The sequence below is a fragment of the Suncus etruscus genome, chromosome 16, assembly GCF_024139225.1.
Source record: "Suncus etruscus isolate mSunEtr1 chromosome 16, mSunEtr1.pri.cur, whole genome shotgun sequence".
Classification (NCBI taxonomy): domain Eukaryota; kingdom Metazoa; phylum Chordata; class Mammalia; order Eulipotyphla; family Soricidae; genus Suncus; species Suncus etruscus.
In genome coordinates, this window is record NC_064863.1 from 9,148,480 (window position 1) to 9,220,568 (window position 72,089).

The window sequence follows — 72,089 nt, forward strand, 5'->3', positions numbered from 1 at the left end:
TATTTAGAAAATAATTTAATTTTAAAGCATCATCAATTTGTGTTTAACTTAGTGTGGACCCAGGACTAGAAACTAGACCATGGGTATCATACTTGTATTACTTCTCTTCTTCAAAGGAATCAGATTTAAAAAATTAATGGTTTGTACAGGAGAGGTAAAAAAAAAACCTATTGGACTTGAGAGTTACATAAACATTAGGTGATAATACTAACCTGAGTATATTGAACATTATTTATAACAATAAGCACTCAATATATGTGCATGAAACTTTGAGTGCCGAAGCTCACTCAAAGATTGGTGAGTGCAGTTAGAGAAATAACAACACTGACAACTATGGTGACAATGTCAATGAGTGTGAGAAGTAGAATGCCTGTCTCCAATACAGGCAGAGGGGGAGGAGGAAGATTGGGAACAGTGGTGATGGGAATGTTGCACTGGTAAAGGGAGGTGTTCTGTTTATGACTGAAGCCCAACTACAATCATGCTTGTAATCAATGTGCTTAAATAAAGATTAAAAAATAAAGTTTGATTGCCATTTATAGCAAATTTTTAATATTAGGACATTATATCTAATTTATATCTATATAGTCTACATCTATATCAATCTATCATCTATGTTTGAATATATATTTATCATATACTATATTTACATGTTTATATTTTACTATGTATCATATATTATATTTATCCATATCATATTTTTATTTAATATAAACCCTAACCCCTAAAAAATTTTAATCACTCTAGCCTGATCATATATTCTAATTTAAGAATTAGCCTGCTTTATTTTATGGTAAGATGTGGCATGTATCTTTAGACAAAATATGACTTCAACTGGAACAGAAGTAGCTTGATCTGTTTTTGGACCTAATCATTTTAGTAGGATAATCTACCTATAACTATACCTATGCTAAAAACACTGGAATAATCATTTCCCATCTAAACTGTATAGCTTTGAGGACCAGGAATATAACCCATATTCAAATCCAAGTGTATGGTATATGCATAACAACCAATTGAGTAGTGAATGGATATCTAAAATGTAAAATTTTGTTAGGGGCAAGTTTCTCTTTTGAATCTTGCTATTTCAAGTTTGTAAAGGAAGATAATAATTGAAAACATCATAATCATGTGCCTCCTAGATAATCCTCACTAACTGTATTATCAAATTTAGCAGAGCTGTCTAAGAAATAGGTACTCTGGATTTTTTTGTTGTTGTTTTGGTTTGGGGCCGCACCCGCGGTGCTCAGAAGTTACTCCCTGTTCTGTGCTCAGAAATCACCCCTGACTGACTCGGAGGACCATTTGGGATATCAGGAATTAAACCCAGGTCCATCTAGGTCAGTGGACAGCATGCAAGGCAAATACCCTACCACTGCGCTATTGTTCCAGCCCTGAGATCAGTGTCTTGAGACTGAAAAGTTAAATTATATATGACAGAGGACAAAGAAAAGTCAGGCAGGGTAGAAGTCTCTTCTGCAGTGCTATCTCTCCATTATACTCCTACTACATAACTCTTCTCTTTCTCACCTAATTTTGGAAGTATCTATATAGATAAAGACATTGGAAGATTGGTCAACATCTTCATCACAATATAAGTACTTTCCTAGATAAAACTATTAATTTTATGAATAGAAAAGACAACATCTTTGATAGTGGACTTCCTACCTACACTCCAGTTTTATACCATCTACTATACCCCCAAATCAAGCTACACTGGACCAAAAGGAAAGTAAGCCACTATAGAAGGTATGGAGAGAAAGTAAATTGTCCCTGTGGAAATTTGGGTTCAAATAATAATAAAGGAGGGAAGCATAGAAATTTGCATGCCCCTGCCTCCAAAAGACCCTCAAGAGAAACTCATGGATGTTGTGGGAGAGCCAGAGTGTTCGACTCAATATCCACATGAGAAACACCATACATTTCTATTCCTCATAGCTCAGTGTTGGAGGAGAGGACCTGGGCAGAGGCTCAGATCAGGAGAGAGTGACCCTGATAAAGAAAGCATCAGTGAGCCTAAAGACTCAAACCAAGTCCAGAAGTCCCAGTCTCACTGCTACAGACCTTCTTCTAAAGCCCCCTTTTGTTTAAACTCCCTAGGCCTTAAATCAAAAAAATTCTGTGTTTTCTCAGTTCAAGTACTCTGAACAAAGGTTTCTTCCTGCAGGCAAAGGCGTCCTTTCCTCATACAGAAAAAGAGTGGAGAATTTTCTTTTTGTTTACAAGGACAGCATGTCCTTCCAAGTAGTTGTATATGGAATATGCATTAGGTGCAGGTCTGAATGATCAAGAACCTCTTTAGTGGTAAATTTTCTGCATCATATTTATGGTGAAGAAAGGAAAATATATCTCCTTATGCATTGAATACTGTCTGAGCAGCTGAGAGGGAAAAAAAAAAAGTACGAGGCATGTGCAAAACCTCCATTTGAAAAGTGCATCAGGTTGACATTGATTAAAATACCACACCTTGTAAAATGTGTGAAAGAAAAGGAGAACTGGAGCCAGCAAAAATATTTTGTTCCCTCAGGAAAGTGAGTAAAATCTTGTATTACATGTAGCTCACGTGTTCTAGACCTGGTTGGAGGATGCATATGAGTAATTAGTGTTCATGTGATGTATTAGATAAGTGATAAATGATATATTGTTTAATGTGTTATGTATTATATGACTTTGTATGTTTGATAAATTACATAGGATTTTATAAGAAATTGTATATGTAAAGTATATGGTATATATTATGTGTACATGCTACATAAACCTCCATCATTATTCATAGAATATTATTATATTTATTTTTTATTTCATGTCATCTATTCATTATATAATTTTTGTTGTTAAATTAATTACATAAACTGTGACTAGAATCTCCTGTTGATTCTGTTTCTCTGAAACCCCTTTACCAATACACCAGCCAAATATATCAGCGAAATATCTGCTGCTTTGACTAGAAATACTGCCTCCTTTATGTTTTCAACATCCTCACTGAGCCACAGTTGAATAACTAGAGATTTCATTCTTTTAACTTTAACTTTAAAAGTTTTAGGTTAATTATTTGTGCTGCATTAATCATTGCATCCTTCCCAAAGTTCTAAGTGAAGAACATTGTATTCATTGCAAAGAAATCTTATAAAAATTAGCAACTTCTTTCCACCTCCTACTTATTATTAGTTCCTAGAAATGGCTATTAGAGCTTTCAATGCTATAGACTTTTCCCTTTGGGAGAGTACATGTAAATGGAATTATATTGTTAGATTACTCTTGATGGCTTTCTGTCACATTGTGCAACTTTTAAGATTCATCAATTTGACCAGAGAGATATTACAAAATTTATAAAAAAAAAAAAAAAAAAAAAAAAACTAAACCCAGTTTGATTCCCAGTAGCCCAGAGTACAACCAGGAACCATTTCTGAGCATAGCAATCCACAGCACTTCCAAGCATGGTCCAAAACTCCTCCAAATGACCCCCAAAACTAAGCTCCATCAGTATTTTAGTATTAGTCAATATTTAATTATTGCAGCCATATTATTATATATTGTCATATATACATATGACACATATATAATATATTGCATATATCATATATAATTATATAAATGCAGCATGATTTTTATTTTTCAACTTATAGATATTTAGCTTGTATTCACATTTTGATTTTCAATAATGAATCTATGTACACTTATATATTCTCTGGACTTAGGAGTAGAAGTACCCTGAACAATAAACACACTCTCTCTGTCTCTCTTTCTCTCTCTGTGTCTCTGTCTCTGTCTGTCTCTCTCTCTCTCTGAGTCATATGAAGAAACAATGGGACCATAGTGAGGAGAGGAAATCTCACATTGTGAGCATAACAATATGAGGATATTATAGGAAGTTAGTTGAAATGTTTTGCTACTTTAACCAATTACTACAAATTTAGGAGCTGAAAACAGCATACACTTCGGTATTTATTTTGTAGGCTTAAAGTCCAAGCTAGGCTTAAGACTTGAGTCAGCATGATGGTATTCTCTTTAGAGGTTTCATGGAATAATCTGTCTCCATTTCTTTTCCAATTTCTTGGGGCTACTGTGCTAGCTTTGGTCTTCACTGCTTCCTCCACTTTCAAATCCATCAGTGTAGCCCAATCAAGTTCAACTTCATTCATTTTCTACCCTTCTTGCTCCTTCTCTTTCATTTTTCTTTCCCTTCTGCTTTTCTCCTCACATGATTTGCTTTTCTTTTATTATAATTCTATGTCTATATTGGAAACATTATGACAGCACAAAATGGAAAATAATCTTTAAATTCTTTATTTAATCCATGGGCACATGAAGTTTTAAGTAACATATTCAGAGATACTAGAAATTAGTATCAGGGATATCTTTGAAGGACATGTTTTTCTTCAGGGAGACTTACTAAAAAATTTAGTGTTTTTTTAATCTCTAAAATACTTGTTTGTGTCATCTGTCATCCACTGATACTATAATGAATTATAATAAATTATTAAAGCCTAAAATGCATAGTGTTCTGTTTATAACTGAAATCCAACCACAAACATTCTTATAATCATAGTGCTTAAATAAAGATTTATATTAAAATGTATAATTGATTTTTATTTATAAAGTGAGTAAAACATGTTTATAAATTTCATTAAGACAAACATGAATCCTAGAGCTATAGAAATAGTGTGTCAGGGTGGTTCCATTAATGGGTTCTTAGCTTAGATTTCTAAAAATCAAATCCTGACTTTTCTACTTAACATCTGAAAAAATTGGCAAGTTATCTTAAATTCTTCACCTTATTGTTTTTGTATGATGGAGACAATTAAAATGTTATTTCATAGACTTGCTTTAACCAGTCAGGAAGTTAGCATACAGTGCTTAGAGCAGTTTCCAGAAAATAGTTAATATTAAGATCCATTTATTGAGCTCTGGGGTAGGAGAGAGAGGGTAGGATCTTTGTGACAATGGACCAAAAATGAGCACTTTGGTGGAGAATGTGGTATTGGAATGTCATATGCTTGAAATCCTATCATGAACAGTACTGTCAAACTAAATCATGGTGGCAAATTCTTTAAATATTTGCTTCAAAAATGAAAATAAATAAAAAATTTTCAGACCAAAAAAATAAAAAAGATCCATTTATTATTGTTAAGTCTTTTAAAATTTTGAGCAATTTGCTGTCTTTAAAGGACATTTTCTCCTCCTTAAATAGTGGTAATATCTACCTTATTCGATTGCATGAAAAATTTATTATATTGGTATACTGAGATAATATTGGGTGACAGGGGTTAGAGATACAGTACAGAAGGCAGGGTACTTACATAGCAAGTGGTCAACACAGGTTGAGTCCCTGTGCCCTAAATGCTGCCTAATCCTGGCTGGAGTAGTCTCTAAGTACAAATCCAGGAATGAGTCCCAATCACTGAAGGTTGTAGTCCAGAAGTAAAAAGATTGGGCTCTAGATTATAGTAATGTTTTGTTATCATTTGCACCTATTATTAAATTCTTTGTAAAACATATTCTACTTTTTCTAATGAAACACAAATATATATTTTATATAAAAAGCATTGGGGAAAACTTCTCATGTAGTTTTTCACAAATTTTAATATAAATGATGAAAAGGTAGCCTGGAATAATTACACATCTGTTACAAAACCCCTGAGAGTTATCTGGAAGAAAAGATCTGAATCCAAAGCAGGTGGTTGGGCAAGAAATATTGGTCTTTTTGATGATCTGGAAGTCCCTCAAAAGCTCACAAACTTAGAACAAGTCCAAGAGAACTGTGAGAAAATAGTAATTAATATCTACAAACTCTGCTCTCATTCTTGTGGTAAAGTTTCCATACAGAGCCATAAAGATTAGTTCCAGGTTTTAAATTCTCCCTTAATTCCAAAGTTCCATTAACCACCAGGAATAAAACCTAACTAGCATAGAGTACCAACCATGAGTTAACTACATAAGGGATATTATATGCTTCTCTTTTTTTTTTTTCAATCTTAAGGCCATAGCCAATTTTGCTCATTTGTTATTCCTGGTTTAGTGCTAAGTTTTTAGGGGACTATTTGGTGCTCTACTTCATCTTTGGATCAACTGCATTCAATGCAGACTCTAGCCCATTGGTCCTCATATATCTGGTCTTAACATATCTCATTCTCTAGACTCACAACTGTTCTGGTTTTATTTCTTTCTGCTCAATTTAAAATTGAAAATGTAATCTTTTAGTGCCAGATCTTTGCTAATACAATTGCATAAGAAGGAATTATTATAGTAGAACTTCATCCAAAATATTTATTTTTTAACTACTTTATTTCAACACCATGATTACCAGGTAGTTTATAATATAGTTGGGCTTTTTTAAAGTTATAACATTGTTCATGATTGAATTTCAGTCACACCGTGTCCAAAATCCTTCATCAGTGTACATTTTCTGCCACCAATGTCCCAGTTTCTCTCCTACTCTCTCTTCTGCCCTCCCCTCCCACTAAGGATGACATTTTTCTTCTCTCTCTTTCTCTCTCTCTTCCTCTATTTTACATTTAGCACTGTGGTTTGCAATATGATTGCTAAATGGTTATCATGCATATCACTTTATCTTCTTTTAGAATTCAGATTTTTTTCTGGAGTGATTATTTTCAACTCTCATTGTTTTTTTTTTTTGTTTTTTTTTTGTGGTTTTTGGGTCACACCCGGCAGTGCTCAGGGGTTATTCCTGGCTCCAGGCTCAGAAATTGCTCCTGGCAGGCACGGGGGACCATATGGGATGCCGGGATTCGAACCGATGACCTCCTGCAGGAAAGGCAAACGCCTTACCTCCATGCTATCTCTCCAGCCCCTTCAACTCTCATTGTTATAGTTCATCTCCTGCTATTTGCAGCAAACTTCTTACCATGGACTGGTCCTCCTGGCCTTTGTATCTATTCTCTTTTAATATTATTACCAAACTATTTTTTATTTTTCACAAATTATTGTAATTATTATATGTCTATCCCTCTCCTCCTGACTCATTTAGTTTAATATAATACTCTTCATATCCATCCATGTATAAGAAAATTTTAGGAGCATTTCCTCTTAAAAGAAAAAAATTTGGTCATCAACATTCATGCTGTGAGAACCAAGCAAAAATAAAAAGATTGAAATGATGTCTACAAGCTAAAGCATATTAAAACTTTGTAGCCAAACACAGAGACCTGAAGAAACTCAGGGAAAAAAAAAATTTCCCTCACAATCCAAATAAGCTATCAAACCAACAGCCATAGATTGGACTTCCAGATTACAGAACTTTCAACCAGTTTGCTGCATTTTGTGATGGCAGCCCAAACATTCCACAGAAGGAATTACTATTATTCACCCATTTTTGAAATAAATAATTAGGACATCTGGTTCTCTTATTCAAGAGCCACAGAAAAATGATGGGAAAAATGGTAGAACAGCTTTCTTCTAAAGTTGCATGCTCAGAATTCCATTTTTCAAACCAGAGTCATGGTGCTACTCCAACTTATATTTTTTAACCTTTTTTGTATTTTTTGAGGTGAAAGAACATTCATTGTAATAATATTGCATGAGAAAGCTAAACTTTCTCAGAAGCCTAGATGCTTTGTAAATATACGTGTTTGCAGGCTATTGGCCTGCTCCAATGTAAAACAATACAACACCATGATTACATTTAAAGAGTATTTCATATAGTTTATTAGTTTTTACAGGAACTTCTGTGAGATGTTGGTATCCCAAAGAGGAATATGTATAAAGAGACTGTAGAATTTTCCCAAGTGAGATGGAAAGTGTGTCAGTCCATGGTTAAAACACACCAATCCAGTATCCCTCTTCAACAGTGTGATTTTCCTACCAAGAACACAGCTTTTTCAGCTTCATCTGCCTTTTATATTTCTTTTTATCTTCAAAAGAGTGGTTATAACATTCAAGTTATCTTAGCAAAAAATCATAGTCTTGAATTGGGATAGATGTGAATTCAACTCTCAGTAGCCTTATCTTCAATAATATATTGGTTGGGTGCCTAAAGAAAATTGATGAGATTAACTAAAAAAGACCCCACAAAGAATTCTGCTAAATAATTTGTCAATAAATAATTTTTCAATAAATACCTAATCTAATCCCAACTTCAGCATTTATTGAGGTTCTAACCTATCTAATTAAGCTCACTTTTTTGATGATTTGTTTGATCAGATATAATATTAAATGTATCATGCATGTCAGATATGCACTATGCCATATACACTTCTATATACTAAAATTGTGTTACATGAATGTAACACAAATTTTAGATTTAGACTTTTATTTATGTGCAAATGAATGGCATCATTGATGAATAATAAAAATTATATATATTATATATAGATAGATATTATAGATATAGATATTATTAGATAAAATTTTACTTAATGAATAAAATCTACTATATTTAAGGATTCAAAATATTCTGTTATAATGAAAAGTGAAAGGTTGTATTCTTACCTAGACAGTACCTGAATTGGTGAAAATAAAATAAGGGGAGTATCTTGATGCTGAAATTTAAAAATAATCACTGAGATTACTCAGAACATCTTTGTTCTTACTTTTAATTTTACCTAAACTCCAAATATGTCCTTGAAAACAAGATAATTAATTTTAACTGTGAATGACTTTAATTTTGCTTTGGCAACATCTGTTGGTACTCAGGGCTTACTCCTTGCTCTGTGCTCAGGGCTCACTCCTATGGCGCTTGAGGCCATATGTTGTGTAGGAAATCAAACCCATATTCAATATTTGTAACAATAAAAACATTTTAAAGCATGATTTTATCTAAATGTTTCTAATATTCATAAAACACATATGGATTTGTTATAAAGGAATTCTAATGAGTGTGCATAAAGACTATGGCTAAACAGGATTTGACAACTCTTAATTTAGATAGGCTTGGAAGATATCTCTCTCTTTTTTTTTTTCATTCAAAAAACCATCTTCAAGTGACCGGAATGACTCAAAAGTCAATTCCTATTAGTGATTTTACATGTGGTATTAATTCCACCTTAATTCTGTCAAAAGTGATCTCATAGGTCCAAGTTCCAAGTGATGACATCACTAAAACAACTTCGTTTTCATGAGCAGGGGACCAACCAGTCAGTGCCAAAATCTAGTTCAATCTATTCATCTGTCTATTCTGACAAGTTCAGTTTAATTAGTTCATGGCTTCATACTCAACAAGAGACTGGCTTTCTGTCCAATTGCCAGAGCCATATCTATTCTCTTCTACTTAAGTGCCAAACGCTTATACTGCTTTACCCAATTTATACCTTTGCCTATAATTACTGGTCCCCAAGGTGTGATTGTCTTTTTTCATAAGAGTTTGTGCAGCTGCCAACATGAAGTTGTAAATAAATTGTAATACCGTTGCTATGAGGTGTAAAAATCCCACAGCTCATATCCAGAGCCTTGTATAATAAACTCAAGTAAACATTCCATTTCCTGCAAGTGATTGTGCTCAGTGACTAGATTTAGAAAACAGGGCAGTAAGTCATCTTTCTTTAATGAATTGTTGAAAACAAAGTTGTCTCCCATGAAACCAAAAGCTATTCTTGACCAAAACAAATAGCTTATTTGTAAAAGACCTTCTGGAAGGGGACTGATATTTTTTTCTGAAGCACATCAACTGAGTTTTTTTTTTTTTTGCTATCACAAAATGCTCAAAAAAAATAACTTCACATTTCCTAGAGCAGTCTCTGTTAATAAAGACAAGAGATTGACTTTCTAGTCATGGAAATGAAGGGACATAAAGGGGTCTGACATGAAAAAAATCAAATATAGAGGGTGTTGAATTCATGGTTCATTATCTGCTTCCTATCTGTGCCACTTTGGCGACTTAAACTCTGTGTTCCAGCTATATCTTGGGGAGAATGAGGTTTCCTCTATGGATTTGGTGTGATCACAAAATGAATCTGATTAAATGTAGAGAATATAGTAATGGTCATTTGATGATGGGTGGGAATGTTAACTGGCCCAGTCTTTTTGGGGAAGAAAATATGGACAGTCCCTCCCCCAAAAAAGCACTAATAATTGATCTTCCATGTGATTCAACAAATCCACTCATTGGAATATAGCCTAAGGTCCAAACTAACATAATGCAGAAAATCCCTCTGCATTCCTATGTATGTGGCAGCACTATTCACAATAGCAAAAATTTGGAAACAACCCAAAATCCCAAGAAAAGTTGACTGATTAAAGAAGCTATGGTATAAATAAACAATAGAAAACTACTCAGTCATAAGGAAAGATGAAGTCATGTAATTTGCTGAAACACAGATGAATCCGGAAAGTATCATGCTGGATGAAATGAGTTGGAGGGTAAAAGACAGACACAGAATAATCTCACTCATATGTAGGATATAAAGAGTAGGGTAATAACTAACATTAGTCAAAAAAATGGAAATAAAGGACAGAAGAACTCGGGGTCAGAGAGATAGCACAGCAGCATTTGCCTTGCAAGCAGCCAGGACTTAAGGTGGTTGATTCGAATCCTGGCGTCCCATATGGTTCCCCGTGCCTTCCAGGAGCTATTTCTGAGCAGATAGTCAGGAGTAACCCCTAAGCACTGCTGGGTGTGGCCCCCCAAAATGGAAAAAGAACAGAAGAACTGATTCTTAGTAAGCTCATCACTGGGATAAAAGGGAAGAAAGAGGTGGGATATGTCAGGGAAGAGACAATAATAGAAAAAAGTGGCCACTCTGGATCAGAGCTAGATGATGAAAAGAGGTAAAGCAATGTGCATAATACCATATCAGTAATAGTACTGAAAACACAGTGTCTAAAAGAGGTAAAGGGGGAAAAAATAGAAATAATAGTCCCTACCATAGAGGCAAGTTAGAGTGTGGGAGGGAAACTGTGGACATTCTTGAAGGGAAGCACACCCTGTTGAAGGGATCAATGTTGAAACATTGTATGCCAGAAATTCAATCATGACTAATTTTGTAACTCTGTAATTCACAATAATTCAGTAAAAAGGACTCTTTAAACAAAAAGTTTTTAATAGCCATGTATGCTCAACAACAATGGAAGATGTAACTGATCTAGATTAATAATGTGTGAGGCCATAGTGATAGAACAAGGCAAGTTCATGCATTTGCCTTGCACATGGCTGTGACCAAGACAATGGCTCATATGCTGTCACCCTATATCGTCTTTTATTGGTGTGGTCCCTGATCTGAAAGGAATATTTGGCCCTTGAGAACTACTATATGTAGTTCTTCCACTAAAGGAAAGATTAAAATCCCTTGATATGGGATTATTCATTAATGATAGTTCTCTCCATGTGACTTATCTGTCCATGTCACAACTTCCCCAAGAATTAGTTTGGGACCATGCGAATCATTCCACTACATGGAAACTAGGAAACAATATGAGTGAGGAAGCTAATAATTAAGGCCTCTCCTCCATGCTAAGAGATAAAGCATCTTCTGCAATCTAAGAGTTAAGGCATCTCCTCCATGTCTCTTTTCTGCGCCAACAGAAAGCTTAGAAAACCCACAGCAGAAAACATAGGCAGAGAAGGGTAGAGCCAAGTTCTGAAAGTTTTGGTGAGTTAAAGCTCTCCTTCTGGTGGTGAGATTGGCCCTGATTCATTGTATATCTGAAACCAAACTATGAAAGACTTTGTGAATCACAATGGTTTCAATAAAATAAATAAGTAAAGAAAAAAAAGCTGAAATGTTTTAGTGTAAGTACGGTGTGACACTAAAAACAAAAGAAGGGAAAACATGTTTGGCCCTTATTGCATGGAGTTAAAGGAATCAAGTGATACAAAATCTGGCCCTGAGTGATTACCAAGTCTGTGTTTTATCTCTCAATTTTATGTTTCTCCCCTGTCCTTGCATGCCCTGGGGCCTAGAGACTGGCTTTCATCTGAGCTTCTACCTCATTTGGGCATGCTGCCATGATCCTGAGTTCCCATATGTTTTATTTCATTTTGAATTGTTAAAAGAAATTGAAGACCATGGAAATCTCTGTATTAGCTTTCAAAGAGTGAGGGTGGCAAAAAGGCACATGGGTAGACAATGATACATATCAAGGTGATATCACATTCATGTAATCTGTCCACATGCTTTGAAAAGTACAGATTTGAAAGAAGACACTGAGCTATTAGGCACCTCACCCATGAGATATGAAAAAGCTCACCCACTATGATGCAATCGAACCTGTGGTTCTCCCTCTGCTGGTACATCTTTAGGGATGTCATTGTCATTTTCATCTCTCCTAAAAGTCAGGAACTCTGGAACTTTACTAGAAATCTACTGGATCTCCCTCTGATACTATTCCCAAATCATCTGGCAGATAGAGCCTTCCCCTGTAGAATAACTGTTCCCAGAGACCCCTGAGGAGCCCTTGCTCTGGGGATTCTTCTTGAGGCAGATGTCTCAGAGACACACTATTTAGAGATGGCTAAAGACAGCACAAAGAAGGGCGCCATTTCTCCATGATCAAAGGTAACTCACAGGCTTGACTCTGGGTAGTCCCTTCTCTCTAAAAGAGAGCTCTGGTTGAAGGAAATAAGGTTACTTTTATGACCCACTGTGTTGCACAAATATTTCCAATCCCAAATGTTCATATTTAACTTTCTGCTGGCACCTTACTTCCCTGGTTGCCCACCTCTGGCATCCTGGACCCTTTCCCCCTATAACTATTCTACTTTATTTTCCATATAAACATTGTTAGAATGGAATAAATTGTCTCTGATAACAAACCTGAAACCTGTTCTTTCCCATCCTTTGAAATTGAGGTGGAACAACCTCAATTCCAGATGTATCAGGAGGGAGGAAGCTGGTCCTTCAATGTAGACAGACCGGGTCGGCACAGTAACCAATGACTAAAATGACTAGCAGAATTTCACACTCTGCTGCTCTGGCTTCTCCTTCAATGCCCTGTACCCACTCTTTCATCCATCAAACTTAGATTTCACCTTCAAAGCTCTGTGTAAGTGCATCTTGTAAGCTCAACAGATTCCCATTTGTCAGTTCGCAATACTCTAAGTGACTGCCTGTGTGACACAGAGCACAAAGCTATGCTGCTATGTTGTAGGCACATAGAAATACCTGTTCATATGAAATATCTAATCCATTAAAAAGCACTTTTAGTTAGCCTTGAAGGACTCTTGAGACATGCAGGAGAAATTGCAAAGAAAAATAAGAAGAGAATATACATTTTAAAAACTATGCTATTTAGGGGCCGGAGAGATAGCATGGAGATAGGGCTTTTGCCTTGCATGCAGAAGGACAGTGGTTCGAATCCTGGCATTCCATATGGTCCCCCCCACCTTGAGCCTGCCAGGAGCGATTTCTGAGCATAGAGCCAGAAGCAACCCCTGAGCGCTGCCAGGTGTGACCCCAAAACAAACAAACAAACAAAACTATATTATTTAGGGAAGAGAAGGACATATAAGTAAAGAAATCAAGAAGAAAGACATAGAAGGAAAGAAAAATGAGAAAGAGAAGTAGTGGAGAATAGAGGTTGAGGATATAGGAAAGCGGTAGAGTATAAATCTAAAGAACAAACTCAATAACACTGAAAACATGAGATCTAACCTTAAAGCATCCAACACCTGGGGCTCAGAAATCGTTCCTGGCAGGCTTGGGGGACCATATGGGATGCCGGGATTTGAACCACAGAACCACAGTCTGTCCTGGTTTGGCTGCTTGCTAGGCAAACGCTCTACCATTAAGCTATCACTTTGGCCCTTCAACACCAAACTTTTGATGAGCCTGTCAAAGTGGCAAGTGGGGTGGCAGGCAGGAGATGGAGGAATTGATGTATAGGAACACTGGTGGAGAGAAGTTAACACAGGTACTGGAATTGGTGGTACAATATGCCTAAAAATCAGCTAAGAATAATTTTGTAAATTGTGATTCTCAATTAAGCAAAATATATATAAAAATTAAAAAATATGGCTGGAGCTATGGTGCAGCGGAAGGGTGTTTGCCTTGCACCTGGCTGACCCAGTATGGACCTGGGTTCAATTCCCAGAGTTCCATATGGTTCCCAAAACCAAGAGCGATGTGTGAGCACATAACTAAGATTAACTTCTGAGAGTCATCGGGTGTGTCCCAAACTAAAAAAGTTAAAAAATTTTAAAAAACTATGTTAACACTTTCCCTGATCATTGATAAAATACCACAATTTTTACTTTCATCAGTATTATTGATGCCTGATAAATATTATTCATCTAGCATGGGTAAACTATTATTTTGTGGAAACTTCAATTAATACAGATTGACTCAAACAGTCCCAAAATGCAGAAAGTAAGTAAAAAGAAGGTTTCCTATGGCAAATGGTAAAAAAAGGGGGGGGGAGGGGCTAGCAAATATTTTATTACCAAAATTCAGATCAAATAGACCCAATGGCTAGGGATACCAGATTCTCAAAGGTAAGAACCCAAATAATGGCCATGTACTGTCACTCTTACGTTTCATATCATACATTCATTTTTCTAGTCATCAGGAAAGTCTTACATTTTAGAAATTATCTTTCTTTAAAAAATAAAGCATTACATTTCATAAATCTTAAAATCTTAATGTTTTCCCTGTAAAATGGGAAACGTTGCTCTGAAAAGCAAGCCTCCCATAGTTTATTTTTTAATCTAAGAATTGAGTTTTTTTAATTAATAATTTTTATTTTGACCAAAGTGGGTTGCAAATCATTCACAGTAGTATTTTAGGCACATAGTGACATTGAATCAGGGGCATTCCCACCACCAATGTTGACCTCTCTCCACCCCTGTTCCCAGCATGCATCCCTTATCTCCCCTCCTTTGCCCCTTGGGCTGCTAGTATAAGTGGTCCCTTCTGTGTCTAGCCTGTTGTAGATTGGGTATCGATTCTGTTGTTGTTGGCTTTGGATTTGGTGTTTAAGTCTGATCATATTTTATTTCTACTCAATGTTCATACGTCTGTTTGGTCTTAGTGCCCTCCATTATTTTCCCCTCAATTTGTGAGGCAGAGCAAGACGGTTCAAGTTATGTGGTTCTGTTTGAAGGTAAGGAAAAAAAAGAAAAGAAAAGAAATGGGGGGGATAAAAAATTCAAACAAGCAAAAAAACGAAGGAGTTCTTCTAGCGATCATAAAAATCATTTAAGCAAGAAAGGGAAAAAGGAGAGAAAACATAAAATAATACAAAAAAAATCAACCTCCCAAAACAAAACAAAAACAAACAAGCAAACAAAATACTAGAAAAAAAATTTAAATCTTAAATGAATTACCAAGAGACATGCATAGACAGTAAGTTCTCGTTTGAACTCGAATGCATCTGAGACCAATGCTTTTGCGATTTCCATACAATCTAAGTGGCAGTAGCTAGGAGAATCATAATACTTATGATTATGCCAAAATAATCACACATATAGTTCCATTAAATATTTAGTAAAAAAAATGTTTTTATAAAACAATAGAACTATAGTTTTAACATACAGGTCAAGGGATTGGAATGGTAGCACAGAGGTAGGGCCTTGCACATGGCTGACACATGTGTCTTCCTTTCCTGCCTTTTTAAAATAAAAACTTATTTTAATTTATTAATTAATGATTAATTTATTAACATTACTTTAATTACTTAATTAAATGTAAAATTAAAGAGCATGTATCACATAGTTAACATAGTTGATCATAATACATTGGTTTCCAGGGAAGTGAGAGGGAGGAAAGGATGGACGTGGATTCAATCCCCGACATTCCACCATATGGTCCCCTGAGCTAGGAACGATTTCTGAGAGCAGAACCAGAAATAACCCTGAGCGATGCTGGATGTGGCCCCTCGGAAAAAAAAAAAAGGCAAAACTAAAATATACAGATCAATAAGTCTATTAGACTCAATAAAAATGAAATCTCAGTTTTGTTTTGTTTTTTTGGTTTTTGGTTTTTGGTTTTTGGGCCACACCCGGCGATGCTCAGGGGTTACTCCTGGCTGTCTGCTCAGAAATGGCTCCTGGCAGGCACGGGGGACCATATGTGGGACACCGGGATTCAAACCAATCACCTTTGGTCCTGGATCGGCTGCTTGCAAGGCAAACGCCGCTGTGCTATCTCTCCGGCCCGAAATCACAGTTTTAAGAACTAGTTTAAAGTCATTTTTAGCACCAAAGTTTACATGGACATTTATTAATTCATTTATTCATTAACTTTGCAGGAAGTTTTTGAGAAGGTATTTTTCTAGCCAGTTGAAACAGAGGGATAACTAAAAAATGAGCCCCACCTTCCAGAATGTTGAAATCTCTTTAAGCAGACCTACATACAAACATGCAACAATAACCATGTAATAAAATGCTCAGAGTATGGCATTCCTTTGTATATTTCCCTAAGCTGCTTTTTTTTTTTTTGTATTTTAGCCCTCTGCTCTTCTGCTCCCCACTTCTCACAGCTCCTGGGAATAATCAAAATACTGGTAATATAGATCCACCCCAAAGTCCATTTGAGCATTCAAATGAACCACACACCAGAGTAAAACTTTATGTATTTTTCATTCTCTTCCTTTCTCTCCTTGGGTAATTTCCTCTTTCTAAATCCCAAATTCAAGTATTTTCAAATATTTCTAAATCCAAATATTACTCTCATAGAAGATATCAGATACCCTTTTATTTATTTCTATAACTGTTTCCTATCATAACTATTTTGATCAAATATAATAAACATGTGGTAGAATAGAAGCCAATAGAAGCCACCTAAAGTTCAGAAAGAAATGAAGTAACAGAATGATCTATTAGGGAAAGTTTACTAAACCTGTTTTATGCCTGAATGATCTCATTGAAGATACTATTATTTCCACAAATTTGCTTGTTGCTGTAATTTTTCTCTTTTTTCCCTCTTTTCATTTTTAATAATCTCTCTTCCACTTGCCTGGAAACTAATGTATTATGATCAACTATGTAAACAATAGGATACGTGCTCTTTAGTTTTTCATTTAAGTAAATGATTAAAATGATATTAATAAAAATCATTAATTAATTAATTAATTAAAATAAGTTTTCTATTTTAAAAGAGTAGGAAAGAAAGACTTCCCTAAGGAGTATTCATCTTCGAACCAGGAACAACATCAAGCAAGTTTAATTTCTCTGCTATAAGATATTTATCTTAGGGGTCCCCAATATTAAGTGAACTCCTGTTCAAAATAGGCAATCTACATCTAAAACCCCTGTGTCTGTCTGATCCTTATTTATTCCTAAATTATCTTAAAACTAGAGCACAATGTGTCCAATGCCAGACTCATGTTTTGCCTCACCTCTGTCACATAAAGAGTTCACTGTTGCAGTAAACAATACTATCATGCTCATATTATGTGAGCCAGAAATTTTGGATTTATCTGTTCTTTCTCTCTATAATACTTCAAATTTCACCATTATTTGTGTCTATTACTATCACTCCTAAATAGCTTCTTACTCTATGTTTTCCTTATTTACTACCCTTAAACCAAGTTATGAAAAAAAATCCCTAACTGATCTCCTTATACCCATTGTTGCTTTCCTAAAATCCACTCTTCAAAATTATTTAGCTTTGACTTTCCTGCCATTCTCTTGGCTACAATCTCTCCATCTTTCCCCAAAGAATCTTACTTGTGGAACTTGTTTTTGTCACCTTATTTTTATGTCCCGAGCACTTACGTTAGTCACACAGGAACTTTTAGATGACGTCACTTCCTACTTCCCAACTCTTGCATTTCTAGGTCCCCAGAAAATCTAACTGCCACAGTTCCTTTAAAAGTTCATAACTTCCAGAGACCTAATGAAATGTGGATTCTGTTTGGGGGAATGAACCACAATTACAGTGTCACATTTACATTTACTTGCATTGGGCTGAAGCGATAGTACACTGGTTAGAATATTTTCCTTGTACATGGCCAAGCAGATTTAATCCCCATATGGTTTCTTGAGCCCACCAGGAGTAATCCCTGAGCAGATTCAGAAGAAAGTCCTGAAAACTGTTAGACATGGCCTAAAAATGAAATATTGATAAAGCCATCCCCAAAACATATGTTCATACCTGCGCATAATGTTATCTACATGAGATTATTTTTGAGATTATTTTTTGCAACTCACCCACAGAAAAAGACTAATTAGGTTGGACTAGTTTTACTCTCTCTTTGCATTGTGTTCTTAAACTTCAGCACTAGTGACACATACACTACATGCCAAAATATCGATGATATAAATAAACACATTTTGCTTGATGCAACTTAATTTTTCTTTGATTATTGTTCTAAAGACATTAGACTATTATCAGCACTTCAAACAGATTAAAATGACTATTTCTTCATAAGGCCATTCTTAAGAGACATCTGGGGTCAGAACTATATATAGCACAGTGGGTAGGGCATTTGCTTTGCACACAACTGATCCTTGATATCCCCTCTCACCCCCATTGAGCCTGCCAGGAGTAATTTCTGAGCACAGAGCCAGGAGTAACACCCTGAACATCTCGGGGTGTTCCCCTCCAAAAAAAAAAGAGACATATATTGCAGCTTCCCGGAGCCGGCCCTTGGGCCGAGCCTACTGCCGGCCAGCGGCTGAGGCTCTGCTCAACAGGTAGTCGCACAACGGTGTGGGTGGAGAGCACTCTTCTGAGGAAAGGAAGGGTCCTGTGGAAGCAAGAAGGGTTAATAATGACTAGTGACACAAAGATGGTCAGAAGCGTTTATTTCTCACAGACATGGGTATATAAGCAATCTGTTGGGGGCGTGTAAGGCAGAACAAAGGCCCTGGTAACAACCAATCCAGGGCGCACAAGGCAGAACAGGAACCTTGGCAACAACCATTCATATCATGCCAGGGTGCTTTCAAACAGACCAATCAGACAGCAGTTTTGCGATTAACTGCGGGCTGCTATTTTGCACGTACACACCAAGATGGAATGTCAGATATAGGATGTTTTCCCATGAAAACTGCGTGCTCTTAGACCTCTAAAATTCTTAAACAACTGTTATCCTATCCTACAGCAAATGTATAAAATAATGTTTAACCTAAAACTACGTCATGGCCATGACCTAAAATTGATGAGAGCGAGGGCCGGAACGGGTGGTTAGGTCCTGGGTAAGCCAGGCCTTGCAGTAAGCTAAATTTGTCTTGCAAGATTTCCTGTTTGGCAAAGGCTCAAGCAGATGCTAGGTCTTTTTCTTCAATAGAGCAGCTGCAGAGAAAGATGTCAGTCACGTTCATCTGTTGGGGGGAGCAGGCTTGGCTCCCCACATCTCCCCCGTTTTTACTGTATGCGCAAGCTGAAGGCACAATGTGGAAGATCTTAGCAAGGTTTGCAGCGCCTCCATAGTCTTGTGAGCCACGAACAAACACATGGAGGTCTGTTTGCCAGCTGCTCGAGGATTTCGAACTGCAGTGGAGGTTTGGCTGCCGTAGTTGGTGCCTTTGGTGCGGGGGTGTCTTCAGAGGTGCTGAGTCTTTGGTAGAGAATGTGAGGATTATTTTTGGTGGCGTCGTCGATTTGGCTTTTGACGAAGGATGTAAGTCTTCTGAATGCCCAAGGGCCAAAGGAGATCAGCAAGAGAAAGCCAATAAAGGGTCCCAGAAAAGCTGGGAGTAGTGTAGACAACCATGGTGTTGTCGAGAACCAATTCCCATACCAGCTCTCGCTCTGATCAATTTCTCTACGTCTTTCCTCTAGACTATTCTCAACGCGTTTGATGCTGTCCCTAATAAGTCCTGTTTCGTCCTTAAATACACAGCATTCTTCTTTTAAAGCGGTGCAAAGACCCCCCTCCTTTAAAAAGGCAAGATTAAGGCCGCGGCGGTTTTGGAGGACCATTTCTGCAAGAGAAATGGTATTAGTAAGGTGTTTAAGTCCTTGTTTGAGTTCAGCAATATCAGAGTCGACCTTGCGTTGAAGAACCGCTAGGTGGCGGTATTGGTCGTGGGTTTCAACGAGGGAAGCGATGCCCGTGCCGGCGCCCGAGGCGCCCTGGGCCAGGAGGACACCTACAGTGATGGTAGTGATGGGCTCGCGTTTAGAGCGGCGGTAGCCAGGGCCGGACAGGCGAGACATTAACAGGTCCTCGGTGTGGTGGACGGAGAGGCGGGGAAGAAGGAGGATAAGAACACAATAATCATGAGTGGCGACAAAGGCATCAATAATAATATGAGGAGAGAGACCTGAGACACAGGCGAAATAAGTGCCGTTGGGGGCAAGGAGGAATGGGTCACGGAATCGTCCCGGAAGAACCAGTGTGGAGTTGCAAGTGGAGTCAAGTTGCGGGGGCAAACGAGTATGATTGGGGCGGAGGCAGAGGCCAAAGCCCACAACTTGACTGACCGTGATGGCGTGGTCGTTGTCTATGCCCCAGGGGAGGGAGTTGGGGTCAGAAGTGGGTAGGGGGGTGTCCAGGACTGCGACTCCTTCATAAAACGGAGGGGCAGGAGAAAAGCAGATCCAGCACGCTTTATAAGCAGGAACGGTGATGGCCATGGCAGAGGCATTCATAAGGTCCAGGAGGCGCGATGCATCAGAGGGGGCACTGGGGGGAACAGTGAGTTGCAGCGAGGGGTAACCAGTGGGGGTGAGAAAAAGGGCGGGGGCGCGTGAAGGGATATGGGAAAGGGATGGCCAGGGGGTTGGGGGGTGAGGCGGGGTGACGTAGGGGCGGGGTGCTTGTAGGACATTGGGGCCTAAGGAGAAGGGTTGGCGGGGGCGAGGCAAGGAGATAAGGAGTTGGATGGTGAACAGTAGGCCAGGATCAGCTCCGGTGGTGTACAGGCGGAGGCCCCAGCGGTTTGGGTGTGTCCATTTAGATTTGTCGCGGCTAGCAGCGGTGAAGGAGATGGTGAGGGGATCACACCAGGTTTGAGAGTGACAAGAAGAAGTGGTGGCCGCCTTGCGGACAGAGATGAAATCCCAGGAGGAGGAAGGGGTGCCAAGAGCCGTCTCCGGAGGTTTCGCAGCCCCAGGATTTGCAAAAATAGTGGGAGGCATCACCGCATTTGGAGGCAAGAGAACGGTCGCGGTGACCGCCAGGGCAGACATAAAGAGTTTCGAAACGGAGGTTAGTGCGGGCCAAGGGGTTCCCGCACCCGAAGGTGACTATGTCCCAAGGGCGGTCCGGTGGTATGAATTCCTGATCTCGGGAGTTAGCGAGGCCTGGGCGGGGGAGAAAATCATTGGGGGTCCCCCAAACTGGGTCAGCTCCGAGCGCCAGAGCGCAAAGATCTACCTGGAGCGGTGACCAGGGGGGTTCGGTTGATATGGAGCTGGTGGCATTGGCAACATCACCCGCCTCGATGATGACAAGCCAGGTGTAGTTGTAGAGGACATAGGGTGAGGCTCTACGGGGGCTGCGGGCGCAGAGCGTCAGTGGAAGGAATGAAAGCAGGAGCAGTGGGGTCCAGGTGAGAAGATGCAGGAGCAGTAGATGCTGGGCCCGGGCCATTATGGTGAAGAGAGCTTGGATCACCTGAAAGAGAAGCAGAGGAGAGAACCTCAGGGGCCGGGTCCCTGGGTGGGATGAACGGCTTGACCAGGCGCTCAGGGAGCCATCTGGTTTCATCAGTGTCTGGGTTGTGGACGCAGGCATGGCCTTTGCCCCAAACAAGAACAGGATGCGGGCCGAGCCACGCTCCAGTGCGCACATCTTTCCACAACACGGTGGAGAAGGAGGAAGATGTGGCGGGGTGCCAGAGGCGATCAGCTGCAGACTTTCCGTTGGCGTCAAGGGAGAGAAAATTGAGCACAAAAAGTGCATGGTCGAGCAGATTTCGGGGGGGTAACTTTATGGCCATGAAAGAGCAGGTCCTTGGAGGACAATTTGTGCAACATGTTTTTGAGGGTGGAGTGGGCACGTTCGACAATGCCCTGACCCTGGGGGTTGTGTGGAATACCGAATTTGTGGAGAATTCCGAATTTTGCTAAAAAATCTTGTAATTTTGCAGAGGTGTAGGCAGGGCCATTGTCAGATTTGATGGTTTTGGGAGTGCCCAAAACAGAAAAGCAGTGCAAGAAATGGGCGATAACATCGCGAGTAGCCTCACCAGTATGGAGTGAGGCACAAAGGAAACCACTGAATGTATCTATAGATACATGAACATATTTAAGGGAGCCAAAGGAGGCGAAATGAGTAACATCAGTTTGCCAGAGGGCCCCTGGAACAATGCCTCTAGGATTGGTGCCAGTGGAGGGTTCTGGCAAGAGGGAGACACAGGATTGACAGGATTTGACAATGTCCCGAGCCTGGTCTCGGGAGATGGAAAATTTTTGACGAAGAGTGTTGGCATTAAGATGATGGAAGGCATGGGCCCGTTGTGCCGTCTCAAAGGCAGAAGGAGGCGAAGAAGTGAGGGCCAAGATGGTGGGGGAATCAGGGGGCCGCGTAGCGGCGTCAACTTGGGCGTTACCCTGGGCCAGGGGTCCGGGGAGGCCAGTGTGGGCACGGATGCGTGCTACGAAAAAAGGATTGGAGTGAGCGAGGATGCTTTGCTGAATCTTGGAGAATAGGGCAAAGGCAGTGGTGGTGGGTTTGATGAATGGCACTGTTTCCAATAAAGGAATGGAATGGGCAATATAGGCACTATCGGTATAGAGATTAAAGGGGGCAGAAACCGAAAAAAACCGGCTAACCTTTGCAAAAGCTGGCTCCCTGTGTGTGACACCAGGCGGGGAAAATCCGCGAAAGTACACCGGCCCAGTGGGGCTCAGCTGTGAAAGACTGTGAGTGTGACCTGTCTATGTCTGTCTACTGTCCTCTTGCATGAAACTCTTGCGAGTGGGGCAAAAAGAGCCTCCAGAAACCTCGCTCGCCCAGACGCCATTTTCAGGGAGGGACTTCAGAGCATAAAAACCGGCTAACCTTTGCAAAAGCTGGGTCCCTGTGTGTGACACCAGGTGGGGAAAATCCGCGAAAGTACACCGGCCCAGTGGGGCTCAGCTGTGAAAGACTGTGAGTGTGACCTGTCTATGTCTGTCTACTGTCCTCTTGCGTGAAACTCTTGCGAGTGGGGCAAAAAGAGCCTCCAGAAACCTCGCTCGCCCAGAAGCCATTTTCAGGGAGGGACTTCAGAGCATAAAAACCGGCTAACCTTTGCAAAAGCTGGCTCCCTGTGTGTGACACCAGGCGGGGAAAATCCGCAAAAGTACACCGACCCAGTGGGGCTCAGCTGTGAAAGACTGTGAGTGTGACCTGTCTATGTCTGTCTACTGTCCTCTTGCATGAAACTCTTGCGAGTGGGGCAAAAAAAGGCTCAGAGGAGCACGGCCGCTCCGCTTCGCTACGCGGCCATGCACTCTTTCTAAGGAAAGAACTCCATTGCAACAAGAAGGAAAAATCACACTAAGAACGGCGCTATATCACAGAAGCAAACATTTCTCTCTGGACTGTCTTCTCTGTTGCATGCTCGGGCCTAAGATTTGACCCAGTGTGAGGCTTCATCCACGGAGGACTCCCCTCCCTTAGAGGCAAGTCAGCCCATCCAGAAAGGGAGGAGCCAGAGGAGTGTGCTGCCTACATCATATAGACAATGAATACCACTACAACACGTAGAAAAACCCACAATACAAGTGTGACAATGGGGAAACAACGCAGGCCAGCATCAGACATAGAGAATGAAGATGACAATTCTGAGGACCAGATAATGACTGAACAACTAATCAACCTCTCAGATAAGGACTTTAGACTAGCAATATGGAAGGTGCTCAACAGACTCCAAGAAACCATGGATCGAGTTGAACAGAACACTAATAAGAACCAAGAAAATATGAAGGCAGAAATGACAAAACTCCAAACTGAAATAACATGTCAACTAACAGGACTGAAAAAGTCAGTAAACGAAGTGAATGACAAAATGGATAAGCTCTGGGACAGGGTATCAGAAGCTGAGAATAGACTTGGTGCTGTGGAAGATGAGATACATAACAATTCCATACAGCAGGAGAGATTGGACAAAAAACTTAAGCAAATGAGCAGACAATGGAAAAATTAGTCAAAGAATGGGAACAGACGAAAATAGAAGTCTATGATAAGATCAACAGAAACAACTTAAGAATCATTGGAGTCCCAGAGACCCAGGAAGAAAATTTCCAGAAAGAATCAACGGTCAAGAACATCATAAAAGAGAAACTTCCAGAGCTAAAGAATATATGTGATCAAATCCTGCATGCTCGAAGAGTACCAACCAAAAGAGACCCCAGAAAAACCACCCCAAGACACATCCTAGTCACAATGACAAATCCCACAGATAGAGACAGAATTCTGAAAACAGCAAGATCAAAAGGGGAAATCATGTTCAAGCAAGCTTCCCTGAGATTTACAGCAGACCTGTCACCAGAAACGCTCAATGCCAGAAAGCAGTGGTGGGATATTGTGACAAGACTGAATGAAATGAATGCTTCACCCAGAATACTATACCCAGCAAAACTCACTTTCCGGTTTGATGGAAGAATACATGGTTTCACAGACAAAAAACAGCTCAGAAACTTCACAGACACAAAACTAGTCTTAAGAGAAAAACTGAAAGACCTAATCTAAGACAAGACTACCCAAAAGACACACCAAATTTTGAAATAAAGATGGCGTTAAATCCCAGGACAATTCTTTCTCTCAACGTCAATGGACTAAATGCACCAGTTAAGAGACACAGAGTGGCAAAAAACTCAATCCAACCTTCTGCTGCCTACAAGAAACGCACCTGAATAGTCAGAACAAACATAGACTCAAAATAAAAGGCTGGAGAAAAGTTATCCAAGCAAACAACACCCATAAAAAAGCTGGAGTGGCCATACTAATATCAGATAATGCAAACTTTATACTCAGGAAGGTTGTAAGGGACAAAGACGGACATTTTATATTAATCAAGGGGTACGTAGAGCAGGAAGAATTCACTCTCCTAAACATATATGCACCGAATGAGGGGCCAGCAAAATATTTAATACAACTGTTGACAAATCTGAAAAATAATATCAACAACAACACAATAATTGTGGGGGACCTTAACACGGCTTTGTCAACACTGGACAGGTCAACCAGACTGAAACCCAACAAGAATATACTAGACCTGAGGAGAGAAATGGAAGAAAGAGGCCTAGTGGATATATATAGGACACTCCATCCCCAGAAACCTGGATACACATTCTTCTCCAATGTACATGGGACATTCTCCAGGATAGACTACATGCTGGCACATAAAACATACCTCCATAAGATCAAGAGGATAGAAATTTTGCAGACTACCTTCGCTGACCACAAGGCTCTGAAATTATTTGTGAAATCCAAAGGGACTCAGAAGAAACACTTTAACACCTGGAAGTTAAACAGCCTCATGCTCAATAACCAGTGGGTCCGAGATGAAATCAAGGAGGAAATAAAAAGGTTCCTGGAAACAAATGACAATAAAGACACAAACTCTCAGAACTTATGGGACACTGCAAAAGCAGTACTGAGAGGAAAATTTATAGCTTTGCAAGCACACATCAGGAAGGAAGAAGGAGCTTACCTGAGTAGCTTAATGACACAGCTAATAGAACTAGAAAATGCTCAACAAAAGGACCCGAGAATAGGAAGACAGAAGGAAATAACAAAGCTGAGAGCAGAAATCAACAAAGTGGAAACTCAAAAAAACAATCCGAAAGATCAACGAAAGCAGAAGTTGGTTCTTTGAAAAAATAAACAAGATTGATAGACCACTGGCAAACCTAACAAAGAAAGAGAGAGAGAGAAACTTGATAACTCATATCAGGAATGAAAAAGGAGAGATCACTACTGATATGACAGAGATTCAAAGGGTAATCAGAAACTACTTTGAAAAACTCTACGCCACTAAAAATGAGAACCTGGAAGAAATGGATAAATTCTTGGACTCTTATAATCTTCCACGGTTGAAGGAAGAGGATGTAGCATATCTAAACACCCCCATCACCATTGATGAAATTAAAACAGTAATCAAATGTCTGCCGAAAAACAAAAGCCCAGGTCCAGATGGATTCACTAATGAATTCTATCAAACTTTCCAAGAGGAACTACTGCCAATCTTGGCAAGACTCTTTCATGAAATTGAACAAACAGAAACACTTCCAAATAGCTTTATGAAGCCAACATCACCTTGATACCTAAACCAGACAGAGACGCTACCAAAAAAGAAAATTACAGACCAATATCACTGATGAATGCAGATGCAAAGATCCTCAACAAAATCCTGGCAAATAGGATTCAATGCCTCGTTAAGAAGATCATCCACTACGATCAAGTAGGTTTCATCCCAGGAATGCAAGGCTGGTTTAACATCCGTAAATCTATCAACATAATACACAACATCAATAACAAGAAAAATAAAAACCACATGATCATATCAATAGATGCAGAGAAAGCATTTGATAAGGTCCAACACCCATTCTTGATCAAAACTCTCAGCAAGATGGGAATGGAGGGAACCTTTCTCAATATAGTGAAGGCCATCTACCACAAGCCAGTGGCAAATATTATCCTCAATGGAGAAAAACTGAAAGCCTTCCCTCTAAATTCTGGCACAAGACAAGGCTGTCCTCTCTCACCACTCCTATTCAACATAGCACTGGAAGTACTTGCTATAGCGATTAGGCAAGAAAAGGATATCAAGGGAATCCAGATAGGAAAGGAAGAAGTCAAGCTCTCACTGTTTGCAGATGACATGATACTCTACTTAGAAAACCCTAAAGACTCTATCAAAAAGCTTCTAGAAACAATAGACTCATATAGCAAGGTGGCAGGCTACAAAATTAACACACAAAAATCAATGGCCTTTCTATATACCAATAGTAATAAGGATGAAATGGACATTAAGAAAACAACCCCATTCACAATAGTACCACACAAACTCAAATATCTTGGAATCAACTTGACTAAATATGTGAAGGACCTATACAAAGAAAACTATAAAACTCTGCTCCAAGAAATAAGAGAGGACACACGGAAATGGAAACACATACCCTGCTCATGGATTGGCAGGATTAACATCATCAAAATGTCAATACTCCCCAAGGCATTATACAGATTTAATGCCATTCCTCTAAAGATACCCATGACATTCTTCAAAGAAGTGGATCAGACACTTTTGAAATTCATTTGGAACAATAAACACCCTCGAATAGCTAAAGCAATCATTGGGAAAAAGAATATGGGAGGAATTACTTTTCCCAACTATAAACTGTACTACAAAGCAACAGTTATCAAAACAGCATGGTATTGGAATAAGGATAGGTCCTCAGATCAGTGGAATAGGCTTGAATACTCAGAAAATGTTCCCCAGAGATACAACCATCTAATTTTTGATAAAGGAGCAGGAAATCCTAAATGGAGCAGGGAAAGCCTCTTCAAGAAGTGGTGTTGGCACAATTGGATAGCCACTTGCAAAAAATTAAACTTAGACCCCCAGCTAACATCATGTACAAAGGTAAAATCCAAATGGATTAAAGACCTCGATATCCGCCCCCAAACCATAAGATATATAGAACAGCACATAGGCAAAACACTCCAGGACATTACAGGCATCTTCAAGGAGGAAACTGCACTCTCCAAGCAAGTGAAAGCAGAGATTAACAGATGGGAATATATTAAGCTGAGAAGCTTCTGCACCTCAAAGGAAATAGTGCCCAGGATACAAGAGCCACCCACTGAGTGGGAGAAACTATTCACCCAATACCCATCAGATAAGGGGCTAATCTCCAAAATATACAAGGCACTGACAGAACTTTACAAGAAAAAAACATCTAACCCCATCAAAAAATGGGGAGAAGAAATGAACAGACACTTTGACAAAGAAGAAATACGCATGGCCAAAAGACACATGAAAAAATGTTCCACATCACTAATCATCAGGGAGATGCAAATCAAAACAACGATGAGATACCACCTCACACCCCAGAGAATGGCACACATCACAAAGAATGAGAATAAACAGTGTTGGCGGGGATGTGGAGAGAAAGGAACTCTTATCCACTGCTGGTGGGAATGCTGTCTAGTTCAACCTTTATGGAAAGCGATATGGAGATTCCTCCAAAAACTGGAAATTGAGCTCCCATTCGACCCAGCTATACCACTCCTAGGAATATACCCTAGGAACACAAAAATACAATACAAAAACCCCTTCCTTACACCTATATTCATTGCAGCTCTATTTACCATAGCAAGACTCTGGAAACAACCAAGATGCCCTTCAACAGACGAATGGCTAAAGAAACTGTGGTACATATACACAATGGAATATTATGCAGCTGTCAGGAGAGATGAAGTCATGAAATTTTCCTATACATGGATGTACACAGAATCTATTATGCTGAGTGAAATAAGTCAGAGAGAGAGAGAAAAACGCAGAATGGTCTCACTCATCTATGGGTTTTAAGAAAAATGAAAGACACCCTTGTAATAATAATTTTCAGACACAAAAGAGAAAAGAGCTGGAAGTTCCAGCTCACCTCAGGAAGCTCACCACAAAGAGTGATGAGTTTAGTTAGAGAAATAACTACATTTTAAACTGTCCTAATATTGAGAATGTATGAGGGAAATGTAGAGCCTGTTTAGGGTACAGGCGGGGGTTGGGTGGGGAGGAGGGAGATTTGGGACTTGGGTGATGGGAATGTTGCACTGGTGATGGGTGGTGTTCCTTTTATGACTGAAACCCAAACACAATCATGTATGTAATCAAGGTGTTTAAATAAAAAAAAAATTAAAAAAAAAAAGGGGTGGGGGCAGAAACCAGCGAAAAGGCTTGGAGGACTGCATAGAGCTCAACATGTTGAGCAGAAGTGTAGTCAGTGGAGAAGGAGGAGGCGGCACCATCAATGGAGAGGGCAGCGGTGCCAGAGGAGCTGCCGTCAGTGAATATCAATGAACCCTGAGGAATGGGGGCGGATTTAGTGAGGGAGGGAAAAATGACAGGGTTCCTATTGAGGAACTGAATGAGTTTGTCGGAAGGGTAGTGGGAACCGATGGATCCAGTGTAGGAGGTGAGGAAGAGAGCCCAGTCCACCGACTCCTGTTGAAGGTAGGACAGGTTGCTAGGGGAGTAAGGGAGAATAATGGAATGGGGGTGAAGGCCAAAAATCTTGGTAGACAGGGTGAGGGATTGAAAGAGAAGGGAGATAACCAGTTGGGGGTAAGTGGCGAGAACTTTGGGGGGAGTGGAGGGGAGATGGACCCAATAGAGGGGGGCCGATTGGTAGAAGACGGCGGTAGGGGCGAAGGAGGTGGCCAGAACAATGAGAGTGAGGGGCGAGGTGGGATCAAAGTAAGAGAGAGATTGGTTATGAATGGCTTGTTCAACAAGGGAAAGAGCTTGTCGAGCAGCTGTGTTAAGAGATCGTGGAGATGTGGGAGAAGAATCACCCTGGAGGATATCAAAAAGGGGTTTGAGTTCACCGGTAGAGAGTTTAAGGTATGGACGGAGCCAGGTGATGTCACCGAGGAGCTGTTGAAAATCATGGTAGGTTTTAAGATGAGAGGTGCGCAGTTGAAGTTTTTGTGTGCGCACTGAGGAAGGGAGCAGCTCGAAGCCAAGGAAGAGGTGTGGAGGGTGCAATTGCACCTTGTCAGGGGAAATAGAGAATCCATGGGCCTGAATGGCCGAGACCATGTGGGAGGCAGCTTTGGCGAGGAGGTCGGGATCTTGGCCAAGGAGAAGGATATCATCCATATAGTGATAAATGGAGATGGAGGGATAGAGGGAACGAAAAGGGTCAACGTAGGAGGCAACATAGACTTGACAGAGGGTAGGGCTATTAGCCATGCCCTGAGGAAGAACTTTCCATTGATAACGCGCAGCGGGGCCAGAGGCATTGACAGGGGGTAGGGAGAAGGCGAAGCGAGGGCAGTCGGAGGGGTCCAAAGGAATGGAGAAGAAGCAGTCTTTAAGATCAAGGACAATTTTGTGAGAGTTTGGAGGGAAGGCCCGGTTGAGTGGCACCCATGGGAAGCATAGAGGCATTGATTTTGCGGAGGTCATGAAGGAGCCTCCAAGAGCCTGACTTCTTTTTAATGACAAAGATGGGGGTATTCCAGGGGGAGGTGGTAGGCTCGATGTGGCCTGCAACGAGCTGTTCCTGCACAAGAGAGGAGGCAGCAGCCAGCTTTTCTGCAGGAAGAGGCCATTGGGGTACCCAAATGGGAGAATCGGAAGACCATGAGATCTTAAGAGAGGGGCGGGGGTTGGGAGGGGGAGGGGGAAGGAGAGAGGAAGCGGGCGGCAAGGTGAACTGGGCATAGACGGAGGACGGTGGAGAGGGGGAAGAAGGGTGGTAGCCAAGGCCATGGCGGCCCTGATGAGGGGAGGGAGAAATAGGCTTAGTGATTCCCTGAAGGTATTTGCCAAGCCCTTTGGAAGGGACATAGCCCTGAGAGAGGAGTTGATTAAGGATCTTTTTGTCCTTGCATTTGAGGATGACAAGGCCCATTTGATCCATGAGATCACGACCCCAAAGGTTGATGGGAAGATCAGGGATGATGTAGGGGCGTACAAGGCCTGCATCACCGTCCTCGTCCTGCCAGATGAGGCGGTGGGCGCTGACAAGGACACGTTTGGCGGTGCCTGCCACACCGGAAATGTGGTCAGGCGAGGGGGAGGTAGGCCAGTCAGGGGGCCAGTCAAGAGGGGTGAAACAAGTTGTGTCGGCACCTGTGTCCAGAAGGCCATGGAAGAGTCGCCCTTGAATAGTGAGAGAAAGGACGGAGGAGGGGCGCTCCTGGCAAATGGTTTTAATCCAGTAGACATCAGAGGAGCCAGGGTGAGAAGGGCCTCGGGATTGAGGAAGGGAGGGCAGTTCCACGGCTAAGGGGAGAGATAAGGCTTGGGCGATGCGAATGCCAGGGGAGAGTTGAACAGGCCGAAAGGGGGCAACAGCATTAAGAAAAATTTCCCCGGTGTAGTCAGAATCAACGATGGACGGTTGGATAATAAGACCAGCAATAGTAGAGGAGGCCCTACCGATAATCATGAAAAAATAGCCACGAGGTGGGGGGCCAAAAATGCCAGTAGGAATAGAGTAAACGCCACCTTCTGGGGTTAATATGTGGGGGGAGGAGGCACTGAGGTCAAGTCCTGCTGAACCTGGGGTGGCCCGTAGCAGGGTGGAGGTTGGGGTGCGGCCGGAGCCTGGGACTGGGAGTGGTGGTGCTGATAAAGAACGTGGTGTGGGGTGGAGGTGTTTGTAGCTTGAACCCCCGAGGCTGGAACAAAATTGATGTGGCGAGGCTTGGAGTGCGGGGTCTGGGGGCGACCCCTGGAGGAGTTTCCCTGGTGGGAGTCCTCCTGGCGCGAAAGACGAAGGTTGGGACCAAGGAAGTTGCCTTCCACGTCAGTGGTAGCGCGGCAAGAACTACGCCAATGGCGGCCGCGACGGCAGCGGGGACAAAGGGAGGGGCGGTCGGAGAAGGAGCTGGTCTGAATGGGCGGGGCACGACGCTCAGGGCATTGGCCGGCAAAATGGCCGGCCTGGCCGCAGGCGTAACAGGTTCTGCCTTTAGATTGACCTTGAAAAGCAACAAGGGCACCGGCCACTTGTGTGGCAAAGGAGTGGGCATCTTTGCAAAGGGAGATCATGTCCTCAAGGGACTTGTTGTGCATACGGCCCTTAAGGAGAGCACGGCAGGCAGGGTTAGCATTCTCATAAGCAAGTTGCTTAATGAGAGGATTGGCAGTGTCTGAAATACCAGAGGTGCGTTCAATAGCCTCGAGAAGGCGGGAGATGAAGGAATGATAAGGTTCATCCGACTGCTGCTGTATGCGAGATAAGGGGAGCAAGGGAGCAGAGGAAGAGGGGATGGTTTTCCAGGCCTTCAAGGCAGCCTGGGAGGTGATGGTGAGGATGGGAAAAGGAATACCGCGTTGAGTATCAATGGTGTCAAAGGGCTTAGAGCCAGAGAGCTGCTGAAAGTAGCGTTCATCACTATGGGCGAGCTCCTTGCAATTGTTCAGGAACTCAGCTTCCCAAAGAACGAACTGCTCAGGCTTAAGGGCCGTGCGAGCGGTGATGCGCCACTCTATGGGGTATAGCTTTCCACCATAGGACATGGCGTCCAGGCAGGCAAGCGTGTAAGGGGCTTGAACACCATAATCCTTAACGGCCTTAAGGACATCTTGCAGGTCCTTCTTTTCAAGGGCCTTGTATTTAATGTGTTGCTGATAGATGCGTCCTGGGGCGTCAGGGTTGTCGCCCAGGGAGGGGGGCGGTGAGAGCCGTGAGCGGCTTCCGGGTCAGGGGCAGCAGCACCAATATCTGAGGGAGAGGGAGGGCGACCTTGATCAGCAGAATGGGCATCAGCGGTTTGTGCGCGGGTGTTATAAGGGTGGGGAGGGGCACGGCGGGGAACAGCGCCAGCACTGGCAGGAGAGGGTAAGGGCGGGGGACGAGTGGAGGCGGGGGGTGCGGGAAGGGAGGGAGCCAGGGGAGGCTGCGGGGGATCCAAGGGAGCTTGTTCTAAAATGGCAGGGAATGCATGTAAGGGAGACGGGGAGGAACGGGGGAAAGACAAAGTGAGGAGGCGGTCAAGGGTGGAGGAAATGTCTCGAAGAGTGGAGTGGAAGGAGGCGGGATCAAGAGAAGGGCCCTCGGAGGAGGAAGCGTTTGGAAGAGGCGGAGGGGGTTGGGGTTGGTAGGAGGCGGCGGCTGCGTTAAGGGCAGCCTGATCTGCGGGGGGTAGCGTGTCAGAGGGGGTGGCGAGGGCCATGAGAGAGGGGGCGGAGGGAGCCGGTGGAGAGAGGGCGGAGGGAGCCGGTGGAGGGGTTGGGTAAGGTGGGGGTGGAAGAGGAGAGAGCTGAGAAGCGGGAGAAAGGGGAGTGCTGGAGCGAGACGCAGAGTCAAGGGCAGTCTGGGCTTCTCGGAGGGCGGAGGAGCAGGAAGGCGAGGAGGAGGCGTTGGTGATAAGGCCATCAAGAAGCTGCCAGTACTTAAGAATACAGTTTTTATAAGAGGAGTCCAGGTGGTCGGAGCAGTAGGCAGAGAGCTCAGTTCCCAAGGTAGCCCAGGTAGAGGGGGCTATGCGAGGGGCAGTAAGAACGAACCATGGAGAGGCAAGGTGGAGGATAGTGAAAAATTTACAAAGATCAGCCTTATGGACGTGGATCTTGCGAGAAGAGAGTTCCGCCTGGATATCATGAATAAATTTGGCTTCGGTACTGAGGGAGGAACCCATGATAGGGAGGTGGTCCGAATATGAAGGAATATCGGACGGTGGGTCGACTAAGGGGTGGGAGTCACAGGAAAGTGACAGCCACGAAAGGGTGCATGCACGGAGGAAAGGGGTGGGAGTCACAGGAAAGTGACAGCCACGAAAGGGTGCATGCACGGAGGAAAATCCACACGCCGAGGGGGGGCTTACCCGAAGAAGAATGGGGCGTGGGATCCCGGGAACGTCCGTCGACCGATGAGAAGAGTGGGGGGACACACACGTTGGGGCGCCAGATGCGGCTTCCCGGAGCCGGCCCTTGGGCCGAGCCTACTGCTGGCCAGCGGCTGAGGCTCTGCTCAACAGGTAGTCGCACAACGGTGTGGGTGGAGAGCACTCTTCTGAGGAAAGGAAGGGTCCTGTGGAAGCAAGAAGGGTTAATAATGACTAGTGACACAAAGATGGTCAGAAGCGTTTATTTCTCACAGACATGGGTATATAAGCAATCTGTTGGGGGCGTGTAAGGCAGAACAAAGGCCCTGGTAACAACCAATCCAGGGCACACAAGGCAGAACAGGAACCTTGGCAACAACCATTCATATCATGCCAGGGTGCTTTCAAACAGACCAATCAGACAGCAGTTTTGCGATTAACTGCGGGCTGCTATTTTGCACGTACACACCAAGATGGAATGTCAGATATAGGATGTTTTCCCATGAAAACTGCGTGCTCTTAGACCTCTAAAATTCTTAAACAACTGTTATCCTATCCTACAGCAAATGTATAAAATAATGTTTAACCTAAAACTACGTCATGGCCATGAACTAAAATTGATGAGAGCGAGGGCCGGAACGGGTGGTTAGGTCCTGGGTAAGCCAGGCCTTGCAGTAAGCTAAATTTGTCTTGCAAGATTTCCTGTTTGGCAAAGGCTCAAGCAGATGCTAGGTCTTTTTCTTCAATAGAGCAGCTGCAGAGAAAGATGTCGGTCACGTTCATCTGTTGGGGGGAGCAGGCTTGGCTCCCCACAATATATCTCTGTTATGCTTTTTTTTTAAAAAAAAATCTGTTCAAGGGGCCGGAGAGATAGCATGGAGGTAAGGTTGTTTTGCCTTTCATGCAGAAAGTCATTGGTTCGAATCCTGGTATCCCATATGGTCCCCTGAGCCTGCCAGGAGTGATTTCTGAGTGTGGAGCCAGGAGTAACCCCCTGAGTGCTGGCAGGTTTGACCCCAAAACAAAACAAAACAAAAAAAAAATCTGTTCAAGTTTTTCTTCCCCAAAATACTTATTCTATGCCCTTGTCTATGTTCTAATTCTGAAATCACAGGTTATAGACACAATGCCATTAGAAAATCTTTTTTAAATGCTATATTTATTATCTCTATTCTACTTAAAGGCCAGCATACCTGGTAATTAAGTTAAAAAAAAAAAAGAACTAGGTGCCTGAGCAATAGTGCAGGGGTAGGGCGTTTGCTTTGCACACGGCTGATCCAGGACCACCTTGGTTTGATCCCTGGCCTCTTATATGGTCCCCCAAGCCAGGAGAGATTTCTGAGCACATAGCCAGGAGTAAACCCTGAGCGTCACTGTGTGTGGCCTAAACAAACAAGTAAGTAAACAAAAAACAAAGAACTAGGATGAAGAAGTCTTGTTCTTCATCATTAGTGTGATTTGGAACAGTGATATGTGATTTTGGTTCCAGACACCTCCATCAACTTCAGATTTCATAGTATTATAAATGAAAATCATTACTTAAATAAAGATGAAGGAGATGGGGGACATTGGTAGTCGGAATGTTGCACTGGTTTAAGGGGGTGTTCTTTTTATGACTGAAAACTACAAAAATGTTTGTAATTATGTTCCTTAATAAATTAATAAATGAATCTTTTAAATAAAATATTATGAAAAAATAAAATAAAGTAAACAAAATAAAAGAGAACTTTAACAGCAATGTTTATAACAAGAACTAGAGATAATTTCATAAAATAAAAGCAAAATCAAATATATGTATGATATTGCACTAGACATCCTTTAACCATGGGTGGAGAGCTATGTGCCGTAGCTCCATCTTTGAGACTCATAGGCAAAGTGAATAGTCTTGGCAAATGATACTGATTTGCTTCTATATATTCCAAGGTATCTCTACATTGACTCTAACACTACAACTGGCTCACGACCTTCATTACATATGTTTTCATTGAAGGGATCTATAAGTAATGTTTAGACAAGTACAATTTCTGGTTTTATCGTTATCCAATCTTCAACAAGCTGTACAAGTGGGGACCAGTTATACTAGCATCCTGGGAGGTAGAGGAGAGAAAAGTGGGACACATACTGGGAAAAGGGATGGAGGGAGGACAACACTGGTAGTGGGAATTTCCCTTATTCATTATCACTGTGTATCTTAAATATTACTGTGAAAGATTTGTAACTCAATTTGGCCACAATAAAAGTTTTAAAAAGTTTTCAGATTTTGATACTAATATATTTTGTGTGACATTAGTATATTAATTCACTTTTCCACATCTCATGTTCCATCCTCTTCTCAAAATGAGGTTTTTAGAGCTCTCCAATCCTAGTCAGACTTTTTCTTCTGAAAGTTTCAAATCTCTTTGACATCAGCTATATTCTTCTTATTTAGTAGACCATCCATCACAGTGGCCAATTGAGCAATATAATATTATTTTTACATATAATCTATATTTCTATATGCCCTATACATTATTTTACTTATATCTATTTTCTATATACCCTATATGTGTTCTAAACATCTATATTCTGTATATATATTCTATATTTTATAAGTGCATTTATATTTTTTAATTTTAAAATTGTCAAATAGTATTTGAAAATTTTTAATATGATATCACCAAAAAGATAAAAAAATCTAAAATCATATCTAGACCCCAAAGTACTGATAATTACTTGACTTTCCCCATGATATTGGAAAATGAAAATGAAAGTTTCCAGAAAATGAAAGTTTCTAGGAATTAAGTAGTTCAATGACTTAAATTTTTGTTGTGTTTTGTCCTGAAGGAAAGTTGGTAAACCCTGGCAAAGATCACATCTTCCCTGAGAATGATGTATAGCTCAAGGAGTTTCCATATTTTCTTATATTAAGACTTAATGTGAGGGCTGGAGCAATAGCACAGTGGTAGGTCATTTGCCTTGCAGGAGTCTGACCCAGGACATACCTGGGTTCCATCCTCAGAGTCTCATATGGTCCCCAAGCAAAGAGCGATTGAATACAACACATCAGGATCTCATGATTTTCCTATAAAAACTCCTTTACTATCCACTATGTTAAAGTGTGAACGAGATATTTCTAGATAGGTGAGGACACATATCATCTTCTCTATGGAAATCTTCAGAGGATAAAGGTAGAGCAAGAACATCCATTTTATTATTATATTCTCATGGGGTCTACTCTTGTTTGTAGAAATTATTTATCTTTTTTGCAAGTTCTCTCTTCCTTCATTGACTGTTTTATTTATGCATTTAAGAAAAAGCTAATAGTGAATACCCCACATTTCTGATGAGATATGACAGTGCTTGAAATTTTTATGCTAAGATGAGTATGAGTAATATCTCACCACAATAAAAAAAATCTTGTCTAGCATCCATATGACAGATATAAAACCAACAGGTTGAGTCAGGTCTTGACTTTGTAACTTCAGAATCCTGGCCTGTGACTTTACTTCCTCTGGTTTGGAAAAGGCTACCTAGATAAATGACGAAGAAAGAACTCAGATTTCAACATCAGTCTTTGTTGCAACGAATCACTAAGAGTTGCCCAGAGATGGGGTAGACAATATGTCCAACAATGCATTACATTTGCTCTGTGAATTTACACTTTAAGTCTGACTATTACACCTGCAACTTTTCAGTTCACTATATTGGGAGGTTGTGTGCATTCTTTAAATACCTGCTCGCAACCAGAAAGAAGCAAAAATGAGTAAAACAGGCCAAAAGAAACCAAGGACAAGGAGAAGGTAATGATCCCATTGATGATGTGAGGGCCAACCTGCCAGATAAAAATTCAAACTACGTTTTGATCTGGGACCACTTTGGTCCAAGAAGATCTGAAACAAGTGAAAAATCCATATGGAAAATGCAAAGGAATTTTACAGTAAATGAAGAACTGGGCTCAAGGAGATGAAAATTTCTTCAGAGGCTCTTGCCAATGCACCTCACCAAGGACACATGGAAAGAGACCAAAGCAGCCTGCCAGGCCTCTGCCAGGCCACACATGCTTTTAAAAATTACATTCATCATTTATCTGGGTAATTAAAATCTAAGTCTGAGGTGCATTATGCATATTTAGAAATCTAAACTGTTGGCAAATTTAAAAAGTTTTTTTTATTTTTTTATAAAGTTGCTCTGATATCAAAGGAGTCCAAAGATTTTTGGAGAATATATTCCTCAACTTCAATTCAATTGCTAAGGCGGGTCCTATCTCTCTTTTCTCGAATTTAAATCCCCAAATCTCTGAGCTCTCATAGTTTGCAATACCATGGTTGTCCACTGGTAGCGCTGCTGCATCAAGAGCATCGCCAGCATGTCCAGAAGCTCTAGCATGATCTCAAGGTCCCTTCATTGCGTATATACCCTTCTTCTTATCCTTCTTTTCTTCTTCCATTTCTCCTCCTCCTCCTCCTCCCCTCTCCACCCGCTCCAACTCCTGCCCCTTCTCCTCCTTCTTCTCCTCCTCTTCCTCCCCTTCTCTTTTTCCTCTTCCCCCTCCTCCTTTTTTCCTCCTCCTCTTTCTCCTCCTCCTTCTCCTCTTTCCCTCCTCCTCTTCCTTCTCCTCCCTCCTCCTCTTTCTTCCCCCCTCTTTCTCACCCTCCACCCTCCTCCTCTTTCTTCCCCCCTCTTTCTCACCCTCCACCCTCCTCCTCCTCCTTCTGTTTCTTCTCCTCCTGTCCCTCCTCCTGTTCTTCCATTTCCCCTCCTCCTCCTCTTTCTCCTCTTCCATTTTCTCTCCTCCTCCTTTGTTGTCATCTCCTTCTGCTCCTTATATATTCTGCCTCCTCTTCCTCTTCTTCATTTTCTTTTTTCTTCCTCTTTCTTCTCTTCTTTTTCCTCTCCCTCCTCTTTTTCCCCTTTTCTTCTTCTACTTCTCCCCTTCTACCTCTTCTGCTTCCCCTTTTCTCCTAATTTTTCTTCTCCTTCTTCTCCTTCTCCTAATCCTCCTTCTCCTGTTGCTCTTCCTCCCCCTCCTCCTAGAATTTTGTAGAAAAAATATTGTATTAGGTAAGATATTGACAGCATTTGCATTTACAATCAGAAAGAATGACATTTTACCAATTACCAAAAAGAAAAATATTTTACCAGTCACAGAACCCCAAAATTGGATCAAGAAAAAAAATTTTTTTTTACTGAACAAGAGTGTTTCCTGGAACTAAAATCACCTGTTCTATAGACAGGCCATTTTATTCAAAGAAGCAAGATAGTTCAGTTGGTTGTCTGCAAAGAAAGTCTATGTCTCCATCTGTGACAAAGCAATAAAATTTGACCCTAAATTCTTATGGGATTTGGCCCAAAAGCATGACTACTAATGTGACCAGTATCCAAAACTCTAGTACTGTCCTCTCTGCTTTTGAATCCAGGTTTCCATCATCTCTTCATGTATGGATCATTCAGACTTTGGACTAATAATGAGGCCTAAAATGTGTCTGTGTGTGCTTTGAAAATCAATCATAATGGTCTCCCAACTTAAAAATGGAACTGTTGATTCCTAAATGTAATGATACATTGATAGCAGTAATAACTGTTATCTTTTTTTTCTATTCTTGGTGATAATATAAAGTACTAAGACTCCTATTTGATTGAAAGGAAGAGTGAGACTCATAAATTTTCCCAAGCTATTTATGGGATTTGAATGCAAATTGTACCTGCATTTAGAACCCAATAGCATTGTTCCCATGATCTCCCTACAAGAAATAAAATGTGGGCTCTTCTCCCAATAACCAAATTGAATGGGGGGGGTTCTTTAGAGGCTTTTGGGTTTCCAATGGCAGAGACATAAAGGAGAGGAAAGTGGGGAAAGACTAAGACTTTGGCTAAGGCATTCTTTTGGGATTTGCACCATTCCCTTGAACTGGAAAAGCCAGCATCCTTTATAATGTTAAAACAAGAAAAAAAAGCATACTCAGAATTTCCTCTGAGACTCGCAAACATTCTCCTAAAGGGAAAGCAATTCAAGGTAACATTTGTTTAAATTAAAAATAACAATAAAAAGAAAAAACTTGACATCTATTCCTGGCCAAAAGGTTGAGCACTAAATAATCTAGCTTTGATTTTTAAAAAACTGTATGTTGTTTTGGATAGCTATATTTAAGCAATTTTTTGCAAGTCTCAGAGGGAACTAAAAATGTCTTAATTGCTTCCTCATTTTCACAAATTCCATTATAGGGACCTTCAGCAACATCTCTCTAGCCAAATTACCACTATTAAAAAAACATAGTATATTTTACAGTTGGAAGGACCCCCAATATCTGAAAATACCTCCAAGCTCTTGTGACTTAGTTGAGCATTTTAAAAATGTATTTAATTTTTAGTTATGCTGGGTTTTGGGGGGGGATACATTTTCAGACTTTTGATAGTTTTGCATTAAAAATATGAAATTTTCCACTGAAGTTCTCACAGATCTACTCATAATGACAGTACGTCTTCTACAAAACAAGACTAGCTTATCCCTTTGATATTTTGAAGTATTAAAACTTATATCCAGGGGCCGGGAAGGTGTCGCTAGAGGTAAGGTGTCTGCCTTGCAAGCGCTAGTGTAGGATGGACCGTGGTTCGATCCCCCGGCATCCCATATGGTCCTCCCAAGCCAGGGGCAATTTCTGAGCGCATAGCCAGGAGTAACCCCTGAGCGTCAAATGGGTGTGGCCCCCAAAAAAAAATTATATCCAGGTTTAAAAAATCAGAGAGTGAGCATGGTATTGTGGAAAGTGATGTTTGAGAGCATCTATCATTTCCAAGTCACTCTGTGACCCATTCTGTCTAATATCTCAGGAATCTTACTATCAATAGTCAGAAATCTATATATTTTCCATCTCTTCCTTTCAACACAAAAGAGTTGGGGTGGAGAAGCAATTTGTTCAGGACCACCAAATAATAATTCAGTGAGTTTGAAGGCTGTCAAGATAAGATATGAAAGCACTTGTCATGTCAAAGCACAAGCTGTCTTTCCACAAGAACAATGATGATGGGTTTCTATCTCTTTCCTTTCTCAAGTGGGAAATATGAGAGAAGGAAGTAGCAATCAAAGATGGGCCGTTGAATTTGCATCCAGTTTAGCCCACTTCAATGACAAGCATAATCTGCCAGGCACATGGCTTACTCATCTCCTTTATTCATGTCAACTTTGCGGTGGACACTCCTGGGTCCCTTCACAGTCTATCTGTACCAATGGTAAAACTTTAAAAATATATTCTTCATTCTCTCCTCCTTATCCAGTGGCCTAAGAGATTCAGAGTTTCTCCACTCTTGAAGCTTAGTGTCATGGGAACAACCACTGGCTCCATACATACTCATTGCCATATCCCAGTTTTTGTTTTTTTGTTTGTTAGTTGGTTTGTTTGTTTGTTTTTTGATGTCAGGAAACTTTCCTCTCGGTTGTGGATGAGAAAATCAGGCCACTGTAGCTAGCAATCTTGGTATTTGTGCAGGTCCTAGGACAAAGTCTAGGATAGAGTCTTTACGGTTCTAGAGGTTCTGTTCCATCATTGTTGGTGTGTTCAGTTTTCTGTATCATGTGCTCCATGTTTTTGCTCGTTCCCTGTGGGTGTACCTATTTGAAACCCTGAGACCCACCCATTTCTGGGAGGGGTCTTGGGATACGGATAGTAGGTGTAACCTTACCTGTAAAACCCTCCCATTCCTGGGAGGGGTCTGGGAAATGTTAGATAAGGCTTGGACCAAGGGAATTCGGCCCTTTTGGCTTTTTGCCCTTTTGGCTCTTGGCCCTTTCTGCGCTGCTGTGCGCTTTGGCTTCTGGGTTTCTGTGTTCTGGTCTTTGACCAGCATGGAGCCCAAAGGGAAGATGGCTAACAGGAAATAAGATGCAGGGCTAGCAAAATATTGCTGTGCTTGAAAGGTTATGAATAGGCCACACACACGTGGTGGCTAGGGCTTGAATAAAGTTGATGCTTCCTGACGCCTGACTGTGAGTGAGTGATTTCACCTGGGCCTGGGACTCGCCGACTGCATGGAGGTTGCAGAGCCACGTGGACTGGAATGGCATGGAAAGAAATCCACCGCCATCCAGCCCCATCGTTAATTATTTAATGCAACAGTTGGTGTGTTCAGTTTTCTGTATCATGTGCTCCATGTTTTTGCTCGTTCCCTAAGCCAAAGTCTAGGAAATTATGGTTCCAAAGGTTCTGCTCAGTCTCTGTTGTCAAAATTGGGCCTCTGTACTAAGAAATCTTGATTTTTGTAAGAGTCCTAGGCTACAGTCTAGGGTAGGGTTTTCCTTAATGGTCTCAAGGTAAGTTCTGCTCAGTCACGGTTGTCAAAGTCAGTTTTCTGTAGTTAGTGCTCTTGTTTTTCATAGTTCAAAGAACAATATATCTTCTGATTTCCACTTAGTGTTAGGTGATGTGATGGGACCTCCTGGTCTTAGGTCAAGTTGTCATTTCCTTGCTGTCCTCGTTGTCATATTATCACTGACACAAGTAAATCTCCCAACGGAGCTTAGTTCCTGGTATTGAAGGTAATTGTTTCAGTTCTACATCTGGGATCTGGGGTTTGAGAATGAACTAACACTGTCCAATCTCCTGGAGACTGAGTTGTATCCACATGTCCAGGATGGGAGGCACCCTGTGTAAAAAGTGTGAGTTCTTATCCTTAGAAGATAAGATCTTCTGTCTGAGTTAATGTTTTCCCCTTATTTACTGTGCCTATACAAAGACGTATGGTGTTCTTTTGTATTGCTGGTGCTATTCTGGGTAAGGATGACAGGCTACACACACAGTATCTGTGGTGTGGTCTGAGTTTGATCCCAGGCAAGATGTTTTCTTGGTTTTTGTACCAAGCAGCACCAAAACTGGTGAGGATAGAGAAAATATGTATATATAAAAAATAGAACAAATAGATAAAACTGAGGTAAAAAAGTAAATTAAAAATAAGGAAAAAAAGTATTTGAAGAAAATAAGTGATGGGGGAGGCTACCTGTATGTTTAGGAATACACATCTTAAGAAGCATTATTATAAAGTTATTAAGCTTATATAGGCAATATAGGCCTCCCAATTAGGTCTTTTGAGATATTCTTGTGGGGAGTGAAAGTCAAGGCACATTTTCATATCACAGACCTTGGTCTTGAGTTTGAGATATGATTTGCGGCATTTCAGAGTCCTGTAGTGTCCTTGAGCTGGGAGTTTTGCGGAAGCTGATTCCGGTATCATGCAACAGACCACGATTTGATGGAGGTAAGAGGGGCCACAAAGCTTGAGTCAGCAGGCTTGTTGGTTGTGGTTTCTTGCTGAAACACAAGATGGGGGATCGAGAGGGTGTCTTTCATTGAGGAGCTGGATGGTGGTCTGTTGGGGCAGGAGGTTGGTCTTGGTGCCTAACGAGTTAAGAACTGAGGGTAAAGAGGGTTAAATAAGGGGCAAATAACGAATCCGGTTGGGAGATGAGGGAGTAGAAGGGTCTCTAGGTGGGGGAGGGGCAATATATGAGGGGCTATATACATTGCATAGATGAATTGTTTACGGATTAGGCTTGGCAGTCAGAGAGGACCCCTGTATAGAAAGTAACATTCACATATACACTGACTTCAGAGATCTATTTGAGTGCTATCCTCCATATATAGGCTATTCCATTTTCTTTCTTATAGATAGTCAAGAATTAGAATATTTTTGGACAATGTTTAAAAGGGTGTTTGTTTCGCTCCCGTGCACTTTTGAAAATGATTATCAGTAAGAAAAGACACCCCTGCAGGGGGTCTGGTATGGATAAAGAAATTTTCCTTTGGCTAGCTGTCCTGGCATGTGGGGTCTCTGAGCCCAGCTCTCAACTCTGCAGTTTGTGGATGCATAGGTGAGGAGTTTTCCTCCACCCTCATCCCCCCAGGGCCCAGGTTACCAGGTCTGACCCTGAAGGTCATTCTGGAGTGGGGGTGTCTAGTCCCTCAGATTAATTGGTCAGTCCAGGGATGTTTGGCTAGCTGTCCAGCCCAGTGTCCCCAACATACCAGTACAGGAGGAACAGATCTCCTGGCATGTGGGGTCTCTGAGCCCAGCTCTCGCCTCTGCAGTTTGTGGATGCATAAAAATATGAAACGCTTCACGAATTTGTGTGTCATCCTTGTGCAGGGGCCATGCTAATCTTCTCTTTATCGTTCCAATTTTTAGTATATGTGCTGCTAAAGGGAGCACTTGACCTTGTATTTAAAGTAGTTTGTATACATTTTATTTGGTTGTATGATATTCATTTTTTATTTTTATTGCCTTATCATCTAATAAAAATCTTGATTAAACTAACAAATCACAAGTATTCCACAGAGAACTGTGGATTCTTAGAGGGAGTTGAAACTGGGTTATAACAATGAGAAGAAAACAGAGTTAGGGCCAAAGTTCTCCAGAGGGTTAGACAGTGTCCCTGACTGAATGACCACCTTTCCTAAGATGTGAATTTTATTCTTGTTCACTTTCTAGATGATAAAAGCCAAAGGCAATGATTTTTATCATTGCTGTCACATCAACCCTTTAGAGAGGTACTAATTTCTGTTCTATTTTTTTAAATATCTTGGGAAACTTCCTGAATAGACATTGATCAGGGGTTCAACCTTGAAGCAGTTAATGTAAAAAATACAGGCATATAAAATTTACCCAGAGGCTATGGTCAAAGATATTTGGAAGAGGTCCAAGTCATTGGAAATCTGGACATTGCTTTTGACAACAGACCACTGTAATCTCATATCAAGCATCCCAAAGCAATAAATAAATTTGTTTTCTGGGGATTACTTGCTTCAAATCTATACAGAAAAGGATCTAGAGAATAGGGTCTTTGAGAAAACTATAAACTGAAATTTGTAGGGAATATTAAACAGTCCAACATAGCAAAGGTTCTGAGAATCCCTATAGACTAACATAAGTCAAGTCTATCTGAATATTTTACACCATAATAAATGGTCTAACCCCAAAACTTGAGACTTGCTATTTTATACCACCTTATGAATATTTATCTGTCTGATTCCCTAAAACAATTAAAGCCAGATTTTCCCCTACTATCTCTTTGACATCAATAAGGAAGTCCTGGGGCTGGAGAGATGCACAGTGGCATTTGCTTTGCAAGCAGCTGACCCAGGACCTAAGATGGTTCAAATCCCGGTGTCCCATATGGTCCCCCGAAGCTTGCCAGGAGTGATTTCTGAGCAGATAGCCAGGAGTAACTCCGGAGCACTGGCGAGTATAGCCCAAAAACAAAAAAAAAATAAAAATAAAATAAAATAAAATAAAAATAAATAAGGAAGCCCTTCAGGTGACCTTCATGCTTTTCAGGTTTATATGCATATTTAAATTATTTGTGTAATTAGTTAATCAGTGATGACATCAACCTATGTTTGGGTTTAAATTTCCTGGCAGTGGAGAAAGTATGTTTGCCGATTCTCCTGATCTGATCACAAACACCCTGATCCAGTTTATCCACTTTTAGAAGGAAAGAATAGTACTTATATCAGTCTATAAAACTGGAAACTAGAAACCCCATCAGCTCAAACATGTGAAGCCTTCAGCAAAGGGGCTGGCAAACATAAAGTCTTTTTAAAAAATAGGAATTTCTTTCATTGCCTGAGCATCTGTATGAACTGCCAAAGAAAGAACTGGTTGCTCTCTCTCTCTTCTATCTCTCTCTTCTTCCTCCCCTCTCTTTCTCCCTCCCCCATGCTTTGCTCTTAACTTCGTGGTTTTCTTCTTTCTTCTCAAAACATCACATCATTTGGAGATTAAAAACTGAGTTCTCTAGTCGCTTCTGAAATTAAAATCAACTATATTTGTACTCAGTTCAAAATTTGCTCAATTCACTTAATGAAACCTAAGATATCTGGCTACTTCATCACAACCCTCCCTTATCTGGTCCAGCACTGCACATGCACAAAATATTTGCTGAATAAATGAATTAATGATGATTAAGTGTGTGCATGAAACCAAAATTAAACATTGCTCTTTTTCAGGCAAAGAAAACATTCACTAAAGTACTCCAAGATAAATTAGATAAAGTCTAAAGCATGTAGAAGACCCCAGGTGTACTAAAAATGACCTTTAATAAAGTAGAATGATAGGCCAGAACTGTTTAAAAATGATAGACCAGAACAATAGCGATACACACACACACACACACACACACACACACACACACACACACACACACACAACTTAATTCTGGCTGCTGCTAAAAAACACTTTCACTTTTCAAAACCTTTGTCCCTCCAGTGGAAGTACTTTCAATCATATTTGAGAAGTAGCTATTTAGGGATTACAAAGTATTACTCGGGTGAAATGTGTCCCCTTGTGCATCATATGAAAATGGTTCAAGAAACTTAAGAGGAGCAGGAGGGTAATAAAACACGTGTTTCCGTAAATTGGAACTAATGAAGAAAACAGCTTCAAATAACTGCTCTGCTGATATCCCAAGAGATAGGAAGTTGGGACTAGAAACTATGTTTTCTAAATTCTGGGTATGAGGCTTGGTTCTTTCATATAAAAAAAATCAGCAATTGTATAGTTATAAAGGACCTATGTCATTTTCTTAGGGAGGGTGGTGAAAGGATGTCATTCCGTTTGAGAAATTTAGATGAAGAGAAAGAGAGATTTCTGTTTTAAATAAGATATCCCTATTTAGTCAGTGGTTTCAATGCCATTATTTGACCATTTCTCTACTTTGAGCCCCTTCAAACTTATATAGCATATTATTTTTAATTAATTGAGTGTTTATGCATTAAAGAGTTATTTGCTTGTGACTATAGCAAAACTTCCAGGATTTATGACAGGAACATTTTAGAACAGTGACATGTGTTTCCCTCTAACTTGTATAGCTTCATTCATTATAATTTTTCCTCATGTTTTGCCTACCATATTATTAACTTCCCCCAAAGCAATGAAACACTAGCTTGTCTTCTCACAGCAGAGAAATGAGAGGAATAATTATGAATGTGGAAATCCCAGTGAAAACATGCTTATATTGAAAGAGGTTAGTGCTCCAAGAAGGAGTTCCCTGGATTTATGAAGGCCATTTAAAAAAAATACATACACAGTAAAACAGATGCATTTTTTTATTCAGGAGCATCTTGGACACCTCCAATACAGCGCAAAGAAATCTTTCATAGGTGCATATGTGTCATACTAGATGTTAATTTATACTTACTCTGTTGCAAAGCCTGAATAAATCAGCAAAACTTCAAATGTATGCCATGCATAAATATTTAATAACTGCAAAGTGTTCTTTTCAAAAGCTAAGAGTTTGTAAGCACAGTATTTGATTTGTAACTGCCTCTGGGAACAGAGCTGAGCTGGATTCCTCATAGTTCCTATGTCCAAACTCACAATCTTTGGGGGACATCAGGAGAAGGCAGATTCCAGTGTCTGTTGATGCAAAACTATGTGGGAGTCTGGGAAGTCAATTCCACCAGGGCTGTAGATCAAGCAGTAATTTTACAAAGAGCCGAAGGGGCTGACAGGACCACCATAGTCCTTCGTGTTTATTGTTCAACCAGGTGTTTGCAGGGGTGGACATCAAACCAAACTGGAGCAAAGGCTAGTTATTGGGTAGGGGGATGAAGAGGAGAAGAGTGAGGATTTGGGGTGGGTGGAGAAAGCTAAGTGTGAGGGCTGACTGGGGGGGCAGGGAGCCCTCCTGTTTGCTATGGTGTTTGTGTTATGGCACCCTGCATTTTCCATTGTTATTTCTCACAACATGCATGATCTGCCTAGGCACCAGGACAATCCGGGTGGCCTCTCATAAAGGGGGGTGATGATTATTTACATTCTTTCTTCAGAAATACTTCCTTCCTTCTGCTTCAGGTGGCTGTTTCACTGGCCCATCGTAACGGTTTTCTTTTTCCTAATATGACCTTTTATTGAGCATTAGTTCTCTAAATGCATTCTCTAAGAGGAAGAATGGGTGGAAAATTAGTCTCAGTCTCGATTTCTCCACCAAAGGTCTCAAAGTTGCTTCACCATCTATGCAAATGTGAGAAAACTGGAAAATGCCTACAGTGCAGGTAAGTCAAAAGAAGTAAATCGGGTGAAGAAGTGTCCTTTTATTAGTAAATTATTATTGAGACTGTGTTTTACATTATCAGACTTTTATAAGTATCAAAGCAAGATTTGAGAGATTCTGAGCTGCTTATATGTTGCATCATCACTCAACTTCTAGCTTGTACAGGTTATAAGATGAAAGAATGACTTAAACTTATCTTCTGCCGTTTTTTAATAAATAAATACCAAGAAGCTAAAAACAAAGTCATCTGTCTTTAAAAACATTGAAGTTAATAATACCAAGTTCATTTTCAAAGCCAATAATTCAAGGGACACAGATAAAGAAACTGGTGGTGTTACTTAAACATTCAGATGGAAGATATCCTGAAGGTGAATGGCAATACTCATCACAGAAGAAAGAATCCCATTTTATTCAAAATTGTTCTTTGATTTTCTAAAATATTGTCCAGAATACCTACGCTGCAGAATTTCTCTATAGGACTTACTGTTTCTTAAATTGGGCATAAAGTAATACATTGTTAGAACAAATAAGGGCATATGACATGATCAACATACTATTTTTGAGAATAAAATTGATTTTCTGAAATCAAGCAAGATTCAGTATTCATCCAATTCATCGATAAGTTGAATTGGAATAAGTTGCCTCCATAATTTGAAGCACAAATTGGACCAATGATATGTTATATTTAACTTTGACAGTATATCTTCAGTTCTCAAGAACAGGGGATGAATGAAAGTTCTAATGTTTAGAATGTAAAACCAGTACCATTGCCATGGACACGTTTTAATGTTCTTCAGTGATTCCTGCCTCCTGGTATGCGCTATGTTGTTTAATCATTAGTGGGTAGGTTGCATATGGTAATGTGCTTCTATTCAATAGCAGGTGGTAAAAGAGATGAATATCATCAATTCCCACATTAGATACAAAATATTGTACCTTTCAACTTGCTTTTATTTTCTATTATTTTGACTTTCCTTCTCTAGTAAAGAAAAATTCATTAAAAAATTTTACTGAACTCTTAAAAGGTAACTGTTAACCACTCAAAAATATTGAATTGAATCACATAAATTTTAAGTGAAACAACAGTGTTCAGTCTGAATTCAAATAGAAATAATCTTAAAAATTTGTTTTGACCTCCCCCATTCTCCATAATCTGTCTAAAACTAAAGTAAAAATAGAAGTGGGTATGAAGTTTGAGAACACACTAGTAGATCAATTGTAGGCTATAGCTAATTGACATATATGAAATAACAATCAGGCTCCAGAATTCAAGGCTGAATGTACTATACACCAGACATTGGTACCTTAAACCAAAATCTTTAGTACAACTCTGCCCATTTACTCCAACTAGTCTACTTTCCCCTTTTTGATAGTCATGAAAAGCTTGGAAGGACTTGTAGATAGTAGCTAGGATAACTGAAATATCATTGGATTCTTATTTTTTTCCTATGCCCAGTAAATGACATCAGGACCTGCTACAAAGTTTAATAACTGAAATAGCATCTGTCTCCAGAATGACAGAAATTTTAAACAAAGTCCATGGCTCCTAGGGAAAGTTGTCAAATAGAGTAAAAGATATTACTCTAATTGAATTGCCCATTTCTCCCAGAAACACATGTATTGGTTTGTACCGAGCCACTTCCAGCAGCATAGTTCCACCCAGATTTCCTTGCCATCTCTGTCTTCTCTCTCACCAACTCTTTCTAGGACCAAAACTTTGAAACTCCAAAAGAAATTACTTGTATGTAAATCTTTTTTCTAGTATTGCTTCTAAGACCAACCATACCTGGCTTGTTCGGCTTCCAGTCAGTAGCAGTTATGCTTTTAAAACCCGCTTCCAGGGATGAGAATATTTTTTAATAAATTAGCATAATAGGGCCAGAGCAATAGCACAGAGGTATGGTGTTTGCCTTGCATTCAGCCAATCCAGGATAGAAAATGGTTTGAATCTCTGCATCCCATATGGTCCCCTGTGCCTGCCAGGAGTAACCCCTGAGCACTATTGGGTGTGACCCAAAAACCAAAAATAAAATAAAATAAAATAAAATAAAATAAAATAAAATAAAATAAAATAAAATAAAATAACATAGTCATGTGGAAGCACCAACTGCAATAAGGAATATAGATCCTGATGGAATTTCTATCATGCTGTTACTCAGTTTGTTTGTTTTATTCTCTGATCTCTGATCTTCAGTTTCCTCTTCTAGAGATATACAGGAGCTGACTATTTGATTCCTTGAAGCCTTTTTGGCTCGAATTCCCATGAATCCATGGAACAGGAAGAAGTGCATGGCACCTCTTGAAAGGTGTATGGCATAAGTAATAAACAAGAAAATGTTTCATACAGCCCTGGCTCCAAGAGGGACTGTTTAATTAGGTACAGAAGACATTCCAATCTGTCTAGACAGGGTTTTCTTTTTTCCCCAGGATGGCTTCAGACAGGCAAGCTCTGACACTATGACAAGGTGTCTCTTAGAGGAAGACCATTTTGTTGGATGGATAAAGCCAATGCCACAGAGTCAACCGGGAGAGGGGGGACTTTCTCCTTAGTGTTAGTGGTGTTTGTCTTTCCAAGTGAACCTTAGGTAGAGTTATCCAGTAAATAATTATAAATGATGTGAACTTTCATGGCTTTTCATAGGATTTCATTTATCACTGAATAAATTTGATAAACAAATCTAGAGATCAGAAGTCAACAATTCTCCTTCAATAGAATGCTTCTTCTCCTCTATAGGCTAGAGATAAGGAATCTATTGTGTTGTTGTAATCCAAAGACTCTCCCCAAGCAATGCTCACTGGAAAGAGGATTCAAAATACAATAATTTTCATGAATACACTTGCTAATGATCTTTTCTTTCTTTTTTCCATATTATTATTATTATTATTTTATTTTTATTATTTTTCTTTTTTTTCTATTTTTAATAACTTCACTTTCTGTCATCGTGAAACATGTATTATGATCAGTTATGTCAACTATGTAATACATTTTTAAAGAAATTAATTAATTTCAAAAAAGGATTCAGAATAGCTAGTACCTTGTGCTCCATGAAGCAACACTCTTATCTTTCCACCAGTGATTTTGCCAATAATTGTACTGAGTTGTCTCTGGACTGTCATGGGTTTTTGTAGCTTTTCTATGTGACATATATCTGGATTTTTTTCTTCTTGTTTTTGGCCCATACCCAGCAGAACTCAGTGCTCATTATTGGCTCTGTTCTCAGGGATCACTCCTGAGGGTGATCAGGAAGCCATATGTGGTGCTGGCAGTAGAACTATGGTAGGTGACAAAGCAAGTGCTTTATCTGCTACAAACGCTCTGAACCATGTATGGATTTTGGTATTAACAAACATTTGGGAACACAGCTCAAGTTGTATAAATGAGTCCACAGTCTTTTTTGAATCATGAGTATGATGTAAGGCACTCAAATTATTTACTCTTGACAATGGGAAAAAATTGTAATTCACACTAAAGAAACAGAAGGAAAATCAACATTTTTCTTTCTACTTCCTTTTTTTTTTATAAATACTTAACATGCAGTTAGCCTTTATTACTCTATTTTGTGCACTTTTCTCCATGTCTTTAAAATTTCCGTGACTGAGTACAGTCTTCTGTTTGTGAATATTTAAGTTATTTTCCCTTTATCCTTATGTCATGAGTAGTCTTGGAATAAAAATGAAGATCTTTGTTCCTTTTTTTTTTTTTGTCACACCTGATGACACTCGGGTTACTCCTGGATCTGTGCTTAGAAACTGCTCTTGGCAGACTTGGGGACGATATAGGATGCTGGGAATCTAACCACCATCTGTCCTGGGTCTGCCATGTGCAAGGCAAATGCCCTATGCTGTGCTATCTCTCTGGTCCCAAGATCTTGGTTCCTTCTTTTTTTAATAAATCTTTATTTGAGCACCATAATTACAAGTATGTTCGTAGTTGGGTTTTAGTCATAAACAGAATACCCCCTTCACCAGTGTAACTGGTGGATTTCCACCACCAATGCCCCCCCCTTTCTACTTTCTTGAACCTTTTATATTCTCAAAGCAGAGAATAGAATACAGAATGATAGAATCAGTTCCTCATAATTTCCTTGAAAATTATTTTAGTTTCTTTCATTTTCCCTAAAATCTACCATATTAATTACATTATTTACCTAATTCAGAGGAAAATTTTTTTTCAAATAAATGTGTTTCTGGGGCCGGAGAGATAGCATAGTGGTAGGGCATTTGTCTTGCACACAGTCGACCCAGGACAAACGGTGGTTCAAATCCTTTATGGTCCCCAAGCCAGCCAGGAACAATTTCTGAGCAGAGAGCCAGGAGTAACCCCTGAGCACAACCGGGTGTGACCAAAAAGAAAAGAAAAGAAAAAAAGTAAGTCAAGGAAGTGTTGCTTATATCTTCATATTGTTTTTAGAACCCAGGAGCAACAGGTGACATCCAAACAGAAGAATTCAAACTACCTGGGAGAATTTGGGTCGTTTGAAGAGAAAAAAAAAAGACCTGAGCTGTGAAGTATTGTAAAAGGTTATATGGCATGGAGGATAAAACCCAAGTGGGCAATGGAAATGTGGAACATAGGAATTTCCTGGCATCACTCGAGTCAGTAATAATGCATGACAGGTAATATAACTACTATGTAGTTATGAGTTTACAAACTGAAGCCAGAGTACCTACATTTTTTATTATTTGTTCCACCACTTAATAGCTCTGAGTCCTTGGACAAGTTCCCAAATATCTCTGTGCCTCATTTATCTTATTTGCAAAGTAGGAAAGACAGTAATTATTACATCAAATGGGTTTTATGAGTATAATATACTTTAATACTTTAAAGCACTTGTAAAAATAAATGCTGCATACTTATCATTCATTAAACATCAGGTATAATCATGACTTAATTTTATTGAGAAAAATTGACGATGGATTTTGAGATAGTCAGGGTTGGAGGAGAACAGAATCCAAAACTATATAAGGTTATATTTTCCCTAATCAGCCCTACAAACTGAAACATAATCTTCAAAAAGGGCAGAAGTCATGAGATTAAGAAGTTATATGGAGGAATTTTAGAAGATCTCTACATGATATTCTAGGAGCCAATTGATGATTCTGATTCTAAGATCAGCATGGATCTTCTTGAAGAGTTGCCACTCACTGACTTCTATGTAGTAGAAGGTCTAGGGCAGTGGTTGGCAACCTTTTTTTTTCAACTGAGCCAAATCTCGCGAAAACCATGATTAAAATTTATTTGAGAGCAACAGGTTTGTTTTTTTTTATTTGGGGGATTTTTGGGGGGAAGGGTTGGTTTTTTTGGCAACTCTCAGGGGCTACTCCTGGCTTTATGCTCAGAAATCGCTCCTGGCAGGCTCAGGGATGTTGGGATTTGAACAACCAATCTTCTGCATGAGAGGCAAATGCCTTACCTCCATGCTATCTCTTCGGCGTGGAGAGCCACATTTTTAAAACAAAAAATGCATAGGATGGTACACTGTTTTTAGTTTCAATAAGTTTTGATTGAGAATATTCTGCATGCAAGTATCCACGTAGGTTGGGAGGATACAAATAATACAACTAATAAAACAAAAACTTTAGAACAATATTATTGATCGATAATGTTAAATTCCATAAAATTTGCCTTACACTGCAGAGAAAATTACATCATGACAATGACTGACAACGTCACAAACACTAATGTGAACATTGGCCTTGCATTTTCTTAGATAGTTTGAGTAAGTCAGGTTTGTATGTTGTTTTTAATTTTAGGCATGATTCCAGGTTCTCGTCGATAAGACAATTTCTCAATTTATTCTTGCTTGAAAATGATTATTCGCATAAATATGTAGATCTGAACAAGGAAAGAACAGCAAATGCTAGCTTTTTTAGTTGATTATATGAGTCAGGAATACTATTCCAGGTGTTAAAAATCAACATATCTTCCTTCTCAGGGTCTTTCAAAGCAAATTACTTGAGCTGTGAACTATGATCACATTTCTCCAATCTTTCTAAATTAGCACAAATTAGTTCAAATTTCGAGCTCCACAGTTCTTTGTTTTTCAAATCCAGAAATTGCATTTCAAAGTTGCCAATGTCGATATTAAAGGGAGAAAAATTTAATTCCATTACAGTGGCATCCAGAGGTATTTTAACAAAGGTCAACATTGCTTTGCTATTTCTGAAATCCTGAAACCTCTTTAAAAAAGCTTCCCTCGTATTTAAAAGTGCTGTTTTAAAATAGGTAATGTCAGTATCAGAATTATTTTCTTGGTGATATTTCAACAGGCTTGAAAGGTGAATCAAAGTTTCTCTGTCAAAATCTTGAGCAAAAACATAACTTGTTTTCAAATAATATAACTTCTTCTAACATTGAAAAAATTGTGTTTCCTTTCCCTTGTAGTTTATGATTAAGCTGATTTAGATGTGAAGTAACATCCATCATGAAATACAGTTTTTTTTCCCTTTCACTCTCTTTTTATTGGGGGGAGTGAAGTTTTTTTTTAACAACTTTATTACATACATGACTGAGTTGTTTGGGTTTCAGTCATGTAAAGAACACCACCCATCACCAGTGCAACATTCCCATCACCAATGTCCCAAATCTCCCTCCTCCCCACCCAACCCCCACCTGTACTCTAGACAGGCTTTCAATTTCCCTTGTACATTCTCATTATTAGGATAGTTCAAAACGTAGTTTTTTTTTTATTTAAACACCTTGATTACATACATGATTGTGTTTGGGTTTCAGTCATAATAGGAACACCACCCATCACCAGTGCAACATTCCCATCACACATGTCCCAAATCTCCCTCCTCCCTACCCGGCCCCTGCCTGTACTCTAAACAGGCTCTGCATTTCCCTCATACATTCTCAATATTAGGACAGTTCAAAATGTAGTTATTTCTCAAACTAAACTCATCACTCTTTGTGGTGAGCTTCCTGAGGTGAGCTGGAACTTCCACCTCTTTTCTCTTTTGTGTCTGAAATTTATTATTGCAAGAATGTCTTTCATTTTTCTTAAAACCCATAGATGAGTGAGACCATTCTGTGTTTTTCTCTCTCTCTCTGACTTATTTCACTCAGCATAATAGATTCTGTGTACATCCATGTATAGGAAATTTCATGACTCAACTCTCCTGACAGCTGCATAATATTCCATTGTGTATATGTACCACAGTTTCTTTAGCCATTCGTCTGTTGAAGGGCATCTTGGTTGTTTCCAGAGTCTTGCTATGGTAAATAGTGCTCCAATGAATATAGGTGTAAGGAAGGGATTTTTGTATTGTATTTTTGTGTTCTTAGGGTATATTCCTAGGAGTGGTATAGCTGGATCGTATGGGAGCTCGATTTCCAGTTTTTGGAGGAATCTCCATATTGCTTTCCATAAAGGTTGAACTAGACGGCATTCCCACCAGCAGTGGATAAGGGTTCCTTTCTCTCCACATCCCCGCCAGCACTGTTTGTTCTCATTCTTTGTGATGTGTGCCATTCTCTGTGGTGTGAGGTGGTATCTCATTGTTGTTTTGATTTGCATCTCCCTGATGATTAATGATGTGGAGCATTTCTTCATGTGTCTTTTGGCCATTTGTATTTCTTCTTTGTCAAAGTGTCTGTTCATTTCTTCTCCCCATTTTTTGATGGGATTAGATGTTTTTTTCTTGTAGATTTCTGTCAGTGCCTTGTATATTTTAGAGATTAGCCGCTTATCTGATGGGTATTGGGTGAATAGTTTCTCCCACTCAGTGGGTGGCTCTTGTATCCTGGGCACTATTTCCTTTGAGGTGCAGAAGCTTCTCAACTTAATATATTCCCATCTGTTAATCTCTGCTTTCACTTGCTTGGAGAGTGCAGTTTCCTCCTTGAAGATGCCTGTAGTCTCAATGTCCTGGAGAGTTTTGCCTATGTGTTGTTCTATATATCTTATGGTTTGGGGTCTGATATCGAGGTCTTGAATCCATTTGGATTTTACCTTCGTACATGATGTTAGCTGGGGGTCTAAGTTTTATTTTTTGCAAGTGGCTAGCCAGTTGTGCCAACACCACTTGTTGAAGAGGCTTTCTTTGCTCCATTTATGATTTCCTGCTCCTTTATCAAAAATTAGGTGATTGTATGTCTGGGGAACATTTTCTGAGTATTCAAGCCTATTCCACTGATCTGCGGGTCTGTCCTTATTCCAATACCATGCTGTTTTGATAACTATTGCTTTGTAGTAAAGTTTAAAGTTGGGGAAAGTAATTCCTCCCATATTTTTTTCCCAATGACTGCTTTAGCTATTCTAGGGTAAAACGTAGTTATTTTTATAACTAAACTCATCCCTGTTTGTAGTGAGCTTCATGAGGTGAGCTGTGACTTCCAGCTCTTTTCTCTTTTGTGTCTAAAAGTTATTATTGCAAGAATGTCTTTCATTTTTCTTAAAAACCGTAGATGAGTGAGACCATTCTGCATCTTTCTCTCTCTCTCTGACTTATTTCACTCAGCATAATAGATTCCAGGTACATCCATGTATAGGAAAATTTCATGACTTCATCTCTCCTGACAGCTGCATAATATTCCATTGTGTATATGTACCACAGTTTCTTTAGCCATTCATCTATTGAAGGGTATCTTCGCTGTTTCCAGAGTCTTGCTATGGTGAATAGTGCTTCAATGAATATAGGTGTAAGGAAGGGATTTTTGTATTGTATTTTCATGTTCCTAAGGTATATTCCTAGGAGTAGTATAGCTGGGTCATATGTGAGCTCGATTTCTAGTTTTTGGAGGAATCTCCATATTGCTTTCTATAAAGGTTGTGTGTTATGTTGATAGATTTATGAATGTTAAACCAGCCTTGTATTCCTGGGATGAAACCTACTTGATCATAATGGATGATCTCTTTAATGAGGCATTGAATCCTATTTGCCAGGATTTTGTTCAGGATCATTGTATCTGTATTCATCAACGATATTGGTCTGTAATTTTCTTTTTTGGTAGTATCTCTGTCTGGTTTAGATATAAAGGTGATGTCGGCTTCATAAAAGCTATTTGGAAGTGTTCCTATTTTTTCAATTGCATGAAAGAGTCTTGTCAGGATTGGTAGAAGTTTCTCTTGAAAGGTTTGAAAGAATTCATTAGTAAATCCATCTGGGCCTGGACTTTGGTTTTTGGGCAGACATTTGATTACTGTCTTAATTTCCTCAATAGTGATGGGTGTGTTTAGATATGCTACATCCTCTTCATTCAACCGTGGAAGATTATAAGAGTCCAAGAATGTATCCATTTCTTCCAGGTTTTCATTTTTAGTGGCATAGATTCTCAAAGTACTTTCTGATTACCCTTTGGATCTCTATCATATCAGTAGTGATCCTTTTTCATTCCTAATACAAGTTATCAAGTTTCTCTCTCTTTGTTAATTTTGCCAGTGGTCTATCAATATTGTTTATTTTTTCAAAGAACCAACTTCCGCTTTTGTTGATCTTTTGGATTGTTTTTCGGGTTTCTACTTCATCTATTTTTGCTCTCAGCTTTGTTATTTCCTTCTGTCTCCCTATTTTTGGGTCATTTTGTTGAGTACTTTCTAATTCTATGAGCTGTGTCATTAAGCTATTCAGGTATGCCCCTTCTTTCCTGATGTGTGCTTGCAAAGCTATAAATTTTCCTCTCAGTAATGCTTTTGCAGTGTCCCATAGGTTCTGATAGTTTGTGTCTCCATTGCCATTTGTTTCTAGGAAGGTTTTGATTTCCTCTTTGATTTCATCTCGGACCCACTGTTTATTCAGTATTAGGCTGTTTAATTTCCAGGTAATAAAGTTTTTCTTCTGTGTCCTTTTGTAGTTCAGATATAATCTCAGGGCCTTGTGGTCAATGAAGTTAGCTTGCAAAATTTCTGCACTCCTGATATTATGGAGGTATGTTTTATGTGCTAGCCTGTAGTCTATCCTGGAGAATGTCCCATGTACATTAGAGAAGAATGTATATCCAGGCTTCTGGAGGAGGAGTGTCTTGTATATATTTACTAGACCTCTTTCTTCCATTTCTCTTTTCAAGTCTAGTATATTCTTGTTGGGTTTCAGTCTGGTTGACCAGTCAAGTGTTGACAATGTCATATTGAGGTTTCTCACAATTATTGTGTTGTTATTGATATTATTTTCAGATTTGTCAACAATTGTATTAAATATTTTGCTGGCCCCTCATTCGGTGCATATATGTTTAGAAGAGTGATTTCTTCCTGCTCTACGTATCCCTTGATTAATACAAAATGTCAATCTTTGTCCCTTATAACTTTCCTAGTATAAAGTTTGCATCATCTGATATTAGTATGGCCACTCCAGCTTTTTTATGGGTGTTGTTTTCTTGGATGATTTTCCTCTAGCCTTTTATTTTGAGTCTATGTTTGTTCTGATTATTCAGGTGCATTTCTTGTAGGCAGCAGAAGGTTGCATTGAGTATTTTGATGGATTTATCCACTCTGTGTCTCTTAACTGGTGCATTTAGTCCATTATCATTGAGAGAAAGAATTGTCCTGGGAGTTAGTGCCTTCTTTATATCGAAGTTTGGTGTGTCTGTTGGTCAGTCTTGTCTTAAATTAGGCCATTCAGGTGTTTTCTTAAGAATGATTTTGAGTCTGTAAAGTTTCTGAGCTGTTGTTTGTCATGTATTGTTCCTTCAAACCTGAAAGTGAGTTTTGCTGGGTCAGTATTCTAGGCGAAGCATTTATTTCATTGAGTTTTGTCACTATGTCTCACCACTGCCTTTGGTCCCTAAGTGTTTCTGGTGACAGTTCTGCAGTAAATCTCAAGGATGTTCCCTTGAATGTAATTTCTTTTTTTGGTCTTGCTGCTTTCAGAATTTTGTCTCTATCTGTGGGATTCGTTACTGTGGCTAGGATGTGTCTTGGGGTGTTTCTTCTGGGGTCTCTTTTCGTTGGTACTCATCGGGCAAGCCGGATTTTATCACATGTATTCTTTAGCTCTGGTAGTTTCTCTTTAATGATGTTCTTGACCCTTGATTCTTCCTGGAAATTTTCTTCCTGGGTCTCTGGGACTCCAATGATTCTTAAATTGTTTCTGTTGAGCTTATCATAGACTTCTATTTTCATCTGTTTCCATTCTTTGAGTCATTTGTCCATTGTTTGATCATTTGCTTTAAGGCTTTTTTCCAGTCTCTTCTGCTGTATGGCGTTGTTATTCATCTCATCTTCCAGTGTACTAATTTTATCCTCAGCTGCTGTTAACCCATGGAAAAGCTCATCCATGTTTTTCTTCAATTCATCTACTGAGTTTTTCGGACCTGTTATTTGACCTAAATTTTTAGTTTGGAGTTTTCTGATTTCTATCTTCATATTCTCTTGATTCTTATTAGTGTTCTCTTCTATACTTTCTTTGAGTTCTTTGAACATCTTTTATATTGCGATGCTAAACTGCTTATCTGAGAGACTGACTAGTTGGTTGGTCATGTTCAAGTCATCAGAGTTGCCATCGTCATTCTCTATGTCTGGCGCTGGCCTGCATTGTTTCCCCATTGTCACACTTGTATTGTGGGTTTTTCTAAGTGTTGTGGTGTTATTCATTGGCTAAATGATATGCATGGCTGTGATGCAAAGTGGAGTGGCTGTGCTCCTCTGGCTCCACCCTTTCTGGGCTTGTAAACTCACCTCCAGGGAAGGTGAGCCATCCACAGATGAGCCACACACAGGATGAAATCAGGCCAAAAATGGAGCACAGCACAGAAGACAGGCTGATGCGGTGCTGTCATCTGAGTTCCAGCAGAGTTCATCGGCTTCCCCTTTATGGGCATGTAAGCTCATCTCCAGGGAAGGCTCTAGGGAAGGCGAGCCGTCCGCAGATGAGCCACACACAGGATGAAATCAGGCCGAAAATGGAGCACAGCACAGAAGACAGGCAGATAGGTGTGCTTACATCTGAGTTCCAGCAGAGTTCCTCAATTCTATCTCTCACTCTGAAGCAGGCAGGATCACTGGCAGGAACACTGATGAAATCCAGTCTCAGGCAGCTGGAAACCACATGGCCCAAGATGGCCTCTGCACCTCTCTGACCATCCTGCAGAAACCAGCAAGAATCAGTGTGTGTACATCCCGACCCACCTCTGAAGCAGGCAGGATCACCAGCAGGAATGCTGATGAAATCCAGTCTCAGGCAGCTAAAAACAGCATGACCCAAGATGGCTTCTGCACCCTTCTGACTCCCGGCAGAAATCAGCAGGAATCAGTGTGTGTAAGTCCCAAACCACCTCTGAAGCAGGCAAGATCACCGGCAGGAACACTGATGAAATCCAGTCTCATGCAGCTGGAAACCACATGGCCCAAGATGGCTTCTGTGCCCTTCTGACTCCCAGCAGAAACCACAAAATATAGTTTTTGAATATACTGATCATTTGTTAATTCTGGATAGTGAACACCGTTCTCCAGGAAAAAATGCTTTGATTTCTGATAATAAGTAAGCAAAACATTTCAAAATGTTTCCCTTTGATAACCAAAATGTGCTGAAAATTTAAAACCCTACAATATGGAGATGAAACAGGTAAAATAGAAAAACCTTTTAACAATCTTTAAAAGCAAGGACAGTGTTCCAGAGAAAAGTAGTGATTTCACTGAAAGGAAAAAAAATATATTGACACTTTAGTGTGTGCTGCAAGAAATCAAACTAAAATACACACAAAAACAAAAATGGCACCTTGTTAAAGGCATATGATATATCATAAAGGATATATGATAGAGTGCCTGAAACATTTAAAAAATAATTTTTATTTAAGCATTTTTGTTACAAAATTATTCATACTTGAGTTTCAATCATAGAATGTACACCACCCTTCATCAGTGCACTTTCCCCACCACCAATGTCCATTGTTTCCTTCCCCTTCACCCTCCTCTGCCTATGTCAGGGGTGGGCATTTTGCTTTTTTCTCTCTATCTCTCTTTTCCTTTATGACACTGAGATTTGCAAAATTTCCTTTATAACACCGTGGTTTGCAATATTGCTAATTAAAGGGTACCATGCATGCCACTTATCCATTTTCAGCATCCACTTCTTGTCCAGGCTGATATGTTCCAACTATCAGTGTCATAATGCACCTTTCTGTTCTAACTAAACTCACCATTTTTATGGCAAGCTTCCTATCATGGACTAGTCCTCCTGTCCCTCATCCCTATTTTCTCTAGATATTATTACCATATTGCCATTTATTATTCTTACATGCCACAAATAATTATTCTGTGTCTACACCTCTCCTTCTGACTCATTTCACTCAGAATAATAATCTGATGTGTTGATGTATGTACATTTGGTGCAATGTACATGGCTCAGTGTTTTTCTCTAGTCACAAGAAACAGAAGTTGCACACCTGTACATTGTATCCACCCATTGTATGATAGACTGGATTCAAAAAACCCCCCTGTTGAACTAAACTCTGTGACAGATGACACAGTAAAGATAATTTGTGAAATTCACAATTGTGATCAAATCTAGGCTACTCACCACCCTGGGTGAGAGTATGGATGCCCACTACTAACATCTTCTCCATGAAGAAGTGAAGTGGCTTTTCAGGGGAAGGGTGCTCTCTCGCCTTGTTGGCAAGAGGGAAGAAGTAGTGCAGTTCCTATGAGAGCAGAACTCTGACTTTGTACAGCCCCAGTTGGTCAAGGAATGGGTAGCTAAGCTTGTGTATTTGGCAGACATGGTTCATTTTCTCTATGAATTTAATATTTCTCTGCAGGGGAGTTTCACAAGTAGTTTTTACAGTGAGACATAAGATGGATGTGTTCAAAAAAGAATCTGATTCTGCGATAGCTGTGTCTGAGAAGGAGATATTGAAATGTTTCCACTCTTGCAAAAAATTTCCGATTGGCACTTATATTATGCAGAAAGTCATAACCAATATGAAAAACAGCATTTAAAGGCATTAGCTCACAACTTTAATTATGAGTACTCTGAACATGAGAATCCACAGAAAAGAAAACTCTGGGTTGAGAATCCATTCATAGAAGATGCCCACTCTTGTGCAAAATAAAATATGTGTTTTAATATCACTCCAGGCACTGTATTTCTAAACCCCACCCAACCTGGTCTGAAGAAGCAGGGTAGCAGGAAAGAAGTAATAAAGCCAGGAAAGGATGATCACAGAGTCCATGGTCTTTTACCTTGCACTCTCTGCCTTGAGCCCAAAAAGCTAGAACACCTCTTTATTAAGACCAATTCCCAATACCAGAGGCTTCAGGTCAAGAGAGAGAGAGACAAAGTATATATTCAGTAGACTTTTACATGTCAAAGGAAGAGGTTTAAGAAAGGATGATGTTGGGGAAACACTTTTGTTTGGGGTTGATACTGGGTTTCATCTTACACTCTTGGAGCTGGCTGCCAGGGCTGCACACAAGGTGCGCACTGACAGAGGCTAGGAGCAGAGTCCTGACTCCTGGAGCAGCGGCCCGGCACACAGAAAAGCCAAATTAAAAGTTTAAAGAGCCACATGTAGCTCACGAGCCACAGGTGGCCAACCACTGGTCTAGGGCATGAGTCTAGTGAGTCTCACTAGATGACCACCGAAAAGGCAATAATAGAGTATTTACTACCAGACTCAAGAAAGGATATTGGAAAACAGAAACTTGAGTGGGTATGTTTCTGATAGCACAAAACAGATAGTGTAATTATCCTTTAAAATAACTGGAAAGACTTTGAGTTAGAGGTTATTTAAATCTATCATAATGAAGACATAAACATGGGCCTTTGAATCAGTATATGTTCATCAATGATAATGCAACTCTATTGAAACCTAAAATGTTGTACATCCTAGGAAAATACAGAGGAGAGAAACATATAGGTGACTGTTTGAGTAGATAAGAAGATAAAGAGGATAAAGATACAGCTTTAATCTAGTCTTCAAAAATAAAAGAATATCATATATTAGGGGCCAGAGTGGAAGCGCAAACAGTAGGGCATTTTCCCTGCAAGCACTAATCTAGGACAAACTGCAGTTCGATCCCCCAGCATCCCATGCAGTCCCCCAAGCCAAGAGTGTTTTCTTAGTGCATAGCCAGGAGTAACCCCTGAGTGTTACTTGGTGTGGCCCAAGAAAACCCCAAAACAAAACAAAAGAATATTATATGTTAATTTCATATATTATACCCTTTAATTCATTATTCTGCATTGTAGATGTATTTGTTATATTCTCATTATAGTATCTAATTTGTACACAAAACTCGACTTTTTGCAATACAAAAATAAAACATAAGAGGTTACAAAAATTATTAATAAATTAAATTATAGTTTTATTTACTCATGAATAAAATGCACCAGCTAAAAACCACAGTAACTATGTCTCATGGGCCCAATCCTGCTGTACAGATTCAGTAAGATTCCCCAGGAGACAGCAATATTTGAAACCACAAGAAACTTGAAGAATTGAGAATGATTCCTTAGAGAACATAAATTGAGAAAAATTTATGGGTGAATTATAGTTTGAGTTAGTTTAAGTGAGGTTGGGAAGAATAGAAGAAATATACTTTAACACTGCAAATTCTTGAACTTCTCCCAATATGAAGGCGCATTTTTATTTGTGTATGGGAGAATAGCCAAAGCCCATACATTCACAAGAAACTGAATCATCAAAATATGAAGACATCATTTCATGGGATAGTTGGGATCAATACATTGAAAGTAAAAAAAGGAAAAATGACTTCTGGTGAGCCTTAGAGAAAACCCAAGGTGATCTGTCTAGAACTGCTCCTCCTCACCTTTGTCCTGGAAAGTAGCTGACATTGAATATCACATTCTCCTCCCTTGTTCTCAGTACAAGTTTTGTGAGGCATCTTTGAATTTGGTGTATTCTATTTTACTGTACTGCCAAGTTATGCCCTCATCTTACCATTAAAACTCATCTTACCATTATCAACCAAGAACTGGTAATATGACCCTCTTCACTATAATATTTTGTTCCATTTCTGAACCTGTACTATAAAGCCAAAGTAGGGTACATATAAAAAAGCGTATATTGTTCTCTATCTGTTAAACACAATACGCTGATCCAAAATTTTTTTCCTACTAAATTCTATATTTAAGCACTATGGTTACAAAATTGTTCATTGTTGAGTTTCAGTCATAGAATCCACACCACTATTCACCAGTGCACCTCTCCCACCACCTATGTACCCTGTTTTTCCTCTCACCCCTCCCTAACCCTGCCTGTCTCTAGGGCAGGTAATTTGCTTCTCTCTCTTTTCTTTTTTGACACGATTTTTTCCACTATTTTTAATAGAGGTGCCTTGCATGCCACTTACTTCCCTTTCAGCACTGAGTTTTTGTCCAGAGTAATCAGTTCCAAATATCATTATCATAGTAGACCCTTCTTAACTCTATCTGCCCTCACTGCTCTTTCTGGCAAACTTGCTACCCTGCACTGGACCTCCTGAGTAATATCTCTATTGTTTCTGGATATTACCATACTATGTGAACCACTTCATTTCTTATTTTTCTTATATCCTACAAATAAATGTGATTATTCTGTCTATCCCTTTCTCTTTTACTCATTTCACTCAGCATAATCAACTTTGTGTGCATCCATGTATAATCAAATCTTGTGAACTTATTTTTCCTAATGGCTCTATAGTATTCCATTGTGTAAAAATATCACACGTTTATTTTTTACCACTCATATGTTGTCTGGCACCTGAATTGTTTTGAGATTCTGACTATTATAACTAGTCTGCAATGAACATGAGAGGACAGAGGTCATTTTAGTATTGTGTTTTTTTTTCTTTTTTTCCTAAAATATATTCCTAGGATTGATATTGTTGGATCATAAGGAAGCTCAATTTCTTTTTGTTTTGTACTATATACTATGTTTTATAATGTACCATTATATCTGTACACCTTCATCCAAATATGTTTAGATGATTAGAAAAGAGAAGACGGCTTATGAATTAATGAAAGTATCTTAAAGTTAATTTATTTGAAAGCAATGTCCTTCTTTTGAGTAACATCATTCAAACATATTTTATTCAGTTAACTAGAACTTTTCTCTAGGAATCAGCTGAGCTAGGATTGACTTTGCTTGCCCTCACAAATATATCTAAGAGCTATGATTTTTAGAGAAACTAATACCAAGTTTTGAGAAGAGAGCTATTTAAAGCAAATTTAATTTCATAGGAAATGTTTTACCTCATCATTTTAATTCAAACAAGGGATTTCTCATTAATATTACCAGCTAAGAATCTCAAACAGATGTGCTGATGTTACCTTTCCATTCTGAGAACAATCAACTCTTCCCTAGCCTGGGCAGTGCTGGAAGGCTTGGCAGGCCCCCAGCCATCCTGGTCTTTTTCCCCTGACTCCAGGCCTTCCCTGGGTGCTAGCTAAGATGGCCAGAAGTGAGTTCAGGTGGACTCTTAGTGGTCCTCAGGTTCCCCCCTCCCTCCGTACTCCAGGGGGGAGGTGCATGGGGAGGAGGGCGGGCAGACATTTGGCTTCCCGTCTCCTCCTTGATTCTGGAGACCAGCTCATGCCAGGTATAGGGTTTTTCTCCCCTAGACTGCAATCTTTCCCTGGGCACTGGTCTATATGGACTCTATAGGGGTCAACAGGCTTTCCCCCTATCTCTCCCTACACTAATGGGAATGCACTCTGGGAGGAGGGCAGGCTGTTCTAGCACTGGTTTATGTTGGGACAGTCAGTGGTAATTTTTTCTCTTTGTTTTCATATTGATAGTATTGTGTGCATAAATTCTATATATCCATAATATCCATCTTGTATTGGGACCTTGATACTGCCCTAAAAAGCTCATTTCTAATATTTTACTGCCTCAGTTCCAACCCTTATTTCCCCTATCCTCCCATGTAGGTGCAGCTAATGACATGAAGCTCACCACATAGAGTGATAAGTGCAGTTAGAGAAATAACTACACTGAATACTGAAAATAACTGAAAATAACTGAAAATAACTGAAAACTATCATAACAATGTGAATGAATGAGGGAAAAAGAAAGCCTGTCTCAAGTACAGGTGTGGGTGGGGTGGGGAGTAGGTAGATCTGGGAAATTGGTGGTGGGAATCCTGCATGACTGTAATCATACAACTACAATTATATTTGTAATCACGGTGTTTAAATAAAGAAAATAAAAAAGAAAATTAAAAAGCATTATAGTACAATCAGATTAATTATGTTCTTAGGAAAATTCATATTAATAAAATGAATTTTATCCTTACTCCTTGTAGAACATGAATATAATTTTACTTAGTCATTTATCCAATAATTCCATATATGTGCTATGTGCTTAGAAGGGAAATTAGTGCCAAATTATAAAATCCTTACTCCCAAATAATTTATGGTGGAAAAAATTGCTAAGCATGTGAATTAATGGGTATATAATAACATTTAATAATTAATAGTATTAATGCATTAAACATGCAATAGAAAGAAAAGAAAATGTGATAGAAAAGAAATTACATACTGAAACCAAACTCAAGTAATAATAATTTCCAAGCAAAAAGACCATGAGTTAAATATTAAAATCTGAAACAATAATAAGAGTTGGTGTTTGCCTTGCATGCTGCCAAAGTGAGATTAAACCTCAGCTCCTCATATGGTTTCCTGAGTCTGCCATGAATGATATCTGAGTGCACAGCAAGAAAAAGCCCTAAAAGCCACTGGTTGTGGTCCCAAAACAATACAAAGCTCAGAAGCATAACATGAAAATGGAAAGCATCTTTAATAAGTTTGGAGAAATTGAATAGGCAGATGCAAGTAAATGAAAGTAGATTATTGTCTCAAACCACAACGGCACAACACTTAATAGCATCACAGAAGGTTTTGCAACTTAGCAAATAAATACAGTACCTGATACACTTATAAAGTTTAGAAAATGAATTTGATGACTTAATAATTGACTGAATGAGGCCCTTTTTTGAACAATATTTGAGATGGAAATCAAATGGCACACTGAAACTAAAAGACTATTATTTACAATCACTGTGAGATACAGTTAAAATGTTTTTCATGACTGAGTTTCAGTTATAAAATATCCAACACCTACAACACCCATCCCTTCACTACTGAATATCACACCCATCACTGTCTCCAGTTTTCTTCCCACCCATCCCCTGGACTTCCCCCTGGCTCCCTCTATGGCAGATATTTTTCTTCTTTCTCTTTCTCTCTGCCTCTCTCTACCTCTTTCCTTTTTTTCCCTTTTAAAAACCGAAGGGGTATCATGCATAAAACGTTATCTCCTTTCAGTCCATGTCCAGAATGATCACTCCCAACTATTATTCTCATAGTGGCCCCTTCTCTGCTTTAACTACATTCTCCACTACAACCTCCCATTCTTTGTGGCAAGCTTCATACCATTGAGCAGTCCTTTGGTCTTCGTCTATGAGACTATTCTTGATCATCAAAGAGTTCAGTGCCCCTCTCAATAAAGAATGTTGAGAAGATGATGGGGAGTAGCTACAGCCACTGATATCGTACAATGTCATATGAGTGCGCTATGGGAATCATCTCATTAACTCAACAATGACCTTATAATATGTTAACTCTCTTTATTTCTTTTTAAAATGAGGAAATTCAGGTTCTTGGAGGGTGGGAGTTTTATCTAAGGTCATTCCGAAATGGGGAAGCCTGCTGCAACACTTCTAATTTAACTGTTTGAACAGGTCCATAAACAGGAGAAGGCAGGTCAGAAAAGAAAGAGGAAAGCCTAGCAAACTCATGAATGGATCAGTTAAGAAAGAGCTAGGGATGAACCTAATGAGTTTTTTTGGTTCAAAAAAATGAATTAATTGCTACCCAAACAAAGATCTTTTTGAAATTCTCCTTTTGCAAAGGAGTTCTATTTAGACTTTGATCTTTGACCTGGACCCATACAATTAATTCCACATCATATTTCTGCATATTGCTCTCCAAGGAGAATCAAGTTTACACTTCCACTATGATCCAAACCATAACAGTACTTAATTAGGTGATAATTTATGTAGTACTTAGCATGAACTTTTGGCACTTGCTCGAGAAGGCTGTACATGTGTACACATGTTATCACCTGACTACATCAAGTAAGGGGGCCTGGGCATTGGCGAGGTGACTTGGGCTTTACAAGGTATCAAATGACTTTTATAACCCTGTAGTACCTGACTTTTTAGTAGGCAGCGCTGTCTCTAGTGTGTATTAATATACTGAATATTATGCCCATATGAACTTAAAACACTGATTCTGAACACTTCCACAAAACAAAGAGCCTGGCAAATCAGAGAAACAGATGTTGGATGAAGAGTAGGCCTTCCTAAGGTCCATCATTCAACTTCAGGGAAATGGTGCAATGGCAGAAGACATCATTCAAACCTACTCAGTGGAAAATAAACAGAACATTCCCTGCTGGCAGACATGGTCTGTGGTGATAATGAGATTCTGAACACTTGCCTCTTTCAACCCTTATATTCCAGCTTAGTTGACAAGAATAACCCAAAAATGGTTCAATTCCAAGTTTGCTATGAAAATAAAGGATACCATAATTGTGTGGCAACCAAAAGCTGAAGATGCTCTTTAAATAGCATATTTTTGTCCCAGGAAAGAAAATTCTAAAAGTTGGCCATTGTCTAAACTTTAGCAAGTGTGTAAACTTCAATCAAAGTCCTCAGGAAGATAAAAAAAAAATAAACAAGAATAGTATTGTCTATTTGTTATTGTTCTTTTGATCCTCATGATGCTCACAAATTAAATGGTAAGTGAATGTGAAAGTGTTTTGATTTGGGTTCTTGGATATTTAGTGGATATCATTGTCTTTCAACTAAATGATAATTTATTTTTAAGGAATATCCAATTGTAGCCTTTGTCCTTTTTTCTGTAGACATTAAGATACAAAATAGGGTTACTGCAAAGCTAGCCCTGCGCTCCATTCAAAGCCCAACCAACTTGTTTTATGTTCTTGAATTTATATGGGCTAGAAAAAGTAAGATCTAAGTATAAAAGAAAATCTTTATTGCAAGATATCTAGTCCAGGGGTCAGAATGATAACACAGTAGTAGGGGATTTGCCTTGCAAGCAGCTGACCCAGGACAGACCTAGATTCAATTCTCAGCATCCCATATGTTCCTCAGAGCCTTCCAGGAGCAATTTCTGAGCACAGAGTCAAGAGTATAGCCTGAGCACCACTGGGTGTGGTCCAAAAAACAAACAAAAACTGTATATATTCCACAGATATCACCAAAATCTGTTTCTATAAATTACATAATCATTCTAAACGTGGTGCTCTTTTGAGCCAGATATACATGTCAGGGAGACCTTGCACCATCTTGAAATGTGGCTTTATTCCAACTCAACTCTATGGCTTGATCCCTTGATTTGTACTCAACTCTGCCTCTCTGCTGGATCGAAGAAATTAAGAGTGCTGTTCTTGATTGTCTATACTCCTACCAACCTCAGTTAAAACCACCAGCTCTTATACTTATTTGGCTTTCTGCTCTTGCTCCTCTATCCAGAAGCAGTTTAGTGAACTTGGGATGTGCAATGAAAGATATCAAGTAGAAAAAAAGCTATTTGAGATTTTTAAAAGATTAATTATGAAACAAAACAATAGGATATAAGCCCTATTACCTCTCTTGAAATATTTTAGGGAAATACAGAAGTAGTGCATTCTTAGATATTTTCAAGACAGATACTACAAATCTAGTTTCAAAGAGAATTGTAAAGTGGTCTCAGGAGCATTCAGTGGAAAATAAAATTGATCAGATCTAAATACCCAAGCCCAGTGGTGGGCAAACTTTTTTTTCTTTTCAAGTGAGCCAAATCTCGCCAAAACCACGGTTGAAATTTATTTTTGAGAGCCACATTTTTAAAACCGAAAACACTATTTTTAGTTTCAATAAGTTTTTATTGAGAATATTCTGCATGCAAGTATTCACATAGGTCGGGAGGATACAAATAACACAACTAATAAAAGAAAAACTTTAGAATGATATTATTTATCGATAACTTTAAATTCCGTAAAATTTGCCTTACAATGTAGAGAAAATTACATCCTGACAACGACTGACAAAGTTACAAACACTAATGTGAACATTGGCCTTGGTTCTGATCAGAGCTGTGTGGAGCCGGCTGCTGGGGCTGCACACAGATCGGCGCACTGACAGAGGCTAGGAGCAGAGTCCTGACTCCTGGAGGGGCCACCCGGCACAAAGAAGAGCCAAATTAAAAGGGTGAAGAGCCGCATGTGGCTATCGAGCCTTGGCTTGCCTACCACTGCCCAAGCCAAAGTCAATGACAATAGAATCAAGAGACTCAAACTATAACAAGCTAAACACAAAATGGAGGGGCCAGAGTGATAGCACAGCAGCAGGGTGTTTGCCATGCATGCAACCAACCCAGGACCAACCCAGGTTGGATCCTCGACACACCTTATGGCCAAGCCTACCAGGAGCGATTTCTGAGGGCAGAGCCAGAATTAACCCCTGAGCACCACCGAGTGTGGTCCATAAACTAAAAATAAACAAACAATCAAACACAAAATGGATCTGTTATACTGGTTATACTGTATATACTGGACAGAGGTTTAAGGATGAAGGTATAAAATGCATGCTGGGAACCTTGGTAGAGGGAGGTCAACACTGGTGGTTGGAATGGCCCTAATTCACTGTCATTGTGTACTTTAAAAACAACTATGAAAGACTTGTAATTAACAATAAAAATTAAAAAAATAAATAAAATGTAAAACTTTAAAAAAGAAATTAAGTAGTATCAACCAAGTCTAAAATAGAATTTAGCTCATCTCTGTAATCGTTTTACAAACCATATGATTTTTCTTTCTCCAACAATTATTTCTACAGTAAAAATAAGTTAAACAATGCTCTATTCTGACTGTGATGGGAATAACAAATACACATAATTTAAAATGACTATTGAATTTACAATTCAGATCAACAATTAAGATGTAAAGGTTGTATCTCCAGCCAATCTAGAATCACAGATTCCTGGCCTTTCTGGGTTGGAATATTTCCCAAATATAATTCAGTTCAACAGCTTAATGTACCTTTGTGTAAGCACCTCCAGTGATAAAGAGTTCATGTCTTTTTTAGTTCAGATTATTCTATCTTTGGACAATTTTGGATACTAGACTTTATTCACGTAAAATTGAATTATGTCCAAACCTGGGTTTCCTCCAAGAATTTCAGAGGAAAATCTAAGTATACTTTATTAGTTATGTTAACATCATACATTTAAAGCTATTTTTACACCTCCACCCCTAAAATATTCTTATGTATTCTTACATTTATAAATATTCTTATATATATTATACATACATATATATACATACATATATATATACATACATATATATACATATATATATGTAATTTTAGACTACACACAGCAGTGCTTAAGGCTTACTCCTGGTTCTGTGCTCAGGGATCACTCCTATTAAGACTTGTGGGGATCCTAAGAGGTGCCAGGGATAAACCCAAATTCTATAAACATGAACTCTTTAAAGCTTGGCTATAAGCAAGGCAAGAACTCTACCTGCTGTACTATCTTTTCACTCCCCCCAAAAAATTCTTACCATTTTAGGTACACCTTCTCCAACTTTCTTTGTAATTACTCAGTTAATTTTTATCCTAATTCTCTTCAATTTACTTTATTTCTTTGAAGACTGAAGCTTTATCAATGTCTGAGAAAGGTTTCATTATGGTAGAGAAAAAATGAGTTCCCCTCTCTCTTTTATAAATATTCCATTTTAGTGATTCAATACTAAAATTTTAGTCACTTTACATATATGGAGCTTAGAGAAAACATCACTTCTTAAGAATGCCAATGTGATTTGCTCTATGTATCTATAAAATTGTATGTACAGTCCAGTCATATTCTGTAGCATAGATGGTCTTAAACTTACTGAAAATTTGATCATATAATCCCATAGAACTGTTTTTCCATTGAACCTTCCTAGTTAGACCAAATTTTTCATTTGTGTCTTATGGACTGTTCAATTTTTAAATTTCCTATTATTGGAGTCAATGATAGTGAAGACAGATTTCTGATAAATTTTGCAAGAGTCCCCCTTCTGTTCTAAAATTTTCCTTAGAGACTCCATCTCCTGCATAATCAAGATATGTACCATGAATAATATGGTATTCAATGCCTTTATGCAAAAGTAAATTTTAACCCTTTTCCCTTTCTCCACCTTTCTTCCATGAACCCAAAGCATTTACTGCATATCTAGTAGCCCAATATTAATCTCAGTAAAAGCTAAAGACCTTTCAATGACTGACAAAGCACATTATTCAACCCTTTCTTTTATCTGCCTTATCTCCTACCATTTCACTTTGTTCAGCAAAACTCAATTTGTCATTTATCCTCAAACACAATAGCCAAGTGCTCACCTTGGTAACCTTTGCTCAAGTGCTTCCTTTTCATTGCTCCATCAGACACTCTAGGACTCAATAACTATACCTTAGTCAGCAGCACCTATTCATTGCAACTTTCTTAACCAACCTGGAGAAAGCTCTACCTGCCTGGCTCAAATTCCGTAATTCACTTTGCTCCTTGATGCATTATCAATAGCAACTTCTGACCTATAGTCAAATTTAAGTATCTTTTATGGCTCTTGTCTCTACCACCATGAAGAATATTTCTGTGTGTTGCTTACTGAGGTAATATTAGGATTCTGTGGTACCTAACACAAGACATATTTCTTGTTGAATAAATGAATGAATGAACCTTTGATGACATTGTATCTTATTTATACAATAGACTTATTATTCATTTGTTTAAGGAACAGGAGTTTAATGTTAAGAGTTAGATGGAGAAGGAAAAACTTAAAGCTAATTGTCAAAAGCATTTTTTCTAGGCT

At 39.6% G+C, this 72,089-nt stretch overlaps 2 protein-coding genes and 1 non-coding gene across 3 annotated transcripts; all 3 read right to left on the reverse strand.

The window, feature by feature from the left end:
* Positions 1-19,238: 19,238 nt before the first annotated feature.
* LOC126032564 (MLV-related proviral Env polyprotein-like) lies at positions 19,239-21,573 on the reverse strand. The gene is made up of 2 exons (XM_049790227.1): positions 21,157-21,573; positions 19,239-21,026 (listed from the first exon to the last, which is right to left on the reverse strand). The coding sequence occupies exons 1-2, from the start codon at positions 21,571-21,573 to the stop codon at positions 19,239-19,241; spliced, it is 2,205 nt and encodes a 734-aa protein (XP_049646184.1).
* A 9,385-nt stretch (positions 21,574-30,958) lies between these two features.
* Positions 30,959-33,087, reverse strand: LOC126032565 (endogenous retrovirus group K member 6 Gag polyprotein-like). Its single transcript, XM_049790228.1, has 2 exons — positions 32,193-33,087; positions 30,959-32,088 (listed from the first exon to the last, which is right to left on the reverse strand). Exons 1-2 carry the CDS (start codon positions 33,085-33,087, stop codon positions 30,959-30,961), a joined length of 2,025 nt encoding a protein of 674 aa, XP_049646185.1.
* Positions 33,088-43,341: 10,254 nt separating this feature from the next.
* Positions 43,342-43,449, reverse strand: LOC126032977 (U6 spliceosomal RNA). Its single transcript, XR_007504134.1, has one exon. It is a non-coding gene; the product is annotated as a U6 spliceosomal RNA (small nuclear RNA).
* Between the last annotated feature and the right edge of the window lie 28,640 nt (positions 43,450-72,089).

What these genes read in the sequence shown, in the direction of transcription:
- LOC126032565 (XM_049790228.1), bottom strand. Translation starts at nt 33,087, where the DNA reads ATGGGTTCCTCCCTCAGTACCGAAGCCAAATTTATTCATGATATCCAG. An exon ending in TGCCCATTCTGCTGATCAAG is followed by an intron (nt 32,089 to 32,192) that starts GTCGCCCTCCCT and finishes CTGACGCCCCAG; the next exon opens with GACGCATCTATCAGCAACAC.
- LOC126032564 (XM_049790227.1), bottom strand. Translation starts at nt 21,573, where the DNA reads ATGTGCGCACTGGAGCGTGGCTCGGCCCGCATCCTGTTCTTGTTTGGG. An exon ending in CCCCCTGGTCACCGCTCCAG is followed by an intron (nt 21,027 to 21,156) that starts GTAGATCTTTGC and finishes CTTGGGACATAG; the next exon opens with TCACCTTCGGGTGCGGGAAC.